Below are 72,089 nucleotides of genomic sequence, written 5' to 3'. Positions count from 1 at the left end.
GCATTGATATAAAAGAAACCAACTATTTCTATTCATCATAGTAAATTGTACAATGGTATTACATGTTAACAACAAAAGCAAATGCCTTATGGGCTTACAGCTTTCCAAGTCAACACTTGGTTACACAAAAGAAGAGTACTAACTCTATACAAAATAAGCCCTTGGTTTGATACACAGGTAATACATACAAAATAAACAAAGAAAAGAGTCTTCAACTCTCATCATCACCCAAGCTATGTCCTTGGAGGTGGCATGCTACCTGTACCTGAAAATAATGTCCCATATAGGGTGAGCCAACGCCCAGTAGAGATATACTAAACACAGTATGAGCAATAACTAAGACATTAGCAATTGATAATGTTAAATTTTCATAAATCAATTCATAACCCATTTCCATTTTATAACCACTGTGGCCATGTTTCATTCCACTTTCCATTTCTTAACAGTTTCACAATTTATATCAACGGCTCAGAACCTGGCCAACCATTTATGAGACAGTGACTCATATTAAACATTTCCCATTTTACAATAGATAAACATGCTAGTTGTATCAACATCTCAACAGATAAGCATACAAGCTGTATCCACATTTCAACATATAAGCATATTAGCTATATCAACACTTCCAAAGATAAGCATATGAGTTGTATCAACACATCTATAGATAAGCATATGAGCTGTATCAGTGGAGTCCATCCCCTATCTCCTCCCAAATAACATCCGGTTTAGAGGTCCATCCCCTATCTTTCCCTAAACCGTGGAGTACATCCTCTATCTCCTCCCCCACACACAACGTATATACACATAGGTCATATACACAATCAATCAATACATAACATTAATGTATTCTATCAACCGTCATACTCTATGACATATCCAAATGATTAGTTTCAATTTGCCTAATCATCATGCATTGTCTACAACAATCACGACTACCCTCCACCGGTAGCCCAAAGCAAATATATCTAAACAGATAATAAATGCATTAACAGATAAAATATCAATGTTTTCAAAAGTGAGAGATTAACCAATCCAACTCCACTATTCTACCATATAATGAGTCAATTTCATTATTTACAACTCAATTCCAAATACCAACACTTTTCCCAAATTAATTACACCAATTAATTTATACAACAAATTAGGGTTCTTACCCCCTTTTTTCAATATTGACCCCATGGTCCATATGTCAACAACCGACATAAATAACCTCATTTTGAAACCCAAAATATGCATTTTAGAATTAAAATAACAAAACCCTCTTTTAGCATTTTGAAACCCTAAGTCCCAAAATTTACCCAGCTTCAACACTTTATCAAAATCACCAAAAATCTATGTCAAAGACCATAAGGGTGAGTAGGAATCCATACCTCAAATTCGGAGCCCAAGAGAAGAAGATGAAGAAAACCAAAATGCTCCAAACTCCAAGATCCACGGATCAAAACGAAGCCCTCGACGATCAACACAACTTTTACAAAAGGCAAAGGGAAGGAAAGTACTCTAACTAGATCAAACCTTAGAGAGAAGGGAGTTTCTAGAGAGAGAGGCTCTCAAAATATCTTTTTAGAAAGTAAGAGAGAGAGAGGAAGTGTAGAAAGTGATTCAAAAGTGCCCAGCTACGCTCTGTTATACGACATTCCCGTTCGAGCGGAAAACACAAAGCTCGAGCGTCAAGCACAAAAATCTGGACACGCTCGAGCGCAAGAAGGCCCGCTCGAACGCCAAGACACAGGAATAAAATACACCCGCTTGAGCGAGAAAACCAGTCCGCTCGAGCGTAGATTCCCCCTTCCCAGAACTTACACCAAAACAGAGCTACCTGCTTGAGCGCCAACAATCCCGCTCGAGCGCTACTCGCTCGAGCGCAAGAAACCCGCTCGAGCGTAGAAAACACATCTACAGAAGTTTTGCAGGGATACGAAATACTGGGAGTATGCAATCTCCGCTCGAGGGTCAGAACACCCGCTCGAGCGGTAAACTAGAAACCAAACTCCGCTCGAGTGTAGAATGACCCGCTCGAGCGTAACACCAAAAAACCTGGGCAACAAGGATTTAGACCAAGGCTTAACCCACCTGTTCAACACAAGCCCAACACATCCTAAAACTCAAACAAATGGATTTAAAAGATAGCAACAAGATAGATACAACTATCAACTCCACGGAACCGAGTCCGGAATACAACAGAACAGTAAGGGCGTGTTTGATTTGGGGGATTGGGGGGGGGACTATCCACTATTTGGATTGCAATCCAAATAGTGTTCCTTATCCGCCGTTTGATTTTTTTTTAGTCTGCCGGACTCCATGTCCTCCATATGGGGGACTATTGTGTCCTGGGGGGGGTGGGATAGAATGTGGGGGACTATCTACTGTTGGGATTAGATGCGAAAATGACTATTTTGACCCTCTACTATTTAATTATGTATTATATTTAATAAAATTCAATAAAATTTAAATGTCTCAATTTAAAAATAAAATAATTTTATTTAACTTTTTATTGATGTTTTATTTATTTAATTTTTTAAAATAATTTTTTATAGATATTTTATTTTAAAATTTTGTTTATAATTTATTTAATTTCATTATTTAAATTTTAATAGGTGTTTTATTTAAAATTTATTTAAAATTTTAATTAAAAAAATAATATAAATTTTTTATACAGGTTATACAATATTTTATTAAATCAAATTTAGTGGTTATTTATTTATTTAATTGTGTAAAAAAATAAATTTATTTAATTGTGTAAATAAACAAACACAGTAAAGTTTTGCATGTAAAAAAAATAATGATTTGTTATACAGTAATGATTTAAAACAAATTTTATTGATATTTTATTTATTTATTTATTTAATTAAAAAAATGAATTTATTTAATTAAAAATAATTAAAATATTAAAGATATGTTTAATATTGCTATTACTTAGTAAACAATTGAAAAGGGTAAAATAGTCTTTAGTTCATTTATCCTATCCAGTCCGTCCAACCAAACGTTGGATTCACTGAAAATAGTCCTATCCAGACATCTAATCCCATGAAAAAACAAACACAGGATACATATCCAATCCGACCAAATAGTCCGGGGGATTCACAGTCCCAGGACTCAAGTCCGATGGATTCTAATCCCCCATTTTCCAGTCCGTCCAATCAAACACACCCTAAAAGGACAACCGGAATCGCTATATTAATACTTATATTTAATATTTTTAAATTTAGTCAGAAGTAAGTAATTTTATATAATTTAAAGTTTTCAAGTGATATTAATTGTGATTATTAAACGAGTTTAATTAATTATTACTTATAATACATTTAATTGGAAAATGTTTGAGGGCCACAATTTTTGTGGCTCAAATGGCTCAAAATTGTCAAAACGACGTCGTTTTGACAATTTTAAAATTGTTTTGTATTCAAAATGACATCGTTTTAACAATTTCAAATAATTTGAACCACAAAAATTGTGGCCCTCAATCATTGCTGCATTTGATTTTAAGTATTGAATCAAAATATCAAACATCCTCTCGATAAGAAATCACAGGTAAAAAGCGCTTTATGAAAAGCTCCAGCAATAAATCATCTCCAGTCGACCTTTTACGTTGGTGGATGTTGTTTGGATCACCGGTCCATTTTTTATAATCAAACTTTGCTGATCTAAAAATCTTATCAATTTTTTTTTCTTATTATTGATTATATATATATATATTTATATAAAAAATTTGACTATAAATTATTTCTTCAAATATCTCCTCTAATTTGTATTATCATTAAAGATATATTATATCAAATTAATCATATATTTTTCTTTAATAATTTTAAAATTATTTAGGGTGAAGTACCAATAAATCTCAAATAGTAATCTTATGAATTGTTTGATCTTTTTTATTTTATTTTATTTTATGGACCCAAAAGTCTTATTCTAATGTGAATTACATAAAGAGCCAAATATAAATATGCATGTATTATGTGTTGAGAGACAAATATGAATTTTCTCATAATATTGAAATTACTAAACGTAACATTTAAAAACAAAACTCGTTAGTATACTTTTATTCTAAACGTAACACTCCAATACAACACATTAAAAAACTCCTTAGTGTACTTTTCTCAAACATAATAACGCAACATTCTAAAAAAACTCCTTAATGTATTTTTTCCAAACATAACATTTCAATCAATGTAACACACAAAAACTCCTTAATGTACATTTTCCAAATATAGCATTATAATATAACACTCCAATGTAATACCAGAAAATCACACTAATAGAAATGTAGATTTCAACACTCGATAGTCAACACTTCAGCCAACACTTCAGCCACTAATCCATCCAAAAAGAATCTTTTACACGGAATCTTTCCATTCTCATCCAAAAAACGAATCAAAAAATTTGAAAATAAATCACAAAAGGCCATTTACTTAAACTCAAACGGTACTAAATCAAAAAACATATAACTTTCCAGAAAAGAAAGGATTAATTGGTTCATAAGAAAACTTTTAGTACTAAATGGATTAACATTCTCCCATATGAGATTTGTGGGTAAAATTTTCAATTATTTAAGGCTAAATTACAAATACACCCCTGAGGTTTACTTAAAGTACAGATTGTCCTATGTGGTTTGGAAAATTACAAATATCTCCATGTTAGAATTTTTTTTTTAACAAAATTAACTAAAAATAAATAAAATTCATAATTGCCCTCCTATGCAATAATACAATTACCTAAATTATTAATTAAAACATATTTCTAACATCATTAAAAACTGTTAGTTAAGTTGATGATTTATTAATAAAAGATGTGATTTGTTATGAAATTAGAAAACTCAGGAGGTGAAATGTAATTTCTAGAACTACCCAGAGTGATTTGTATTTTAATCAGATCTCATGAGATGTATTGGTAATTTATCCATTATTTAACATATATTATTATTATTGATAAATTTTTATTTTATTTTACACTGAAAATAAAATCTTACAACTCTCAACATAATTTTAGATCCAATCCAAGAGCCTCTCACAATAATTTGATTTTAACAACGATGGTCTACCGAGTTTAACCGACCAGTGATGTTATATACACCAATTAATATATTAATTAGTGTATCGACGTATGTTAAGACATTGTCATTTCAAAATTATGGACTCCATCTATTATATGAATTATAAAGACTTAAAACCTCTAAAATTATATCAAATCATCTATTAATATACTAATTAATATATCAATTGATACATATAATTTTATTATTAACCCAAAACGTGCTTCACTCATCAAGGACCACTTCACCAATAAGGCCGGCATTGAGCGAGATATGGCATGTAAAACACATTTTATGGAAAACTGGAGCAGGAAAGATCCTCTTTAGTCTTCTTTTTATATTGGAGAATGTTGTTTGAATATTTGATGCTTATTACGGATCTAATTTTAATTGTTTGAATTGTTTATCTATTAAGTTATATTTAGTTAAACTTTTAATAGTAATATTGTGGGGATATATTTTCTGAGTACCAACACGTGGCAAGGTGACGCCGACGTGACAGCCGAGGTGCCACGTGTCTTGGTCGTTGTGCCGAGGTCATCTCGGCTAGGCTGAGGTTACCTCCGAAGATATCGGAATTCGAGATAAGCGGATAAGGGACAAGAGTCCTAGAATGAAGAGGGAACTCAACTTGGATATGGACAAGAGTCCTAGATTGGGAGAAGATTTCAGTTTGGGTAAAGATAAGACTCTTAGTGAGTTTTGTCCTAACTCCACTGGGAGTCCCAGATAAGCAGTAATCCTGAGTCCATAGAAGTCAGGCTTCTATTGGGACTAGGATTGAGTTGGCTATAAATAAGAGGCACCCCCATGGGTCTAAGGTATGTTTTTTTGATACTCAAGTTTGTGAGTTTAGTATTTGATTTATCTTTGAGAGATATACTGACTTGATCGTCGGAGTGCCCCCGAGTGGTCGAAACCACCGCGGGATTCTTATATTTCTGTTGCAGGTCAGTCAGGTGCCATCTATTCTGTCAGTGCTCTCCAGCTGGTTACTAAGCGGGCAGTGTGGTCAGAAAATCACTCACACAATTTGCCGCCGTCTGTGGGAAAGAAAGAAGAATAGATGGCTAATGACGGACAAAAGGATCAGATTAGAGACAACGCTCCTGCTGGGAGTGGGAGACCTATCGATCTCGACGTTGAAGGGGACAATAGCAACACAGACACTCATGACTAGAGTCACGGAGTGAAAGAAGCCGACCAGGAAGGTGACGCACGAAAGACAACCAATCGAAGCAACGAAGACGACCTCCAAGTATGGAAGGATAGATACCTGCGGAGGAACGAAGACCCTTCCAGAAAAGATGCAAAGACAGGGGGCATGAGCGCTCCCAAGAAGATAACATTCAAGTATAGAAGAGCTCAACTTGAGTAAGCAAATCCCGGATCCCAGATCCCAGAAGACATGATCTCGGCCTAGATGAGTAGGTCCGAGAAAAGAAGAGCTCAACCTGAGTGAGTAGATCTAAGATTCCAGAAGATAAGATCTCAGGACCTGAGTCTGAGAAGAGAAGAGCACAATGAGCAAATCTCAGATCCTAGAAGATAAAAAGGAAACACACAAGATCAGACTAAAGTTGGCCAGAATTGAGAAGTATGCTAGGGCCGAGGAAGACATGCCAAGAACAAAGGCATCGGAACAAGAAAAGAGAAGCGGCTCGCCGATGCGAGGCCGAAAATCAAACTCAGGTTGGAACCAAGTAAGATCAATAGAGAAACCAAGGCCGACAACCTCGGCGACAAGGTCGAAGCTACATGTATGATGAGAACCCAAGTGGATTTTAAGTTCACACTGGGGGCGTAGAGAAGAAGAATGCGTTTACCACTTGTTGAAATTTGCAGCAATTTACAAGTTGGTTAAACCAATATGATGCTTAACCGAAGTTAAGCCGAAGATGATGCTTAACTGAAGTTAAGCCGAAGATGATGTTTAACCGAAGTTAAACCGAGATGATGCTTAACCGAAGTTAAGCCGAAGATGATGTTTAACCGAAGTTAAACCGAGATGGTTCCTTATCTTCACTTGTTGAAATTTGTAGCAATTTACAAGTCGAAGTTAAGCCGAGATTATTCCTTATCTTCACTTGTTGAAATTTGTAGCAATTTACAAGTTGGAGTTAAGCTGGTTCCTTATTTTCACTTGTTGAAATTTGTAGCAATTTACAAGTCGAAGTTAAGCCGAGATTATTCCTTAATTCACTTGTTGAAATTTGTAGCAATTTACAAGTTGGAGTTAAGCTGATTCCTTATCTTCACTTGTTGAAATTTGTAGCAATTTACAAGTTGGAGTTAAGCTGGTTCCTTATCTTCACTTGTTGAAATTTGTAGCAATTTACAAGTTGAAGTTAAGCTGAGATTATTCCTTATCTTCACTTGTTGAAATTTGTAGCAATTTACAAGTTGGAGTTAAGCTGGTTCCTTATCTTCACTTGTTGAAATTTGTAGCAATTTACAAGTCGAAGTTAAGCCGAGATTATTCCTTAATTCACTTGTTGAAATTTGTAGCAATTTACAAGTTGGAGTTAAGCTGGTTCCTTCTCTTCACTTGTTGAAATTTGTAGCAATTTACAAGTTGAAGTTAAGCCGAGATGACTGTTTCTCTTCACTTGTTGAAATTTGTAGCAATTTACAAGTTGAAGTTAAGCCGAGATGACTGTTTCTCTTCACTTGTTGAAATTTGTAGCAATTTACGAGTTGAAACAAAGCCGAGGTTATTGCTAAACACTTGTAGCAATCTACAGGTTGGTTAAACCAAAGAAGATGCTTAACACTTGTTGAAATTTGTAGCAATTTACAAGATAACCTTAAGCCGACATATGATCATCTGTTGAAATTTGCAGCAATTTACAGGTTGAGGAAAAAGCTAAGTATGTTGTTTAAATACTTGTTGAAATTCGTAGCAATTTACAAATAGATTATTGTTTAACACTTGTTATGTTAATCCTTGTTGATCCTTGTTACAGTATATGTTAATCCTTGTTGAAATTTGTAGCAATTTACAAGTAGGCTAGACCGAAATCACCGTTTAAACACTTGCAAAGTTAACATTGAGTAGTATATGTTTCACACTTGTTAGAATTTATGAAAAGTTTGCAGGTCAGTATCTTGCCGAAGTAAAAGTTTTTATACCCGAGGTATGTAACCTCGAGAAGGTTGCATAAAGGAGGCAAAGTATGAAAGACATGCAAAATATTCTAAGTATAGAATCATGCAAGAGCAGTTAGAAGAAGATCAAGACAGAATTCATCGTGATTGACACGCCTTCACCTTACAACATTATCTTGGGAAGGCCATGGTTGCATGCAATGGGGGCAGTTCCCTCAACGTTGCATCAACTATTGCGGTTCCCCACAGTACATGAGATTGAAGAAGTCAGAGGAGACCAACTGCAGGTAAAGAATTGCTCCATGGCAGCAATGAAAACTACCTGCAACATTCGGGAACCAGGGAAGGCAGAGATTGAAGACAAGGACATGGAGGTCCTAGATGATATCGGCAAGGAGTCAGCCAAAAAGAGTGAAGAGACACTGAAGAAAATCCTCGTCCAGGAGGGCGACGAAGAGCGCTTCATTCAGAGAAGGAACGTTGAATTAGACATTGAAGAACAATGAGGCAGATCGGCCATATACAGAGCTTACATTATCTAAAGAACAAAAAGGTACAAGAGTACAAGCGACAAAAAAAAGGAAAAAACTTCAAAAACTGAGATGATGCTTAACCGAAGTTAAGCCAAGATGATGTTTAACCGAAGTTAAACTGAGGTGAGGTTTAACTGAAGTTAAACTGAGATGATACTTAACCGAAGTTAAACCGAAATGATGCTTAACACTTGTTGAAATTCTGAGCGAATTTACAAGTTAAAGAGTGCACAAAGTTAAATGTCGGCAAAAGATTCGCCGGAGTCAAACGTCGTTTTGATTAGAACCACTAAAGTGCACGCCAGAAGTGGTGACCAAAATTGTGAAAGGAATAAATGCTTCAGGAAACAACGATGATAGTTTGCAAAGGCCAAGAAAAAGAGGGTCTAAAGGGGGTGAATTAAATACCAGAAGTTTTAATACATTGGCGAAAAAAGAACACATCAGGTCTGTGACTACAGCACGAAGCCCACTTCCCTAATGTGATCCTAACGTTCACATTAGGGGGCAGGGAGAAGGTGCAGGGGGAAGGAGTGATAATTAAGGAGCAAGGAATGTTAACACTTGTTGAAATTTTTGAGCAAAATTACAAAATGAGTTAACCAAAGATTATGAAGTCTACCACTTGTTGAAATTTGTAGCAATTTACAAGTTTGGTATAGCTGAGATAACACTGAAAGGCGTTTCCGAGATATGATCATCCGAGATGGCCCACTAGCTTGTTAAAAGCTGAGAAGGTTAGCAAGTACAGAAATAAAGACCTTAAAGAACTAGGGACTGAAAGCAAGAACGTCGGACTAATCTGCTTCGACGGACGACAATGGTTCAGCCTCGGCAGTCAGTTGGAGGAGCTTCTCTACCGCTACCTCGGCATCAATTTCAAGAAGGAAACAAAACTACTCGGCATCAATGGCAGGATATAGAAGACAGTTGGGAAGACTTCTCAGCAGCCTTCTCGGCCTCGAGCTCAGCCTCGATCTCCTGAAGAGTTTGATCAAGGCTCTTCTCGGCGATTGGCACCTCGGAGTTTGAAGGCAAAGATTGAAAAGCAAGAATCTGGGAAAAGACACAGAAAACAGAAACAAGAATGTAATTCGTAATCAAGAATGATGATGAAGCTATCAAGAAATCAAGACAAAAAGATTGCACAAGTGTGTCAAGCCAAGAACAGTGGTAGAAATCAACAGATGTGTGAATAGTGTGTATTCAAGAAGATGATTTGGAAATAACGGGTAAAACAAGCAATGGTGATTAACAATGAAGCAGAGCTTCTTGGAAAGCAACAAGAAATAAAATCAGGAGGAACAGTGGCTTACCAGAAAGAGGGAAGCCGGAATGAGAATCGCCGAAGTCTGACGACAATGACAGAATGACGTAAAGCTTCACCGGAGGAGAGAAACGAAGACAGTTGCAGAAGCTTGAAAGCTTGGAAAAATGACGGATTTAAGCAAAAGAGCTAGAAAGAGAAGAAGCTAGATGATTAAATGGAAAAAGAGAAAAATAGTCAAGAAGACGACAAAGTTCAAGAATAAAGTCAAGTGCACAAGCACTAAGTAAGTATGTGAAGAACAAGAAAGTAATGACCCAGACACGATGCTAGCAACATAAAGCGGATATGACAAGAACAGTGTCAGGCATTCAAACAATTCAAAACTTGAAGACAGACGAAAATAGAAGGCAACAGATGGCAAGTAAACAGATTCAGAAGAGTTATGAAAGATTGAGCTTAATAGTAAGTAAAGAGTTTATGAACCTACAAAGTGAAATGAACGCCGATATGAAAATCGCCGGAGTCAAATAGATGACTGGAAATCGGGAACTCACCAGAGAGTGTGAGTAGAGCAGTTGCAAAGCTCTTGGAGTTTACGAATTAATGGAACCAGAATCTCGGCTAGGAGGTGCGATTTCAAGCAGCTTGGAAAGCATGAAACTTGATTCTTAACACCAGTGGGTAGTAAAGTCCAAAGAACTTTGAGGTCGGCGAGTTTGATCTCGGACAGAGGGGCACAGATGAACAAACAGTGTAGGTTCCATCACCTCAGAATGCCGAGGTAATAGAACCTAGGGGGCAGTTGTGGGGATATATTTTCTGAGTACCAACACGTGGCAAGGTGACGCCGACGTGACAGCCGAGGTGCCACGTGTCTTGGTCGTTGTGCCGAGGTCATCTCGGCTAGGCTGAGGTTGCCTCCGAAGATATCGGAATTCGAGATAAGCGGATAAGGGACAAGAGTCCTAGAATGAAGAGGGAACTCAACTTGGATATGGACAAGAGTCCTAGATTGGGAGAAGATTTCAGTTTGGGTAAAGATAAGACTCTTAGTGAGTTTTGTCCTAACTCCACTGGGAGTCCCAGATAAGCAGTAATCCTGAGTCCATAGAAGTCAGGCTTCTATTGGGACTAGGATTGAGTTGGCTATAAATAAGAGGCACCCCCATGGGTCTAAGGTATGTTTTTTTGATACTCAAGTTTGTGAGTTTAGTATTTGATTTATCTTTGAGAGATATACTGACTTGATCGTCGGAGTGCCCCCGAGTGGTCGAAACCACCGCGGGATTCTTATATTTCTGTTGCAGGTCAGTCAGGTACCATCTATTCTGTCAGTGCTCTCCAGCTGGTTACTAAGCGGGCAGTGTGGTCAGAAAATCACTCACACAAATATTATAAATTTAAATTTAATTACTCAAAAATTATTTTAAATTATCATTTTGTGATTCATATTCATCCTATACATAATCTCCACACTACACAAATTTAATTTTCACCACATAACCACCGACCCAGAAAAATTTGGGTGAATATGTCTGGCACCATCGCATTTTTCAAATTTTAAATTGATTTGATAATTATGATCATAAAATTTCTTTATATTTATCTTTAAAAAAAAACAGTTGTCATTCATTTAAAAAAATAAATAAATATGAAATTATTTAAATATAATTATTGGATTTTTTTTCATAGAGCATTTCACACTCCATAATGTGAATAATGGAGAAAGCAAGTATAGCAGTATTATATTGATTAGTGCCACCATGTTGATTATCAATAACATTTTATTATTAAAATGAGCGATTGACACATTCGATACGTGTTAAATTTGAATAAGTAAAAATAAAATAAAATATTTACTATATATTGTATGTCAATTAAGTGGTAAAACATTTTTTAAGCAAATCTAAGATCTAATATTTAAGTCTCATTTATTTTTTGTTTTAATATGTGACATAAGTACTATCGGTTAGCACATGCGAAGTGTGCACAATTTAAAGAAATAAAAGAAAATTAAATTATTTACTATATCATATGTTGTGTGTTAGTTGAGTGGTAACTTTTATCTAATTTTTTGTTTTATATATCGCAAATATAAATATAGATAGATAGAAGACAAAATGAGGAAAAGAAAAAAAAAATCAATTAATTGGAGAAAAAGATATCACTTGGGAAAGTTTTCATGACAACGTGTTTGAAGCATCAATTAGGAATTATTGACACCACAAAATGTGAACATATGGAAAAAAAACTACATGGAAAGTATGAGCAGTGACAAAAAAACAAAAACAAAAACAAAAAAATAAATTAACCACCTACAACAAACACTTCAACAAACACTATAATATACTTAATTTTTTTTCATCAAAATGATTCATAGTATTATTTGTCACAAATAATTTGCAACATTTATAGCACAAAACCCAAAGTGAAAATTTTAATTATGGCCCTTAATAATTTTTTACATTGTAATTTTTTTTTTTGATATTATAATTTTAAAATTCATAGCATTTTCGATCAAAATAAATTTATTTTTTTTATATTGGTACTAATGTAAAACCCTTATTATGCACGGTCTTAAACAAATAATTAAAATTTTATTTTTGAATTTAAATAGTAACAACTTTAAAAGTTAAAGTTAAATGGTTAAAATCATTTAAATTAAGGCATCGTTTGGGAATATGTTTTTTTAGTAATTTTTTGACTTTTTGGCTAAAATATGATATTAAAAAAACTGATATGTTTGGGATTATTTTTTGATTTTTTATGAAAAGATGTGCAAAAAGTAGAGAAAAAAAGAGGAATATTTGACTTTTTGGTATAGATTATTAGCTTTTTAATTTTTTTTAGTGACTTTTTAACTTTTTAGCTAAAATCACCATTTGCCAAACGAGGCCTAAGTTGTTTTTGAACTACACTCAAATGATATTTTAATTGTGTTACAATTAATGTTATATTTTAAGTATTATCTAACAACCCCAAGGGGTTGGCCTACCAGGCGTAACTTGGGGTCTGTGAGTGTATTCTCCTCAGTTGTTAGATTCAACTCTCATTAAGTGCTATTAAATCCTTGGAGATATGCTTATGGATTTGCCTGAGATCTGCCCAATTCACGTGATAGAGGCACTTTACATATGTTCTGAAATTAATTAAGGTACACATAAATATTAAAGCAAGAAAAAAATTTCATTTAAAATTAAAAGTAAATATATTGTTTTAAGTCAATTTCTTGTCCATAGCAACGTACAACTTTTAATTTACAATGACATATTGAAACTCAAATTAGAGAATCAAATGAAAGAAAGTTAAGTAGTACTGACCCATTTTCCTCCGCTACCTATAAATTATTTCACTAATTTCTCACCGCTTTCAATTGCCTTTTTTAGTCTCTTTAGTCAGCCACCTTTTTTTCTAATGCCCTTCTCCAGCAACCTTTACGACTTTCAACCCAACTCAACAATTTGCTACCGTTCCTGCCTATATTCTCCGATCTATGCCCTATTAACTAACTAACTCTTTGTGAATAACATCATCAAATGTAGTTTTAAATTTAAAAAAAATAAAAATAAAAAAATAATAAATCATCAAATGGTTATTTTTAAAGTTAAAGGAAATTTTTGTAATTTACAAAAGGAAAATGAGTGAGAGCACTAATTAGTGCTACCACTAATAATGTGACAGTGGACCCCATCATGAATGATTTGATGTTTTGACCTTGGTGTTGTATTTTTTTTCCTTTTTTTATGGAGTGTCATGTCATTAGTGATCTTTTTAGAACTCTAAAATTAATGGTCTCTATCATTATTGTTTACAAAATATCATGGAATGGTTGGGCTACGGAGAGCATGTGGAGTAAGATTAAAATTAAAATTAAGTCAATAAAACTAATTATATATATCTATATAATAAAACAAAATAATTTTTAAAAACATATAAAATATATCATAGATACATTTTTTTTTGAATGGTCTAGATCAATCCTAATTATCTCCTTTAACTAACTCTTTGTGAATTACAAAATCTCCTTTAACTAAGTCTTTGTGAATAACATTAGTTTTAAATTTAAAAAAAAAAAATAATAAATCATCAAATGGTTATTTTTAATAAATCATCAAATGGTTATTTTTAAAGTTAAAGGAGATTTTGTAATTTACAAAATATCATGAAATGGTTGAGCTACGGAGAGCGTGTAGAGTAAGATTAAAATTAAAATTAAGTCAATAAAAATAATTATATATATCTATATGATAAAGTGAAATGATTTTTAAAAATATATAAAATATATTAGAGATACATTTAATTTGAATGATCTAAATCAATCTTAATTAATATCTAACCATTGAGATCAATTTTTTTTCCGCTCAAACACTTTTTGCTCCCTCTCGCTGATGTCTCTTCAACTCTCTCTCTCTCTCTCTCTCTGCACGTTCTCTCTCACGTCTCTTCAAAATGTATCAGAGATCAGGTTCTATTTCTCACGTCTCTCACATTCTCTCTGCGATCATTGGTGGAAGCAAAAGAAATAGAAGCGGCAACGGAAGCCACTGTTCTTACATTTCCCTTTCTCATCCTTTACCAACCGGTGCCCACGACTATGGCCGATCGCCTACGATCATCCGATACTCCTCCGATTGCAAAAAAAACTGTATAATCCTCTCTCTCTCGACGCCGCTCACCACTGAAAAGGAAGATCAGCAAACAACAAAAACCCACCTCTCCTTGCGACGACCACTACTATTGCCGGAGACCCAAACCCGAACCCCCTATTTCCTATCCTCCTCCCTCTTTCCTCACCCCCCTTCATCACTTCAGTCCTCTCCTCCTCCTTCCCTTCGAACTGGCAAGGTAAGATTGTTTGTTTTGATTTTGGTTGTTTTGGAATCAGAAATTACGAAATCATTGTTGTTTTATTGTTCAGCATCGACACCCACCCTTGAAAGGTAAGATTGAAGCCTCTCCTCTTCTCTCTCTGTTTTTGTTTTTGTGGCTGTGTCTGTTTTAATATTTACAATTAATTAAACCCATTGAATAAGAAATTAGTTTATCTGTACATTAATTGTTTAATTTTTGAATAAAAAGAAACGTAATGAGGTTATAGAGTTTTTGATTGAAGGATTGAAGAGATATGTAGTCTAAAGTGGAAACAGAGGAATGGACTTGATAGCCGCGGACATGGAAAAGAAAGGTAATAGGAGACTTTGATTGTCATATTCTTTGTGATTGTAAAGATATAACGATTTGGGTTTGGCCATTTTCATGGTTTTTAAGTTTCCTGTTATTTCTGACCATGAAGACAGGGAATTGTTCATAGTGATTTGAAGATTTATATAGTATCATATATGTAATGTTCATACTTAAAGATGGCAAGGATGTTATTTGCTGAATTGTATGTACGTTTTTGTTGTGCTTTGACATAACCATGAAATGAAGGTCCGTTTGTGTGGAACTGAATTCGATTTTTGTTTAATTTCTTTACATTCTCAGTGATTATACCTTACTAAGTCAGATTTGATCAATGTACTGTAAGCAGAACTAGAGTGCAAACAGGTCTTATTTTCTTGCTTGGTGTAAATTACATTTTTTTCGAGAAATTGTGTAAATTACATTGATGTGTCTTCTTCTTCTGTTAACTTTATTTGAATACACTCACTGCCAGTCTGTTGATTATGTTGTTTTAGTACCGACGCTACTCCCTTCGAACTCGCACTCGGTTAGTAATTTCAGCATTTTTTTTTTCAGTCGTTGTTGATTATATTGATTATGTTGTTTCTCTCCTCCTTCTTCCCTTACAACCCTTCGAACTCGGCTGTTGATTATGGCTATTTTTGTTTTTGGCTGTGTTGGGTATGGCTGGGTTTGTTTTCTGTGAGGGAAAACAAAATTGTTTTTTACTTCCCCGTATCATCCCAAGGTTTAGTCATGGAATTCTTGGGTGCTTCAGTTTATTACTTCCCTATGTGCTTCAGTTTATCAGTTTATAGAAAATCTGTTATTGTTTGTTGTGAGGGAAAGGTAGGAAAAATTATTTACTTCCCAAAATTGTTTTCTGTTATTTAGTGCAGACATATTAATCTGTCATTCACAATAACCTATTTTGCTACATATTAATTTGTCCTTCACAAGAACCTATTGTGTTTGAGTTTATTAAATAAATTATTAGATGTTTTTGTTGTTTTATTTTATTTAAATTTTGTCCTTCACAAACTTCACAAATTATAGTACTGACATTGCTCCTTTCGCTGCTCCCTTCGAACTCGCACTCAGTTAGTAATTTTAGTTTTTTTTTTCCCGATCGTTGTTGATTACGTTTAGTCATGGAATTCTTGGGGCATAACCCAAATACAAGGGGCATACTCCAAGACCTAAAAATATACAAAGCTCAGTTGAAGCAAAACAAAATAAGGAAACTAACAAAAAAACTAACCAGACAAACAAAAAAGAAAGCACCACAGATTTGTTCAATCACTACATATAATACAGGGAAAACAAAATTGTTTTTCACTTCCCTGTATAATCCAAAGGTTTAGTCATGGAATTCTTGGGTGCTTCAATTTATTACTTCCCTATGTGCTTCAGTTTATCAGTTTATTACTTCCCTGTATCAGTTTATTGCTTCAGTTTATCAGTTTATAGAAAATCTATTATTTTTTTCTGCAAGGGAAAGGTAGGAAAAATTGTTTACTTCCCAAAATTGTTTTCTGTTATTTAGTGCAAACATATTAATTTGTCCTTCACAAGAACATATCGTGCTTGAGTTTATTATAGAAAATAAATTATTATATGTTTTTGTAGTTTTATTTTATTTAAATTTTGTCCCTCCCACTCGCTGCTCTCGAACTCGGCTCGCACGGTAAGTTTTTTTTTTCCCACTTCAAACAGGCTATTTTAGGGTTTTGTTGGCTAGTTCTGTTTTTCAGCATTGTTTGGTGGCTATGTTTATTCCTCTCTCTGTTTTTCAAACAGGTTGTTTTTCAGCATTATTTGGTGGCAGAAATTGTAAATAAATTGTGAAATTGGGCATCACATTTTTTTCCTCTCAGTTTTTTTTTGTGTGTGGTTGTGTCTGTTTTTTGTTCCTTCAGTTCTTTAGTTTTTTGCTTCTACATTTGGTTCTATCTGTTAGATTTTTCTAGGTTTTGTTTTTACGCCTTGAATTTTTGGTCAACTGGTGATTATTAGGTTGAATTAGGGTGGGTTAATAGGGCCGGCTTAGATCTGGTGCGATTTGTAATGGACAATTGTGATTTTGATTTGAAGTGGTTATGATGAATCGTTTATTTTGATTTTAGTTTGTATGGTGAATATATTTTTTGGTCAACTGGTGATTATTGGGTTGAATTAGGGTGGGTTGAAATTAAAAATCTAGATATTTGATAGATTGGGGTAAATAGTAGGCTGGTTCTGTTTTTGATTAAATAGAGTGATCATTTTTTTTGTTTTCTAATTTGTGGATGGGTCTGTTCAAACCCCAAAACACAGGTACTTCAGTTCTTCAGTTTTTTGCTTCCAAAGTGATTTTTTGGCACTAGGTTAGTTAATTTTGTGTAATGATTATGAAGTAAGCTCTGGTTATTTGTGAATATTGATGTTGCTTGTGGAATTGAATGTTTAATTTTCTGTTCTATGGACATCATAGCTGAGGTTATGTCATAGATCAGATTATTTATTCTCATCAAAGTTCAGATTACCTAATTTCCCTCATACTTTTGTTTCCCATTGTCAAAGGTTTTTGTTCTCTTGGTTTAATGACAGTAGTGCTGGTATATCTGCTGTGTCAATTTTTGTGTTTGGTAATTTGATTTCTCTTTCTCTCCTTTTCTCTCTATCTCTATTTGTTTTTGGCTCTCATTTCTGGAATAGTTATGTTCACATTTTCTGCAAAAAAAAAAAAAAAAAAAATGAAGAGTAATTGAGTAAAAAAAAGAAGAATAATTGAGTAATTGAAGTTCGCATGTTTACATTTTCTGCAATAGCTATGTTTTGATGATATGGTTGCTTATGCTCTTAAGAGTGAAGGATTATGTGTGGGCATGTAAGAATAATGATGGAGATGTTCAGAGTGATCTTTTAGCACAAGGTTAGTTAATTTTGTGTTAATGATTATAAAGTAAGCTCTCGTTATTTGTGAAATATTAATGCTGCTTGTGGAACTGAATGTTTAATTTTTTGTTTTGGGAACATCATAGCTGAGGCAATGCCATAGATCAGATTGTTTATTGTCATCAAAGTTCAAATTACCTAATTTCCCTCAGACTTTTATTTCCCATTGTCACAGGTTTTGGTTCTCTTGGTTTGATAGCATCAGTGCTGGTATATCTGTTGTGTCAATTTTTGTGTTTCTCTTCAAATGCATTCTTTTATGTGCTTCCTCACTAAGTGTTTAAGGATATGGATGGGCTGCAGGTGTGGCCAGATGGAAAGACCATTGAAGCTGAGGCAGCCCATGGCATAGTCACCCGCCATTATAGGGTTCATCAGAAAGGAGGTGAATCTAGCACAAATAGCATAGCATTTATTTTTGCTTGGTCAAGAGGACTTGCGCATAGGTGTGAGATTGTTATGGCTTGGTTTTAAGTGCTACTGCTGGTTTATGCTATTCTAGATCTTCCTAGACTTAAATTTAGTTTGCCTTGCAACCTCGGATTGAAAATAGCCATGTTGATCTTAAACTGTTGGATTTTACTCAAAAATTGGAAGCAATTACTACAACAAAAAGTATTTTTAATAACATTTTTTATAGCATTTTTTTATATTTGCTATCAAATATGACACATCTACAGCATTTTCTAATAAAATAGTATTAGGTGATAACACTATATTTTTTATATCATTTATTCTAATTTTAATAGCTTACAATTGTTGTTAAAAATTAAGCATGTTTATGATTTTAATGGCATTTTGTAAATGTTATAAATGAAAATATACTGCTATCTTAAATATTAAAATATAAATTCCAAAATTTTAGCACTAAATGACATTAAAAAATGACAATACTATATTTGTTAGTTTATTTTTTTTAATATCTTTATCAAAAAATGACATAAACTTCACAAATTTCATACGTATAAATTATAATTACATTTTGATCTTAACATTAATTGCACCGTGTCTTCAGGCACAGGCATACACTAGTATATATATAAATCAAATGTCAAAGTTAACTTTAAGATTGGTTTGGAAATATACTATATGCATGTAAAACATCACATCGATCGGATATCAATAGCTATCTCATCGGATCAGTTTTTTGTCAACCGTTTATTTTTTTTTATACAAAATTGATATGATCACGTAACTATCGATGTCCGATCAACGTAATATTTTACAAGCATATAGTACTCAACAAGTTCTACATATTAAATGGTTCGGATTATTGAAATAAGATCTGTGGTGGGCCCCTATGGGCCCAACAGCACCCTCCAGTCCCAGGTGGGACTGCCCTTAAAACAATATGGATGTATATGTACTCATTTAAGTAATTCACATATGAAAGTACAAATCTTTCTTTACACACCATCATCTATACACTATATTTGGACCAAATCTCTCTTCCAACACTCATTCAACATTGTTTATCTTCACTATTATAATCTAACACAGTACACTCATCATCTTCACCATTATAATCTAACATTACACTCATCATCTTTGCCACTATAATTTTCATCATTATTTTCCCAATTTAAAATATTATTGCCTTTAAAGATTTAGGATTTTAAGAATATTGAAATCAATCGATTTTGATTTCAAGATTTGCACACCATGGATGATATTGTTGATTTGGAACAATATAATAATGAAAAGGTCAGTTTACTTTTTTATTTATCTCATACATATAGAAGATGACTTTTTGTTCGTCATGTATTCAGAGAACCATAAATGAACATTTATAAAATGTTCAATTATATTTATTTGAACAAAATTATTTTGTTCATCCAATTTTATACATTCTTAGATACAACATCTAAGTCGAATGGATACTCTGTAACTAAAACATACAAAGATGTTATAATCAAATAAAGATGCCCAAAGGCATACATCATATACAAAATGTGTAACCCTTGCAAGAATAGCACACGGCAAACAAATAAATAAATGGCCCTTGGCCGATAAATAAAGGAACCACCCTACACGGTTCTAAACACAATTTTAACGTCTCAGTCCACATCCGCATAAGCATACCTGAAAAATATTTTCAGCTATGTAGGGTAAGTATAAAGTTCAGTAGGAAATATTTCAAAAATTAAATATGCTCCACCAATGTAAATGATCATGAATGCAATACATACAAATATAATATGCTCAATGCATTCTCAAATCCACTTGCTTTCTCAATAAAAACCCTTTCTTCCTAGTTTTCAAAACCTTTCGTTTATTCAAAATGTTTTCCGAATTCAATACATTAGTTTGATATAAAATTCATTTTCACAAGTCAATTCAGGTATCTCAATACCAACTAGCAATTTCATTGCCAATTCCAATATGAATACATTGTTAACCAATAGCAAATACATTGCAAAAAACTATTTTAAAATCATTTCTTTCCAAAACCAAAATAATAATAAATAAAATGGGTAAATCTTCAAAACTAATACAACTTTTCACAGAAATTTCGTCTGCGGGAAACCCTCAAACGAGACCCATGTAAACGTAGGCTATACAAGCACTATCTTACCATTTTATGGAATTTTCGTCCACGGGAATCGACACCCATGTATACGCGTGTTTTTTGGGATTTTCACCCTGGACACACAGGCCAACTTAATTCAATGGAGTCCATCCCATTTATTCTCCCAAACATGGAGTACATCCCCTTTTTTTTCTCCCAAACATCATACATTTACAATGTATTAAAACATAACCATATTCAATGACAACGGGTAAGAGATTGGTTTCCTTCTCCCAGATTTACCATTTTATTTACACTTTCCAAATAGCACAATACATGTGATCAAAAATATGATTTTCAAAATGAATAAATGCTCTTAAAACATAGCACAAGAATTTTCAAAATCTCTTTCCAAAACATACAGTTTAAATTCTCAAAATCCATTACATGCTCCATGATCTGCATGATTTATAAATAGTCCAGTTTGCCTAGTCCACATGCAATTTCTACAATAATCATAGCTATTCTTCACTGATAGCCCAAAACAAATATTTCTAAACAGATGAATAAATTCCATTAAAGATACTCTTTTCCAAAATCTCAAATGAGAGTAATAATACATATCAAACTCCACCATCATCATTAATCATCATTTCAATTTTACATTTCTCAACATTTATTTCATTTCCTCTTTACAATCTCAACACTTACATTTTAGGGCATAATCCCTTTCCTTTTTGAAAATCCATTTAAATGCAAGAAATATCTCATTTCAACATATATCAACTCCAATTTCATAATCACAACCTTTTTCAAGAAAACATTTGAAAATCCCTCATTTATATTTTGATTTAATAATCAAACAATTTCCCCGAAAGATCAACATTTTAGGGTTTCTTCAAATTAAGGCTTTTCACTTTTAAAAACTCATGTGCATTTTTGTAAGTGGAAAATAAACTTTTGTAGCTAAACCATAGCTCAACAATCCCATTTGAAACTAACCCTCACTTACAAAACAAATTTTCAAAAATCAATTCAAGAACAATGGAATCTATATATTTAAAATACACCACAAATACACTACCGAACTCATATTGAGTTTAAGAAATAGATCCTACCTTTTGAAGCAAGAAGGAAACAAGTCGAAAAAATCACTGGTGACGAAATGACGATCTATTGAAATTAAATGGAAGCCCTCGTCGCGCTCTACGTTTTGGTATATGGAACTAGGGGTCAAAGATGTATAGAAATATATGAAATCAAGCCTAAAAAGCTTGAGAAATCAAAAATGAGTGCAAAGTGAAGGGGTTTGATCCAAAAAGTGACTTTTAAAAATCTTATTCTGCGTTGTACACTCGAGCGCACTACGCTCACAGTACAGATTTGCAAATTTCAAATAGGTATATCTCTCTTGTCTGGACTCCGTTTAGGGTAGTTCTTATGTGATTTGTGAAATCTTATGCATTGTGTTGTTTTAAAATTTTGAGAGCAAAGTTACGCGTTTTTGTGAAAACTTACTAATTTTTGTAAAATCACTTACGTGATTTGTGAAAACTTACGCATTTTGTATTGTTCTACATTTTTTGGAACAAACTTACACATTTTTGTGAAAACTTCAGCATTTTTGTGAAATAACTTACGTGATTTGTGAAAACTTACTCATATTTGTATTGTTCTAAATTTTTTGGAACAAACTTATGCATTTTTGTGGTCAGTTACACATTTTTGTGAAATCACTTGCGTGATTTGGGAAATCTTACGAATTTTATGTTGTTCTAAATTTTTGAGAAAAAACTTATGCGTTTTTGTGTTCAGCTGTGCATTTTTTGAAATCACTTATGTGATTTGTGAAAACTTATGCATTTTGTATTGTTCTAAATTTTTGGGAACAAATTTATACATTTTTGTGAAAACTTATGCAATTTTGTATTGTTCTAAGTTTTTGGGAACAAACTTACACGTTTTTGTGTTCAGTTACGCATTTTTGTGAAATCACGTAGTTTGTGAAGACTTATGCAATTTGGGTTGTTCTAAATTTTTTAGAATAACTTACGCATTTTTGTGTAAAACTACGCATTTTTCTAAAATCACTTACGTGATTTGTAAAAAACTTACGCATTTTGTGTTATTTTAAATTTTTGAGAACAAACTTACACGTTTTGTGAGAAAAACTTACGCATTATTGTGAAACTACTTACTTGATTTGTGAAAACCTATGCATTTTGTGTTGTTCTAAATTTTGTGAAACTACTTACTCATTTTTGTGTTCAATTACTTATTTTTGTAAAATCACTTACATAATTTGTGAAAACTTATTCAATTTGTGTTTATAGTGTTTCTGGTTTAAACCCGACCCATTTGACTTTTAGATTCAGGTTTCTTTTCCTTATATAGTTGTTCTTGCCTTGTTTCCCACTATTTCTCCTTGAGTTGGGCTATTGAGTTGTGTTGATTATGTTTGGAACAAGTTGGTAGCTTGTTTTTCAAACTTTTGTTGCCCAAAATTTTGTTCCTTCACTTGAGCGAAGCTTCTTACGCTCGAGTGGTCTTTGCGAACATCCAATATTTTTGCAGGTTTGCAAAACTACTAGGAGTTTGTATTCTTCGCTCGAGCGAAACTTCTTGCGCTCGAGTGACGATCTTTGTCTGCAAAACTACTGGGAGTGTGTATTCTGTGCTCGAGCAAAGCTTCTTGCACTCGAGTGGAATAACTTATTGTGTCTAGTCGCTCGAGCGACACATCTTGTGCTCGAGTGAACTGTGCGTATATCAGTTCGTAAAAACACTTTTCTGAATCACTTTTTCACATCTCTCTCTCTCTAAACATTTCAAAACCCTAATATCTCTCACTCTCTCTAAAACTCGTCTCTTTCCCTCAAATACATCTAGATTCGTCGATCTTTTCACCCATGTGCCTTCGTTAAAAAGGTAGAGCTTGATGAGGGTTTCGTTCTAACCAGAGCAAAGTTGAATTTCAACATCTTTGAGTTTTCATCCCTCTTTCAATCATCCTCTAAGCTTGAGGTAGGGATATTTCCGCTCTTTCTATGAGTTTTAACTTAGTTATTTGTTATTTCTAAACCATATTGAGATCTTTGGGAGATTTGGAACAATCTAGGGTTTTGAATAAAAAAAAAAAGAAAAAAAGGGGGGGTTTTCAAATGGATCCTTGAAAATGATTTTGTTATGGAAGATGATGTTGAGTTGGGGATGAATCGTTGATTTTGAATTTTGAAATTGATTTTGGAAAGAAAAAGGATTTTTCCCTAAATGCCTCAAATGTTGATTTTATATAAATTATGAGATTGATATTGGAATTGTGAAATTAGACTGATGTTGATGAGAATGGTGGAGTTAGATATATATTATCACTCACATCTTGAAAATTTAGAGAGTTTATCTTTATTGGTAATTGTTTATCTGTTTAGAAACAACTGCTTTGGCTATCGGTGGAGGATAGCTATGAGTGTTGTAGAAATTGCATGTGAATTAGGAAAATTAAAACTATTTTTCTCATTCATTTGCATTGAGCATTATCTCACATTTATACATTGGAAATGCTACTGTTTTAAGAAAATGGGTGAATCTGAGAAAGGAATTGTTGTTATATTAAATAAGTTAGCCTGTGTGTCGAGGGTAAAAGCTTCGAAAACCACGCGTATACATGGGTGCCGATCCCGCAGATGAAATTTCTGTGAAATGGCAATAGTAGTGTTTGTATAGCTCACATTTACATGGGTCCCGACTTACTATTTCCTCTGGACGAAATTTTTGAAAGGTTGTATTGTTTTGAAATTCCAAGAGTGTGATTCATTATCTTATTTTCTATTGTAAATGGAATGATTTATGAACTGTGATATTGACTTGGTATTGCATAGTTTTGGAAAGAGATATAAAATGTTTTGACACGTGCATTGCATATGCATTCACCTTAAAGCTTTGTCAAGATTCATGTATTGTGCTGGATTATTTCTACTGGACTTTGGCTCACCCTATGTGGGAAAAACATTTTAGGTGCTGATGATATGCCTCCGCCAAGGTAATAGCTTGGGAGGACTTGGAGCGAGAGCTTCTTTTGTGTATTTATTGTGTTTACTTTTGTACTAGCCAAGGGCTTTATTTGTATTGAGCTTAAGACTCACTTTTGTTGTAATCAAGCATTGATTTGGAAAGATGCAAGCCATTAGGTCATAAATGGTTATCTGTTTAGCCTTTATTTCTTTTCACTATCTTGCAACACATATTGTAGATTCAGGATGTATTGTGTATGAATGTATATCGCATCTGTCATCTTTTTTATATCAAACTCTAATTAATGAAAGCTCATCATTTCATTTATGTTGCTATTTATTAGTTGTTATGAGTTGGGTATATTGCATTTATGTTGGGGTGTTACAATTTGATATCTGAACGTACCGGGTTTGAATACTTTGGGTATGTAGGAAGTGGTTATTACAACAATGGGTTTATCTCACTTGACAGAGATATTTGTAGGTATGGTATGCCTATGTGATAACATGCTTATGTGGTTATATAGGTATGAGATTTATTTCCTGGAATGTTGATTGGGTCTATGGGTTTCTAAAAGTCCAATTAGAAGAGCACTTGATCACTACTATTTTTAATTGGAACTCTGGCAATACCGCGAGACAGTCATTATTTGGGAAGGAAATTCATATGTGTTTATGTGACGAGGTGCTTATGTAGAGTGAATAACTGTTGTCCACCGCATTAGGACGCAAGTGAGTTAGCTTCGGCACATTTGTAAATGTGCTAATCTCTTTTGTTACCTTCATTAGGATGTTAAGACGTGGACGTGGACGTGGTGGTGGTAGACGTGGTAGGTCTAGAAGGCATGAGGTGCCTTTACCGGATGAGATTTCGGCGCAAGAGGAAAAGGTTGGTTAGGCCAATGTGGCTGAACCAGATGGTCAGCAGGCTATGGGTGCTTTGCCTCGTGAGATGGCCGGAGTCTTGTGGGAATCCATGGACATTCTCAGGGTTGAGAATCAAGTCTAGGCCCAAGTAGCTGAAGTAGGGCCATCTTTCTTGAAGAGGGAGTTCTTTCGATCTAATTCGGACGAGTTTTTAGGTGATCCTAAAGAGCCTTTGAAAGCGGATGAATGGCTCGAGCAGATGGTGAAGACGTTTAAGATGCTTGCCATCGAAGACGATGGATTGAGGGTGACCTTGGCATCGTTCCAGCTGAAGGGCGATACGGGTCAATGGTGGAAGTATGCGCGTGGGCACATTAGAGTGACTTGGGAAGCTTTTATCAACGCCTTCCAGGACAAGTTCTTGCCTTCCACTGCTAGGGAGCAGTTGAAAGACCAGTTTCTGAAGCTCAAGCAACTTAGTTTGCCAATAGCCAAGTTTGAGACAGCTTTCACAAGCCTCTCTAAATTTGCACCAGAACTCGTAGCGACAGAGGAACGCTGTTGTATCAAGTTCGAGAAGAGACTGAGGACCGGGCATCTTTTCAAAGTAGTTGGGTCGATGATTAGGGACTACAAACGACTTGTGGAGGCAATGGCTTATCTTGATATCGTAGTTCAGGTAGATGAGGAGTGAATGAGGGGCTCCAAGAAGAGTCAGGAGGTTTAGGAGGAGAGTCGGGACAGTAAAAGGTAGCGAGGTCCTGCTCTGTAGCAATCCCAAGCTGTACAGTGTAGATCCACGTCCCCTGTGCCGAGTTCAGGTCCAGGGAGAGGTAATTCGAGAGGTTTCTCTTGTTACAAGTGTGGCCAGTTGGGTCACAAGTCTCTAACTTGCCCGTGGAAAGGAGGGCAACACTCTACACCGACAGCGGCTCGTTCTTAGAGCCAAAGTCAAGGGAGAGGGCAGCTGCCTACCTGTTACCAGTGTGGGCAGTTAGGGCATGTGAGGAGGTTTTTCCATCAGTCAGGTGGCACACTTGGTGCGTTTGGTTTGAGACAGACATAGAGCCATCAGCCTGTATAGTCAGCACAGACCTTGAGGGCTAATCAGGGAGCCTCTGTAGCTCAGTCAGTGCATCAGACTTATGCTCCAAGGGGTGAGCAGGTGGAGCAGAGACTTACAAGGCGTGTGTATGATGTTACCACACCAGACTTAGTGCCAGCACCTTCTGTAATGCGAGGTAACTTCTTGTTGAGTAATTATATTGCCAATGTGTTAATTGATACGGGTGCATTCCATTCATTCATCTTGTCTGCATTTGCATCGGCATTGGGGTTAGAATTGGCCCGGTTAGCATCTCCACTTAGTATAGAGTCATTGGTGGTAAGATTGCTTTGGAACAGGGGTGTCGGGGTTGTGAGATAGAGATTGCTGGTCGCCGACTTCCTTTTGCATTTGTATTGATTGATATGTTGAGTTTTGATGCTATATTGAATATGGATTGGTTATCTTCAAACCAGGCTATTATTGATTGTTATCGTCAGAGAGTTACTGTATATACCTCAAGTGGTGATTGTTTTTACTTCTTGGGAGATCGGGCTGATAGAGTTTTGTCGTCGGTTTATGATCCGCGTGGTCGGAGTGAGCTTAGTTGCCTTCTTGCAACCTTCTTAGGTAGTGAGTGTGATGTGGTTTGAGTTGAGTTGCCGAGGGTAGTCTGCGAATATCCCGATTTTTTTTTCCAAGGATCTCACTAATTTGCCACCTCACCGTGAGATTGAATTCTCTATTGACTCAATGCCTGGCACGACACCGATTTTTATGGCACCGTATAGATTTGCACCCGCTTAGTTGAGTAAGTTGAAGATTCAACTCCAAGAATTGCTAGATAAGGGTTTTATTTTCCTTAGTATTTCACCTTGGAAAGCACCAGCTCTCTTTGCCAAAAAGAAAGATGGTGCGTTGTGACTTTGTATAGATTACCATAAGTTGAACCGGGTAACTATTTAGAACAAGTACACAATGTCTCGCATAGATGATTTCTTTGACCAGTTGAAGGGGTCTTATTGTTTCTCGAAGACAGACTTGAGATCGGGTTATCACCAGTTGAGGGTAAGGGAGGAAGATATCCAGAAGGCGACATTTTGTACGTGGTATGGCCATTATGAGTTCCTACTGATGCCTTTTGGGCTAACCAATGCACCAGCCGTGTTTATGGATCTAATGAATCGAATATTCCGTGAGTTTTTAGATCGTTTCATAATCGTCTTCGTTAACGACATTCTGATTTACTCACCCTTCAAGGAGGAACACGAGGTGTACTTGCGAGTTGTGCTTGAGTTGCTTAGAGCCCACAAATTGAATGCTAAGTTCGGGAAGTATGAATTCTAGTTGAAAGAAGTTAAGCTCTTAGGCCACATAGTATCCAGGGAAGGAGTGACTGTAGACTCTTCAAAGATAGAAGTAGTGCAAGATTGGAAACAACCCAATAATGCTTTTGAGATCCGTAGTTTCTTGGGGTTGGCTGGATATTATCGTTGGTTTGTGAAGGACTTCTTTCAGTTAGCCTCACTCTTGACTAGACTAGCGAGAAAGGGAATCAAGTTTACGTGGAATGAGACTCGTGAAAAGTCTTTTCAAGAGCTTAAGGCTAGACTTTCCACTGCTCCAATGTTGATTATTTCGGAGAAGGGTTTGGGCTATTCCGTGTATTGTGATGCTTTACGGGATGGTTTGGGTTGTGTTTTGCTGCAAGAAGGAAATGTAGTAGCTTATGGCTTACATCAGTTGAAAACACATAAGAAAAACTACCCTACCCATAATTTAGAATTAGCAGATGTGATCTTCGTTTTGAAAATTTGGAGACATTACCTTTATGTTGAGAAGTTTGAAATATTTTCTGATTACAAGAGTCTAAAGTACTTATTTTCACAGAAAGATCTAAATTTGAAGCAAAGGATGTGGATGGGGTTTATAGAATACTATAACTTTGAGTTGCACTATCATCCGGGGAAAGCCAATGTAGTGGTTGATGCCTTGAGTAGAAAGTCCTTTAGTAGTGTAGCGAGTATTGCCATTCGAGAATGGGAGATGTTGGGTGCTATTGGCGAGTTTGACTTACATCTTGGGGAGTTTGTTGAGTCAGCAGCCATGTTTTTGGTAGTTACACAACCTACACTTGTAAGCTAACTTATAGAAGCACATGGGGGTGACCTTGAGGAGAAACCCTTCGAGAGAAGATCTCAAGTGGAAAGGTAGAAAAAGGCTTGAACTGTACTCTGACTCGAGTGTTAGGTACCTTGCCCGTCTTTTTGTACCAAAGTCTTCTCAAGAGGAGGTACTTCGAGAGTTTCACCATTCACGTTTTGCGGTGCATCCAGGAGGCACAAAGATGTATCATGATATTAGTCGTCAGGTTTGGTAGAAGGGGATGAAAAAGGACGTAGCCATGTTCATATCGAAGTGCCTTACTTGTCAACAAGTGAAGACCAAGCATCAGAGACTAGTGGGTATGTTGCAATCCTTGCCTATAGGCAACTGGAAATGGGAACATATCACGATGGATTTTGTTGTGGGTCTTCTGAGGACTCAACGAGGTAATGATGCTATTTGGGTGGTAGTTGACCAATTGACCAAGTCAGCGCAACGCACTTTATACCTATGCGCACGAATGACTTGGTAGATTATCTAGCTAACCTTTACATTAGGGACATAGTTCGACTTCATGGGGTCCCTGTGACTATTGTTTCGGATAGAGATCTACGTTTTATGGCTCGATTGTGGCCGAGCCTACAAAATGCCTTGGGCACTAGGTTATCATCCTTAGACTGACGGGCAGTCTGAGCGTACTATTCAGATCCTTGAGAATATGCTTCGTGGTTGTGTCCTTGACTTTAAGGGGTCATGGGAGATGCACTTGCTCTTAGTGGAGTTTGCCTACAACAGCTTCCAGTCGAGTATTGGCATGGCACTGTTTGAGGCCTTGTATGGCCGACTGTGTAGGTCCTCTGTGTGTTGGGCTGAGGTGGGTGATGCACCTATGTTGGGTCCAGAGTTAGTCCGAGAAACGATGAAAAAAATTTCACTTATCCGTAAGAGGTTGGTCACAGCTTAGAGTTGTTAGAAAAGCTATGCCGATCGTAGGAGGAGGCATTGTCTTTTGAGGTGGGAGATCACGTCTTTCTGAAGATATCACCTAGATGTGGTTTGATGAGGTTTGAAAAGAGCAGGAAGTTGTCTTCTAGGTTTATTGGGCCTATTGAGATCCTAGAGCGGATTGGGGAGATAGTTTATCGTTTGGCCTTGCCGCCATAGCTTTCTGGGTGTATGACATGTTCCATATCTGTATACTTCATAAGTATGAGCCTGAATTAGAGGTTGATGAGGATGCCTCGTATGAAGAGAGACTGGTTAGAGTTTTAGATACTTAAGACCAAATCTTTCGAGACAAGACGATTCCTTTGCTAAAAGTGTTGTGGCAACACCACGAGGTTGAGGAGGCCACTTGGGAACGTGAGGCAGATGTCTGTGAGAAATATCCGGACTTGTTTATTGATGTTTGAACATGCATTAAGACATTATTATGTTAATGTAATATAAACATTGTATATGTTTTAAAAATATGAATCGTATATCCAGTTATGAACAGATATTTATCTTGTTGATAAGGATAGATGACCGGTGGATGGGTCATGGTGATGATTTGAAATTATTATCAATGTTGTAATTGGTCAAAACATGGTTTTAAATGTTTGGTTTAAATTTCAGTGAAAAAATTCCTTAAGGGGGGAGGTCATAGCATTTCTGGTTTAAGCCCGGCCCATTTGACTTTTGGATTCAGTTTTCTTTTCCTTATATAGTTGTTTTTGCCTTGTTTCCTACTATTTCTCCTTGAGTTGAGCTATTGGGTTGTGTTGATTGCGTTTGAAACAGGTTGATAGCTTGTTTTTCAAACTTTTGTTGCCCAGATTTTCATTCCTTCGCTCGAGCGGTCTTTGTGAACATCTAGTATTTTTGCAAGTTTGCAAAACTACTGGGAGTTTGTATTCTTCGCTCGAGCAAAGCTTCTTGCACTCAAGTGAAACAACTTATTGTGTCTAGTCCCTCGAGCGACACATGTTGTGCTTGAGCGAACTATACGTATATCAGTTCGTAAAAACACTTTTCTTAGTCACTTTTTCATCTCTCTCTCTCTCTCTTTAGACATTTCAAAACCATAATATCTCTCACTCTCTCTAAAACTTGTCTCTTTCCCTCAAATACACCTAAATCCGTCGATCTTTTCACTTGTGTGCCTTCGTGAAAAAGGTAGAGTTTGATGAGGGCTTCGTTCTAACCAGAGCAAAGTTGAATTTCGACATCTTTGAATTTCCATCCCTCCTTCAATTATCTTTTAAGCTTGAGGTAGGGATATTTTCGCTCTTTCTATGAGTTAAGTTAGTTATTTATTATTTCTAAGCCATATTGAGATCTTTGGGAGATTTGGAACAATCTAGGGTTTTGAATAAAAATCAAAAGAGAGGTTTTTCAAATGGATCCTTGAAAATGATTTTGTTATGGAAGATGATGTTGAGTTGGGAATGAATCGTTGATTTTGAATGTTATTATTGGTTTTGGGAAGAAAATGGATTTTGCCCTACATGCCTCAAATGTTGATTTTATATAAATTATGGGATTGATATTGGAATTGTGAAATTGGACTGATGTTGATGAGAATGATGGAGTTAGATATGTATTATTACCTACCTTTTGAAAATTTGGAGAGTTCATCTTTATTCGTGATTGTTTGTCTGTTTAGAAATAACTATTTTGGACTATCAGAGTGTTATAGAAATTGCATGTGAATTAAAATAATTGAAACTATTTTTCTCATTTATTTGCATTGAGCATTATCACACACTTATACATTCGAAATGTTACTGTTTGGAGAAAATGGGTAAATCTAGGAAAAGTATTGTTGTTATATCAAATAAGTTGGCTTGTGTGTCCAAGGTGAAAGTTTCGAAAACCACGCGTATACATGGGTGTCGATCCCTCGGATGAAATTTTCATGAAATGGCAATAGTAGTGCTTGTATAGTCTACATTTACATGGGTCCTGGCTTACGATTTCCTCCAGACAAAATTTCTAGGAAAGGTTTTATTGTTTTGAAATTTCAAAGGTGTGATTCACTACCCTGTTTTCTATTGTAAAGGAAATGATGTATGAACCATGATATTGATTTTGTAATACATGGTTTTGGAAAGAGATATAAAATGTTTTAACACATGCATTACATATGCATTCACCTTATAGCTTTGTTAAGATTCATATATTGTGATGGATTATTTTTACTGAACTTTGGCTTACCCTATGTGGGAAAAACATTTCAGATACTGATGATATGTCTCCGCCAAGGCAATAGCTTTGGAGGACTTGGAGTGAGAGCTTATGGTTATCTGTTTAGCCTTCATTTCTTTTCACTATCTTGTAACACATGCTGTAGATTCAGGATATACTGTTTATGAATGTATATCGCATGTGTCATCTTTTGTATATCAAACTCTGATTAATGAAAGCTTATCATTTCATTTATGTTGCTATTTATTAGTTATTATGAGACGGGTATATTGTGTTTATTTCGGGGTGTTACAGTGTTATAAATTTTTGGGAAAAAACTTACGCATTTTTTTGGTGAACTTACACATTTTTTTGAAATCAGTTACATGATTTATGAGAACTTACACATTTTGTGTTATTTTAAATTTTTGTGAACAAACTTATGCATTTTGTGTTGTTTTAAATTTTTGTGAACAACTTACGCATTTTTGTGTTCAGTTACGCATTTTTGTGAAATAATTTACTTGATTTGTGAAATCTTATGCATATTTGTGTTTTAAATTTTTTAGAACAAATTTACACATTTTTGTGAAATCACTTACGTAATTCGTGAAAACTTACGCATTTTGTGTTGTTTTAAATTGTTTAAAACAAACTTACGCATTTTTGTGTTCACTTGCGTATTTTTGTGAAATCACTTACATGATTTGTGAAAACTTATATATTTTGTGTTAATGTAAATTTTTGGCAACAAACTTACACATTTTTGTGTTCAGTTATGTATTTTTGTGAAATCAGTTACGTGATTTGTGAAAATTTACGCAATTTGTGTTATTCTAAATTTTTTAGAACAAACCTATGCGTTTTTGTGTTTAGTTATGCATTTTTGTGAAATCAATTACGTGATTTGTGAAAACTTATGCCATTTGTGTTGTTCTAAATTTTTGAGAATAAACTTGCCTGTTTTATGTAAACTTACGCATTTTTTTAGATATCATTTATGTGATTTGTAAAAATTTACGCATTTTGTGTTGTTTTAAATTTTTAGAAATAAAATTATGCATTTTTTTTTGTTCAGTTAAGCATATTTGTCTTCTTCTACATTATTTAGAACATACTTACGCATTTTTGTGTTCACTTACGCATTTTTGTCACCTACGTGATTTGTAAAATCTTACGTATTTTGTATTGTTCTAAATTTTTGAGAATAAATTTACGCATTTTTGTGAAAATACTTACACGTATATAGTGTAATATATTATTTTTATATGTTTACCTGTAAGTTGACCTACTTAGCAGGCCAACAATATATAAATTTTAGGGGTACTTACGTGTAGGTCCTAATAAGTGGACTTATTATTTAATAGGTCATATGAGAAAAAGTTGTCATAAAAAAAAGTCACTAATTGTAAATTTTAGTGTCAATTTATAAAAATCATGACAAAAAAAATCAATAATTGTCAATTTTTAGCGACATATATAAAAAATTGTCACCAAAAAAAAAAATTTTTAGTGACAATTTTACCAAGACCTATTTTCAATACGACTTGATAGAAATTAAGTCCAACTATTAGGACATATTGATAGTTTACCCTAAATTTTCTAACACAAAAATGTAGGAGTTTTAACAAAAATGTATGTATCCCAAACAATAAAAATATATGAGGATTCATATATGCCTTGCATATCTAAGAATTATCCAACCGTAAAGCTCAAGTTTATCACAAAATTAGGAGTAGGTATGAAGTATTCAAATTTGACAAAAGAAAGTTATCTTGTTCTGAATCAATGCATTACACCTCATAAAAATAAAAAATAAAAATTACCTGTAAAATTTCAAACATGAAATGCAAGAAAAAAATTAATTTGAATTATACATATCAAACAGTAGAATTAATTACATTACAATGACTAAAATTTAACAGTGAGAAAATAAGCTGTATTATATTAAATTCAACAATCTAGCTCAATATATATATATAGAATATTCAACAATGACTTAAATTCATGTTTGTTATATATTTTATATTTATTAATAACAGAATTTGGGCTGTTCAAATTAGTGTTCATACATAACCAAAATAAAAATTTATATTGCTTATACTTCTAAAAAATTTCAAGTTGGACACGTGATATTCGGTATGGATCTACCAATCTTTTCTTCTTTCTTCTTTCAATTTTTTTTGTGGTAATAGATCTAGGAATTTCAAAATCATTACTCCCCCCAGCACAATCACTCTAATTCACTGCAAATTACTCCAAATTTATGGAGTTAACTAACTTTAGAGACACTAACAATAATAGTCAGCCTCACCTTAAGTGTTGATATAAAACCCATAATGATTATAAGTAATAAATTTTAAAAGATAGAGTAATTTAGCTAATGTGGTATATTGGAATGGCAAACACACAGGGTCACCTCATTAATGTTTTTCAGTTAGAAATGAAGAAGTGCCAAAGCAATAATCTAAACTAGTTCACATACAATTTTTGCAGAAATGGCCGAGCAAGTAAGAGTTGGAGGCAAAACCATAAATATATTTAAAACTTACCAAATGAAGTAGCATACATATAAACTGAATTGATTGTTCATCAACAAGTTAATTTTAAGTTAAATTACAACCATGGTGGTTGAAAAAGAGAAGCTCAAGTTGTTGTTGTCCATGTGTAAACCTGGCCTCCACTTGTGGCTCCTGCAAGCATCCCAATCTGGTAAGGGTGTGTATCAAAGCGGCATGGAATTGCAGACAAATTTGGGCTCTGTATAGGCGCAACACGTACTCTCCTAGCCGTGGAGATAACATGAACTTCTCTTTTCATATTACCAATGAAGAGATATGAATCATCCCAACCCCATATTGCTCTGCTTTTTCAACAAAAAGAAGAAGCTCTATTAGCGATCAATCCCATCTTATATAGATAGATACAAAGTTTTATATACAAATTTCTTGCGTTAAAATGAAGATCCAAAAGGTCGAGATTAATTTATCCTATTAAATCTTTTAATCACCAAAAGAACAACAAATCGTGCACGAGTATTGGTTATTTTCACACTAAATACTCTTAGAATTTGTATTGTGAAGTTTTCACAAAAAGAAGGAAAAAGGGGTACAAAATCTATCCAACTCGACAGTTCAAAAATCATATGAATTGTAGTGTTAATCGAATTGTCACTACTATAAAAACAATTAAAGATCATACTTTGACAAAATATCTCACTTTTATTAAAAGTGTGATAAAAAAAAATTAAATTAATATTTTAATCACACTTGATTTGATTAAGTGTGATAATATTTATTTTTTATCTCATTTTTCAATTAAGTGTGATTATATATATATTTTTTAATCACACATTCTAATTAACATGTGATTAAAGATCACATGAAAAAAATTTAAAATATCTTACTTTTATTAAAAGTGATTGAAAAAATTAAAATAATTTTTTAAGCACACATAATTTAATGAGTGAGATAATATTTTTTTTTTAATCACACATGTCTAAACTCTAACCTAACCACCATATCCTTATATATATATACGAGCATATCACCCGTGCTATGCACAGATTGTGTTTACAATTATCTATATATGTGAATTGCGATTTTTAATTTTTTTTTAAATGTCTTCCTTTTTTTCCTTTTTTATATTATATTAAAGTTTAATATTTTAATAATAATCATATGTGTTAGACTTTTTAAGGAATTAAATGTCTTTTTTTATTATTATATTATATTAAAGTTTAATATTTTGATAATAATCAGATATGATAGACTTTTCAAGAAATTATTTTTATGCTTGTTCTCAATACATTAAAGTGTTATTATGAGAGATAATAATCATATGTGCTGGGACTTTTCAAAGAATTCATATGTGTTGGATTTAAAAAAAAAAAATTTATGCTTGTTCTTAATGCATTAAGTGTTATTATGAGGGTAAGACTTGGGGGTTAGGAGAAGTTAATAAATGTTAAGGTTTTTTTTTTAAAATAAAAAAATCAGGAAATTTAGATTAAGAGATTGGAGCTCCCACAAGGCTTGGGGTTAAAAACCCCCCATTTGCTTAATATATAGTACTAGCATATCACCCGTGCTATGCACGGATTGTGTTTACAATTATCTATATATGTGAATTGTGATTTTTAAATGTTTTTATTTTTATTTTTTAAATGTCTTTTTTTCCCTTTTTTATATTATATTAAAGTTTATTATTTTGATAATAATTATATGTGTTGGATTTTTTAAGGAATTAAATGTCTTTTTATTATTATTATATTATATTAAAGTTTAATATTTTGATAATAATCATTTGTGTTAGACTTTTCAAGAATTTTTTTATATTTGTTCTTAATACATTAAAGTGTTATTATGAGAGATAATAATCATATGTGTTGGGACTTTTCAAAAAATTCATATATGTTGGATTTCAAAGAATTTTTTGTATGCTTGTTCTTAATGCATTAAAGTGTTATTATGAGGGTAAGACTTGGGAGTTGGGAGAAGTTAATAAATGTTAAGATTTTATTTTTTTTAAATAAAAAAATCAGGAAATTTAGATTGGGAGATTAGAGCTCTCACAAGGTTTGAAATTAGAATCTCCCGTTTGCTTAATATATAGTATAGATAGATAGATAGATTTTCAAAGAATTCATATGTGTTGGATTTCAAAGAATTTTTTTTATGCTTGTTCTTAATGCATTAAAGTGTTATTATGAGGGTAAGACTTGGGGGTTAGAAGAAGTTAATATATGATAAGTTTTTTGTTTTTTTTAAATAAAAAAATCAAGAAATTTAATTTGAGAGATTAGAACTCCCACAAGATTTGAGTTAAAAATCCCTTTTCCTTAATATATAGTATAGATAGATAGATATATTATACAGAGGATAAATCCTAACCTAACATTCCCTCTCACTCTCCTCTCTCTTTTGCCCTGCTTGGTAGGGTTTATTTCTAACTTATTTCAGTTTTTAACTTAATTTAAGTTATTTTGATGTGTTTAATTTAACTTAACAATACAGTTTATAACTTTTTATAAGTTAAAAATCAACTTATTCTTTAATTAAGGGAAAAAAAACTTAATTTATAAGTCAAAAATTAACTTATATTTACAACTACAAAATATAAACTGTTAAATCTATATAATAAGCTAAGAGGTTTTTTGAAAATGTCTTAAAATGTATGTGAGATACATTTTAATCCAATGGCTGAGATAATCCCCAATCAATATCCAACGGTTGTCATCAATTTTTTTACCGCCCAAACAATTTCTACTCTCTCTCTCACGTCTGCCTAAATCCCTTACCCTTTCCTCTCTCATCCAACGGTTCTTCTTCTTTCCTACCCTCCATCTTCGCTAGCTCCCGACGCTGCTCCCAGTCCTTGATATCTACCTCTCTCCTTCTCTCTCTGTCGGGTTGTGAGGTTTTTGTCTGATAGATTTCTTGCTGGTTCTGTTTGTGCAAATGATAGTGTTGCTTATTCTTCCGATTAAATCGCCGACAACGGGGAGCTCACGATTGTCGGACTGGAAATCGACCTCGAAGATCTCGAGATTCACCGACGAAGGCCATCGTCCTCGCCGCCATGTATGGGGGGGTCCGGTGCGAACGCCATCGACGCCGATCTGTTAACCCTCTTCACACACGCCATAACCACCACGACCAAAACTGATAGGTACAAACACACACACACACACACACACACACATATATCTATATATATATATATAGAGAGAGAGAGAGAGCGAGAGAGAGAGAGAAATTGGGGATCTGGGAAATGGATAAATAAGGAATTAGGGTTAGGGTTGAGAGATGTTATTGAAAATTGAGGAAGATTTAGATGCGAGAGATAGACAGATCATGAATGTGAATGTATTTTTCCATTATTTGTTCATTTGTATTTTTTCATTGTTTATTCTAGGTTGATCATTGAAGGATTTTCTGGTAATTGTGGAAAGGGGCTTCATTTCTTCAACATTTGAGCCTTTGGGGGCCTACATTGTGCTCTCTCTCCCCTCTCTCTATTCAAGTGTAAATAATTTCCTTATTGTTTCTTAGTTTTTAGTTTCATATCTCAGGTGATTTCTGCTGGGTTAAAACTCATACATTTGTGACTTTGTGCCTTAAAACTCTGCTGCCTTGAATTCTGACTTTGTGCCTTAAAATTCTGCTGGGTTAGTTTATCACTCCAGAGATGAATTTCAGAATAATAAAATTGACTCAGGTTGACTGATTTCCTGTTTTTTACACCATGCCTTGAGTAAAAATTAAAGAGTAGTCATGTTAATAACTCATGCTAAAATAACCGCAACTGGAGTTAAATGTGTGTTAAATTCTATAGCGATCCCGGATTTACCCTTGTTGTATAGTGATCCGGGCATGTGTCCGTGGATGTTGGTAGTTGTTTATTATCTTGTTTACATCCTTCCTTACGTTGTATTTGAGTTATAGGATGTGTTGAGCGGGTTTGTTACAGGTTGGTTGAGTTTAGAAACCAAAACTAGTTGCCCAGATTTTTGGCCTGTACGCTCGAGCGGAGGTGTTGGCGCTCGAGCGTAGATTACGTCCATCCAGTATCTTGTTGTGCAGTGTTGTACGCTCGAGCGTAGGGTTGGGAGCTCGAGCGGAGTCCTGGTTCTGCAAAAGTGCTGGGCGAGAGCATTCTGCGCTCGAGCGGGGGATTGGCCGCTCGAGCGGAAGTCTGTGAGTGGCCGCTCGAGCGGGGTGTTTTACGCTCGAGCGTAAGACTGGGTTTAAATCCCGAAATTGTGACTTTTCAAATCACTTTTTCACTTTCTCTTCTCTCTCTTACTTTTCCAAAATCACCATTGTTGAGCCTCTCACTCTAGACTCTACCTTCTCTCTAGGTTTTGATCTAGTAGGAGTGATTTACTCACCTTTGGCCTTTACAAAAAAGTTGTTGATCGTCGAGGGCTTCATTTTAATCTGAAAATCTCGGGTTTTGGAACACGTTGGGTTTTGTCGTCTTCTCCTTTGGGACTCCGAAATTGAGGTAGGGATATCCTACTCCTCTCTATGGGTTTTGTCTTTAAATTTTGGTATTTTGAGATGTTGGGCTTGGTTTGGTAATTTTGTGAAAGGTTGGGACTTTTGTGTAATTTTACAAAAGTTGGGGTTTTATTCATAATAATCCTAGATGCATGTTTGGCATAGAAAAATGGAATGATTGTTGAATCATTGATGAAAATGGGACCTAAGGGTTGAAATGGTAATTATGGAAAATGGCCTAATTACATTGTTTAATTAATTGGGATAATTAATTGGTAAAAAATGAGGAAATGAAATGTTGATTGAATATCCATTTGTGCATTTATTTTCTGTTTTAGAAATAACTGCTTTGGGCTATCGGTGGAGGATAGTCGTGATTGTTGTAGACAATGCATGATGATTAGGTAAACGGAAACTAATCAATGGAATGTGTCATGGAACTTGACGGTTGATAGAATACATTAATTGTGTGTATTGTGTGATTGTATATAGAACCAATGTGTTTATATACGTTATGTGTAGAGGAGGAGATAGGGGATGTACTCCGCGGTTTAGGGGAAGATAGGGGATGTACCTCTAAACCGGATAGGTATTGGGAGGAGATAGGGGATGAACTCCGTAGACAGAGCTCATATGCTTGTCTAGAGAAGTGAAGATAGAGCTCATATGCTTATCTTTGTGAAGTGTGGATATAGCTTGTATGCTTATCTGTGGATATTGTTGATATACATATCAGTTGTAGAATGTGGATATAGCTTGTATGCTTATCTGTGGATATTGTAGTTATACATATCTGTTGAGAATGTGGATATAGCTTTCATGCTTATCTGAATGTGAGATATAGTTTTTATACATATCTGTGGAAATGATGATAGAGCTAGCATGCTTATCTGTTGAAAAAGGGAAAATGAAAAGTAAATGGGACTTGTAAGTCGTTGACATAAATATGTAATTTATGTGATTGTATCAGTGTTGACCAACTATCAATTGCTAATGTTTTAGTCATTGTCCATGGTTGGTTTAGTGTATTTCTACTGGGCTGTGGCTCACCCTATATGGGAATATCATTTTCAGGTACAGGAAGCATGCCACCTCCAAGGACATAGCTGGGAGGCTTGTGGCGGGCATAGTTTTGTCGTTTTACTTTGATGTATTACATGTAATTTCAAGCCAAGGGCTTAATGTGTAAACGAGTTAGAACTCTTTGTTGTAACCAAGTGTTAACTTGGAAAGCTGTAAGCCCGTAGGGCATTTTGTTATGAGGTTAAACATGTAATACTTATGTCTTAGAATTCTAATGAATGAAAGGAATGCGGTTAGTTTAAATGTAAATTCATGTCTTATCTGTTGGGTTTATTGTTATTATTTTGAGGGCGTTACAACTTGGTATCAGAGCATACCGGGTTCGAATACTTTGGGTACGTGGGAAGTGATTAGTATCACAATGGGTTTGTCTCGCTTGATAGAGACTTAGATGTAGTATCATATGCTATGTGCATAATTGATAACATGTTTATGCGACTATGTGGGTATGGGATTTAATTTCTAGGATGTTGATTGGACCCTTGAGTTTCTGGGAGTCTTGTTGGAAAGGCACTTGATCAATGCTATTTCTAACCGGAACTCTAGTAACGTCTCGGGACTATCATTATCCGGAAATGAAATTCGTAAGTGCTTGTGTTTATGTGCTTATGTGGAGTGAATTACACTTGTCCATGCATTAGGACGTGAATGTTTAGTTTCGGCACATTTATGAATGTGCTAACGTTCTGTGTTGCCTTTATTAGGATGTCAGGACGAGGAAGAGGTGCTAGGCGTGGTAGACCTGCGAGGCAGGAAGCGCCGTTACCGGGTGAGATTCCGGCAGTGCAGGAGGGAGTTGGGCAGGCCAATGTGGCCGAGCCAGTAGGTCAGCAGGCTATGGGTGCCTTGGCCAGAGAGATAGCAGGAGCTTTAGGTATTCTTAGAGCTGGGAATCAGGCAGCTGAGACAGGGCCTTCCTTCTTGAAGAGGGAGTTCTTTCGGTGTAATCCGGACGAGTTTATCGGGGATCCTAAAGAGCCGCTTAAGGCAGATGAATGGCTCGAACAGACAACGAAGACGTTTGAGATGCTTGGCATCGAGGACGGAGCACTGAAAGTGACCTTGGCATCTTTCCAACTGAAGGGAGATGCGGGTCAATGGTGGAAATACGAGAAAGCTCGTGTTGGTGGTACTTGGGAGGCGTTTGTGAATGCTTTTCAGGAGAGGTTTTTATCAGCAGCAGCTAGGGAGAAGCTGAGGGATCAGTTTAGCCGGCTTAATCAGCAGGGCTTGTCAGTGGCCGAGTTTGAGGCTACTTTTACCAGTCTGTCTAGGTTTGCACCTGAACTGGTGGCGTCTGAGGAACGCCGTTGCTATGAGTTTGAGCGGAAGTTGAGGCGGGGCCTCAAGTTGAGAATTGGTGGGTCTTATATTCGAGAGTATAGACACCTAGTGGACGCTGCAGCTTATATGGAGCTTATGATGCAGGAGGAGGATGAGGGTCAGAGAGGCTCCAAGAGGAGCCAGGATAGTCAGAGTGATGGCAGGAGACAGAAGGGTAATAACCCTCAGCAGTCTCAGGGTGCAGTCTCTAGATCGACCTTTCCAGTGCCTAGTGTAGGCTCGGGGAGAGGCAGTCAGGGAGAATTCACTTGTTACAAGTGTGGCCAGCTGGGTCACAAGGTATCTGTTTGCCCGCAGAAGGGTGGGGGTCAGAAAGCTGCTTCTTCTTCAGCTAGACCGCAGAGTCAGAGTTTGGGCAGGGGGCAGCTCTTGACTTGTTATCAGTGTGGACAACCTGGGCACATGAAGAGGTTTTGCCCACAGTTGAGTGCCACTTCGGGAGCGTCTGGTTCTAGGCAGACGCAGGGTTTTCAGCCAGCTCAGTCTGTGCAGGCCTCGAGGGCCAATCCGGGAGTTTCGTCATCCCAGTCTGTGCAGCAGTCTTTTGCTCCGAGAGGTGAGCAGGTAGACCAGGGGCCTACGGGGCGCGTGTATGCTGTTACCGCGCAGGATTTAGTACCGGCTCCATCAGTAGTGAGAGGTACTTTTCTGTTTTGCAACTCAGTTGCTAATGTGTTGATAGACACGGGTGCATCTCATTCTTTTGTATCTGCTGCATTTGCATCTGTTTTGGAATTGGAGTTAGCACAGTTAGCATCTCCTATTTATGTGGTATCGCCTTTGGGTGGTGAATTGATTCTGAAACAGGGTGTTAGAGGATGTGATATAGAGGTCGCCGATTATAGGCTTCCTTTTCCGTTTGTTGTCATGCCCATGAAGGGTTTTGATGTTATTTTGGGTATGGACTGGTTATCGTCATACCGGGCTGTTATTGATTGCTACCGCCAGAGGGTTACATTATGTACCTTGAGCGGGGAGTGGTTCCATTTCTTGGGAGACCGGGTTGGTAGTGTTTTGCCACCGGGGTATGATTCGCGAGGGCGAAGTGAGCTTAGTGGTCTACTTGCTAGCTTTGAGAGTAGTAAGTGTGATGAGACACTGATTGTGTTGCCGAGGGTGGTTTGTGAGTATTCGGATGTTTTTCCCGAAGATCTTGTTAGTTTGCCACCTCACCGAGAGATAGAGTTCTCTATTGATTTAGTGCCTGGTACGGCGCCGATTTCTATGGCACCTTACCGTTTTGCTCCAGCAGAGTTGGTTGAGTTGAAAGTTCAGCTCCAGGAATTGCTAGATAAGGGCTTTGTTCGCCCTAGTGTTTCACCGTGGGGAGCACCGACCCTCTTTGTTAAAAAGAAAGATGGTGCCTTGAGATTGTGTATAGACTACCGGAAGTTGAATCGGGCTACGGTTAAGAATAAGTATCCTATGCCCCGTATAGATGATTTGTTTGACCAGTTGAAGGGTTCCCGTTGTTTCTCTAAAATAGACTTGAGATCGGGTTACCACCAGTTGAGGGTCAGGGATGAGGATATTCCGAAAACGGCATTCCGTACGCGGTATGGCCATTATGAGTTTCTGGTGATGCCATTCGGGCTTACCAATGCACCGGCAGTCTTTATGGACTTGATGAACCGGATTTTTCGGGAGTTCTTAGACCGATTTGTGGTCGTCTTCGTGGACGACATCCTTATCTATTCATCTTCTGAGGAGGAGCACGAGGCACACTTGAGAGTGGTGCTTGAGTTACTTAGAGTTCATAGGCTGTATGCCAAGTTTGGGAAGTGTGAGTTCTGGCTGAGGGAAGTCAAATTCTTAGGCCACGTGGTATCCGGGGAAGGGGTGTCTGTTGATACATCCAAGGTTGAGGCAGTGCAAGATTGGGCACAGCCTAAGAGTGTGTTTGAGATCCGCAGTTTTCTGGGATTAGCTGGGTATTACCGTCGGTTTGTGAAAGATTTCTCCAGGTTAGCGTCACCGTTGACTAGGCTGACTCGGAAGGGAGTCAAGTTTGTGTGGAGTGAGACTTGTAAAAAGTCGTTCCAAGAGCTGAAAGTTAGATTGACCACCGCTCCGGTGTTGATTATTCCGGAGAGAGGGTTAGGTTATGCGGTTTATTGTGATGCCTCACGAGAGGGTTTGGGTTGTGTGTTGATGCAAGAGGGGAAAGTGGTAGCTTATGGCTCACGTCAGTTGAAAATACACGAGACGAATTACCCCACACACGACCTAGAGTTAGCAGCTGTGATCTTTGCCTTGAAAATCTGGAGGCACTACCTTTATGGTGAGAGGTTCGAGGTATTCTCGGATCACAAGAGTTTGAAGTATCTGTTTACACAGAGAGACTTGAATCTGAGGCAGAGGAGATGGATGGAGTTCATCGAGGATTATGATTTTGAGTTGCATTATCATCCGGGAAAGGCCAATGTTGTGGCCGATGCCCTTAGTAGGAAAACCATTAGTGATGTAGCTTGTATAGCCATCCGGGAATGGGTGATGTTGGGAGCACTTGGCGAGTTTGATTTGCTACTGGGCGAATCTGTTGAGGCTGCGGCCTTGTTTTCTGTCGTGGTGCAGCCTACACTTGTGACTAGAGTGTTAGAGGCACAGAGAGGTGACCTTGAGGTAGAATCCCTCCGAGAGAAGATCTCCAGTGGGAAAGTTGAGAAGGGTTTGACGGTGTATCCCGACCTGAGTGTGAGATACCGAGACCGTTTGTTTGTACCGGAGGCTTGCCGTGAGGAAGTACTCCGAGAGTTTCACCATTCGCGCCTTGCGGTGCATCCAGGAGGTACTAAGATGTATCAGGATTTGGGTCGCCAGTTTTGGTGGCGGGGTATGAAAAGAGATGTGGCTGTTTTCGTATCGAAGTGCCTTACTTGCCAGCAAGTGAAGGCCGAGCATCAGAGGCCAGCGGGTTTGTTGCAACCCTTGCCTATTGCCGAGTGGAAGTGGGAGCATGTCACTATGGACTTCGTTGTAGGCCTTCCGGGGACTCAGCGGGGTAGTGATGCTATTTGGGTGGTTGTAGACCGGTTGACTAAGTCGGCGCACTTTATTCCTATGCGCGTGAGAGATTCGGTAGATCATCTTGCCGACCTGTATATTCGGGACGTAGTGAGATTGCACGGGGTCCCAGTGACGATCGTCTCAGATAGAGATCCTCGTTTTACTGCTAGGTTGTGGCAGAGTTTGCAGAGTGCCTTGGGCACTAAGTTGACCTTTAGTACGGCTTATCATCCTCAGACTGACGGACAGTCCGAACGTACTATTCAGATCCTCGAGGATATGCTTCGGGGTTGTGTCCTGGACTTCAGTGGGACGTGGGAGAGGCACTTGCCATTGGTAGAGTTTGCCTACAACAACAGTTTTCAGTCTAGCATCGGTATGGCACCGTTTGAGGCCTTGTATGGCCGACCGTGTAGGTCTCCAGTGTGTTGGGCCGAGGTGGGTGATGCACCTTTGTTGGGTCCAGAGTTAGTTAGGGAGACGACGGAGAAAGTTGAGCTTATCCGTAAGAGGCTTGTTACAGCCCAGAGTCGACAAAGGAGTTATGCCGACTGTAGGAGGAGGCCTTTGGCGTTTGAGGTAGGTGATCATTTCTTTCTGAAGATATCACCTAGACGAGGCCTGATGAGGTTTGGGAAGAGTGGGAAGTTATCCCCTCGGTTTATTGGTCCTTTTGAGATCCTTGAGAGGATTGGTGAGGTTGCTTATCGATTGGCCTTACCACCGCAGTTGTCCGGAGTGCATGACGTGTTTCATGTGAGTATGCTTCGGAAGTATGAGCCAGATCCATCACATGTGCTGGATTGGAGCGATTTAGAGGTAGATGAGGATGCCTCGTATGAGGAGAGACCGGTTCGGGTCTTGGATAGGCGGGATCAGGTCCTGCGTGGCAAGACCATTCCTTTGGTGAAAGTCTTGTGGAAACATCACGGAGTGGAGGAAGCCACTTGGGAACGTGAGTCGGAAGTCCGAGAGAAATATCCGGACTTGTTTGTTGTTATGTAATCTTATATTTAAATTTTACATTTTGTTGAACTTAAGAGCTTTGATATATGTCTTAAGTTGTGAAACATTGAAAATGTTTTGGTTATTGGAAGTATGTTTGGAACTTGCCTCTTATGGAAGTTGAAAGTGACATTATATGCGTTAAATATATTGTTGAAATTGGAAGGATAGTGCATAATGTTGATGCATGTTGAAAGTACATATGTTGTTTACATATTGTGATATGTCTCTTGTTAAAGGGATGGAATGACCGGTAATGGGTCGAATTGTTGAATGTTAAAATGTAACATTGTTTAAAATGGAGGAAAACTTGTTTTTGAAAACTTGTGTTTAATTTCGGGGACGAAATTCTTTAAGGGGGGAAGGTTATAGCGATCCCGGATTTACCCTTGTTGTATAGTGATCCGGGCATGTGTCCGTGGATGTTGGTAGTTGTTTATTATCTTGTTTACATCCTTCCTTACGTTGTATTTGAGTTATAGGATGTGTTGAGCGGGTTTGTTACAGGTTGGTTGAGTTTAGAAACCAAAACTAGTTGCCCAGATTTTTGGCCTGTACGCTCGAGCGGAGGTGTTGGCGCTCGAGCGTAGATTACGTCCATCCAGTATCTTGTTGTGCAGTGTTGTACGCTCGAGCGTAGGGTTGGGAGCTCGAGCGGAGTCCTGGTTCTGCAAAAGTGCTGGGCGAGAGCATTCTGCGCTCGAGCGGGGGATTGGCCGCTCGAGCGGAAGTCTGTGAGTGGCCGCTCGAGCGGGGTGTTTTACGCTCGAGCGTAAGACTGGGTTTAAATCCCGAAATTGTGACTTTTCAAATCACTTTTTCACTTTCTCTTCTCTCTCTTACTTTTCCAAAATCACCATTGTTGAGCCTCTCACTCTAGACTCTACCTTCTCTCTAGGTTTTGATCTAGTAGGAGTGATTTACTCACCTTTGGCCTTTACAAAAAAGTTGTTGATCGTCGAGGGCTTCATTTTAATCTGAAAATCTCGGGTTTTGGAACACGTTGGGTTTTGTCGTCTTCTCCTTTGGGACTCCGAAATTGAGGTAGGGATATCCTACTCCTCTCTATGGGTTTTGTCTTTAAATTTTGGTATTTTGAGATGTTGGGCTTGGTTTGGTAATTTTGTGAAAGGTTGGGACTTTTGTGTAATTTTACAAAAGTTGGGGTTTTATTCATAATAATCCTAGATGCATGTTTGGCATAGAAAAATGGAATGATTGTTGAATCATTGATGAAAATGGGACCTAAGGGTTGAAATGGTAATTATGGAAAATGGCCTAATTACATTGTTTAATTAATTGGGATAATTAATTGGTAAAAAATGAGGAAATGAAATGTTGATTGAATATCCATTTGTGCATTTATTTTCTGTTTTAGAAATAACTGCTTTGGGCTATCGGTGGAGGATAGTCGTGATTGTTGTAGACAATGCATGATGATTAGGTAAACGGAAACTAATCAATGGAATGTGTCATGGAACTTGACGGTTGATAGAATACATTAATTGTGTGTATTGTGTGATTGTATATAGAACCAATGTGTTTATATACGTTATGTGTAGAGGAGGAGATAGGGGATGTACTCCGCGGTTTAGGGGAAGATAGGGGATGTACCTCTAAACCGGATAGGTATTGGGAGGAGATAGGGGATGAACTCCGTAGACAGAGCTCATATGCTTGTCTAGAGAAGTGAAGATAGAGCTCATATGCTTATCTTTGTGAAGTGTGGATATAGCTTGTATGCTTATCTGTGGATATTGTTGATATACATATCAGTTGTAGAATGTGGATATAGCTTGTATGCTTATCTGTGGATATTGTAGTTATACATATCTGTTGAGAATGTGGATATAGCTTTCATGCTTATCTGAATGTGAGATATAGTTTTTATACATATCTGTGGAAATGATGATAGAGCTAGCATGCTTATCTGTTGAAAAAGGGAAAATGAAAAGTAAATGGGACTTGTAAGTCGTTGACATAAATATGTAATTTATGTGATTGTATCAGTGTTGACCAACTATCAATTGCTAATGTTTTAGTCATTGTCCATGGTTGGTTTAGTGTATTTCTACTGGGCTGTGGCTCACCCTATATGGGAATATCATTTTCAGGTACAGGAAGCATGCCACCTCCAAGGACATAGCTGGGAGGCTTGTGGCGGGCATAGTTTTGTCGTTTTACTTTGATGTATTACATGTAATTTCAAGCCAAGGGCTTAATGTGTAAACGAGTTAGAACTCTTTGTTGTAACCAAGTGTTAACTTGGAAAGCTGTAAGCCCGTAGGGCATTTTGTTATGAGGTTAAACATGTAATACTTATGTCTTAGAATTCTAATGAATGAAAGGAATGCGGTTAGTTTAAATGTAAATTCATGTCTTATCTGTTGGGTTTATTGTTATTATTTTGAGGGCGTTACAAATTCTGAAATCACGTGTTAAATATGTGTTAAATTCTGAAATCATGCTATGCTAAGAGAAAGACAAAGAAAGTGTTGTTGAATGAATTATAACCGCAACTGGAGTTAAATGTGTGGGGAATTGGAACGCATAGTATTATATATAACAATTTGACTTCCTATAGTCATCAAATTCTGAAATCACAAAATCAAATTTGACTTCCTGTAGTCATGAAATTCTGAAATCAAATTTGACTTCCTGTAATCAAATTCTGAATCAAATTCTGAAATCAATTTGAACACAATGGAACACACGGTGTAACTCAGTCAATTTGAACACAATCGAACACAAAATCAATGGAACACACGGTGTAACTCAGTCAAATTTGTGTTAAAATCTGTGTTTCCATTACTAAAAGGCAAAGTTTATTTAAGTGGAAAATCATAACTTCATCACTGATTTGACACAATCATTGAAGTGTGAGCTTTGCTCAAATTCTCTTGGTCCCCTGAACAACCACAAAAGAAGAGAGAGAGAGAGAGAGAGCTCTTTTTCCATTCTCAATATATTGTTATGTTCTGTCATTTTTTTTGGCTACGGTAATGGCCAAAACATAGATTATGTTTAGTCTGCCTTATTGTATAATCTTTTTTTTCTTTTTTTTTAAGTGTCACTTATTGTATAGTCTGCCTTAAATTGTTCAATTTTCCACTTTGAAGTTGGATGAACATACGTTTATTATATTTGCTAATTATTTTTACAGGTGTTGGAGGCTATTCATATTTGTATGAGCCACTTTGGTGGCTGGCATGATAACAAGTGAGTTTATTTTGTGCTTTCCTTTCAATAGATAACAAACTAAACTGGTTAATGCTATATTGCTATTGCATTATGTGATCTCAGTTTCCTAAGTTTTTTTAATTCATAATCTTCCCATTCTTAGTTTCTGCAGTCAAGGATTTTATTTTGCACAGAAGTTAATGACTCTAGAATTCAAACGTCACATTTTCCTTTTTACCCCCTGTTTTACCATTTATTGTGTGGAAACTTCCTTATCAATTTTTTCATATTATACATCCTACAAATCACAATGCAAACGCAGAAAAGCACCAATAATAAAATTAGTAATTAAACAATGAATAAAACAAAACACATTGACTTGGTAAGTAATTGTTTTGTAACAAACTAACCATCATCTGTAGATTTTTCTCTTCAAGATAACATGGTCTCATGTTTAAATATTCACTGAAAGATAAATGGCAGTTATAATTAGCGTTACGGGTATAAATACAATTGTTGCTCGATACATGGTGTGCAAGGTGTTGATTTCCTGTTAAATAACTCATGTTAATGTAACGCCCTCAAAATAATAACATTAAACTAACCACATTCCTTTATTTCATTGAGTTCCATTACATAAGTATTACATGTTAACATCATAACAAAATGCCCTACAGGCTTACAGCTTTCCAAGTTAACACTTGGTTACAACAAAGAGTTCTAACTCGTTTACACATTAAGCCCTTGGCTTGAAATTACATGTAATACATCAAAAGTAAAACGACAAAACTATGCCCGCCACTAGCCTCCCAGCTATGTCCTTGGAGGTGGCATGCTTCCTGTACCTGAAAGTGATATTCCCATATAGGGTGAGCCACAGCCCAGTAGAAATACACTAAACCAACCATGGACAATGACTAAAATATTAGCAATTGATAGTTGGTCAACACTGATACAATCACATAAATTACATACTTATGTCAACGACTTACAAGTCCCAATTACTTTTCATTTCCCCTTTTTCAACAGATAAGCATGCTAGCTCTAGCATCATTTCCACAGATATGTATAAAAACTATATCTCACATTCAGATAAGCATAAAAGCTATATCCACATTCTCTCAGATATGTATATCAACAATATCCACAGATAAGCATACAAGCTGTATCCACACTCTACAACAGATATGTATAACCACAATATCCACACTTCACAACAGATATGTATATCAACAATATCCACAGATAAGCATACAAGCTGTATCCACACTTCACAAAGATAAGCATATGAGCTCTATCTTCACTTCTCTAGACAAGCATATGAGCTCTGTCTACGGAGTTCATCCCCTATCTCCTCCCAATACCTATCCGGTTTAGAGGTACATCCCCTATCTTCCCCTAAACCGCGGAGTACATCCCCTATCTCCTCCTCTACACATAACGTATATAAACACATTGGTTCTATATACAATCACACAATACATACAATTAATGTATTCTATCAATCGTCAAGTTCCATGACACATTCCATTGATTAGTTTCCGTTTACCTAATCATCATGCATTGTCTATAACAATCTCGACTATCCTCCACCGATAGCCCTAAGCAGTTATTTCTAAAACAGAAAATAAATGCACAAATGGATATTCAATCAACATTTCATTTCCTCATTTCTCACCAATTAATTATCTCAATTAATTAAATAATGTAATTAGGTCAATTCCCATAATTAACATTTCAACCCTTAGGTCCCATTTTCATCAATGATTCAACAATCATTCCATTTCTCTATGCCAAACATGCATCTAGGTTTATTATGAATAAAACCCCAAACTTTCACAAAATTACCAAACCAAGCCCAACATCTCAAAATACCAAAATTTAAAGACAAAACCCATAGAGAGGAGTAGGATATCCCTACCTCAAATTCGGAGTCCCAAAGGAGAAGACGACAAAACCCAACGTGCTCCAAAACCCGAGATTTTCAGATTAAAATGAAGCCCTCGACGATCAACAACTTTTTTATAAAGGCCAAAGGTGAGTAAATCACTCCTACTAGATCAAAACCTAGAGAGAAGGTAGAGTCTAGAGTGAGAGGCTCAACAATGGTGATTTTGGAAAAGTAAGAGAGAGAAGAGAAAGTGAAAAAGTGATTTGAAAAGTCACAATTTCGGGACTTTAACCCAGGTCTCCGCTCGAGCGTAAAACACCCCGCTCGAGCGGCCACTCACAGACTTCCGCTCGAGCGGCCAACCTCCCGCTCGAGCGCAGAATGCACTCGCCCAGCACATTTGCAGAACCAGACCTCCGCTCGAGCTCCCAACCCTACGCTCGAGCGTACAACGCTGCACAGGAAAATACTGAATGGGTGTAATCTCCGCTCGAGCGCCAACACCTCCGCTCGAGCGTACAGGCCAAAAATCTGGGCAACTAGTTTTGGTTTCTAAACTCAACCAACCTGTAACAAACCCGCTCAACACATCCTATAACTCAAATACAAAGTAAGAAAGGATGTAAACAAGATAATAAACAACTACCAACATCCACGGACACATGTCCGGATCACTTATACAACAAGGATAAACCCGGGATCGCTATAACCTCCCCCCCTTAAAGAATTTCGTCCCCGAAATTAAACACAAGTTTTCAAAAACAAGTTTTCTCCATTTTAAACAATGTTACACTTGAACATTCAACAATTCGACCCATTACCGGTCATCCCATCCCTTAAACAAGAGACATATCACAATGTGTAAACAACATATGTATTTTCAACATGCATCAACATTATGCACTATCTTTCCAACTTCAACAATATACTTAACACATATAATGTTACATTCAACTTCCATATGAGGCAAGTTCCAAAACATACTTCCAATAATCAAAACATTTTCAATGTTTCACAACTTAAGACATATATAAAAGCTCTTAAGTTCAACAAAAATGTAAAATTTAAATATAAGATTACATATCAACAAACAAGTCCGGATATTTCTCTCGGACTTCCAACTCACGTTCCCAAGTGGCTTCCTCCACTCCGTGATGTTTCCACAAGACTTTCACCAAAGGAATGGTCTTGCCACGCAGGACCTGATCCCGCCTATCCAAGACCCGAACCGGTCTCTCCTCATACGAGGCATCCTCATCTACCTCTAAATCAGTCCAATCCAACACATGTGATGGATCTGGCTCATACTTCCGAAGCATACTCACATGAAATACGTCATGTACTCCGGACAACTGCGGTGGTAAGGCTAACCGATAAGCAACCTCACCAATCCTCTCAAGGATCTCAAAAGGACCAATAAACCGAGGGGATAACTTCCCACTCTTCCCAAACCTCATCAAACCTCGCCTAGGTGATATCTTCAGAAAGACATGATCACCTACCTCAAACGCCAAAGGCCTCCTCCTACGGTCGGCATAACTCTTTTGTCGACTCTGGGCTGTAACAAGCCTCCTACGGATAAGCTCAACTTTCTCCGTCGTCTCCCTAACCAACTCCAGACCCAACAAAGGTGCATCACCCACCTCGGCCCAACAAACTGGAGACCTACACGGTCGGCCATACAAGGCCTCAAACGGTGCCATACCGATGCTAGACTGAAAACTATTGTTGTAGGCAAACTCTACCAATGGCAAGTGCCTCTCCCACGTCCCACTGAAATCCAGGACACAACCCCGAAGCATATCCTCGAGGATCTGAATAGTACGCTCGGACTGCCCGTCAGTCTGAGGATGATAAGCCGTACTAAAGGTCAACTTAGTGCCCAACGCACTCTGCAAACTCTGCCACAACCTAGCAGTAAAACGAGGATCTCTATCTGAGACAATCGTCACTGGGACCCCATGCAATCGCACTACGTCCCGAACATACACAACGGCAAGATGATCTACTGAATCTCTCACGCGCATAGGAATAAAGTGCGCCGACTTAGTCAACCGGTCTACAACCACCCAAATAGCATCACTACCCCGCTGAGTCCTCGGAAGGCCTACAACGAAGTCCATAGTGACATGCTCCCACTTCCACTCGGCAATAGGCAAGGGTTGCAACAAACCCGCTGGCCTCTGATGCTCGGCCTTCACTTGCTGGCAAGTAAGGCACTTCGATACGAAAACAGCCACATCTCTCTTCATACCCCGCCACCAAAACTGGCGACCCAAATCCTGATACATCTTAGTACCTCCCGGATGCACCGCAAGGCGCGAATGATGAAACTCTCGGAGTACTTCCTCTCGGCAAGACTCCGGTACAAACAAACGGTTTCGGTATCTCACACTCAGGTCGGGATACACCGTCAAACCCTTCTCAACTTTCCCACTGGAGATCTTCTCTCGGAGGGATTCTACCTCAAGGTCACCTCTCTGTGCTTCTAACACTCTAATCACAAGTGTAGGCTGCACAACGACAGAAAACAAGGCCGCAGCCTCAACAGATTCGCCCAGTAGCAAATCAAACTCGCCAAGTGCTCCCAACATCACCCATTCCCGGATGGCTATACTAGCAACATCACTAATGGTCTTCCTACTAAGGGCATCGGCCACAACATTGGCCTTTCCCGGATGATAATGCAACTCAAAATCATAATCCTCGATGAACTCCATCCATCTCCTCAGCCTCAGATTCAAGTCTCTCTGTGTAAACAGATACTTCAAACTCTTATGATCCGAGAATACCTCGAACCTCTCACCATAAAGGTAGTGCCTCCAGATTTTCAAGGCAAAGATCACAGCTGCTAACTCTAGGTCGTGTGTGGGGTAATTCTTCTCGTGTATTTTCAACTGACGTGAGCCATAAGCTACCACTTTCCCCTCTTGCATCAACACACAACCCAAACCCTCTCGTGAGGCATCACAATAAACCGCATAACCCAACCCTCTCTCCGGAATAATCAATACCGGAGCGGTGGTCAATCTAACTTTCAGCTCTTGGAACGACTTTTCACAAGCCTCACTCCACACAAACTTGACTCCTTTCCGAGTCAGTCTAGTCAATGGTGACGCTAACCTGGAGAAATCTTTCACAAACCGACGGTAATACCCAGCCAATCCCAGAAAACTGCGGATCTCAAACACACTCTTAGGCTGTGCCCAATCTTGCACTGCCTCAACCTTGGACGTATCAACAGACACCCCTTCCCCGGATACCACGTGGCCTAAGAATTTGACTTCCCTCAGCCAGAACTCACACTTCCCAAACTTGGCATACAGCCTATGGGCTCTAAGTAACTCAAGCACCACTCTCAAGTGTGCCTCGTGCTCCTCCTCAGAATACGAATAGATAAGGATGTCGTCCACAAAGACAACCACAAATCGATCTAAGAACTCCCGGAAAATCCGGTTCATCAAGTCCATAAAGACTGCCGGTGCATTGGTAAGTCCGAATGGCATCACCAGAAACTCGTAATGGCCATACCGCGTACGGAATGCCGTCTTAGGAATATCTTCCTCCCTGACCCTCAACTGATGGTAACCCGATCTCAAGTCTATCTTAGAGAAACAACGGGAACCCTTCAACTGGTCAAACAAATCATCTATACGGGGCATAGGATACTTATTCTTAACCGTAGCCCGATTCAACTTCCGGTAATCTATACACAATCTCAAGGCACCATCTTTCTTTTTAACAAAGAGTGCTGGTGCTCCCCACGGTGAAACACTAGGGCGAACAAAGCCCTTATCAAGCAATTCCTGGAGCTGAACTTTCAACTCAACCAACTCTGCTGGAGCAAAACGGTAAGGTGCCATAGAAATCGGCGCCGTACCAGGCACTAAATCAATAGAGAACTCTATCTCTCGGTGAGGTGGCAAACTAACAAGATCTTCGGGAAAGACATCCGAATACTCACAAACCACCCTCGGTAACACAACCTGGGTCTCACCACTCTCACCACTCTCAGAGCTAGCAAGTAGACTACTAAGCTCACTTCGCCCTCGCGAATCATACCCCGGTGGCAAAACACTACCAACCCGGTCTCCCAAGAAATGGAACCACTCCCCGCTCAAGGTACACAATGTAACCCTCTGGCGGTAGCAATCAATAACAGCCCGGTATGACGATAACCAGTCCATACCCAAAATAACATCAAAACCCTTCATGGGCATGACAACAAACGGAAAAGGAAGCCTATAGTCGGCGACCTCTATATCACATCCCCTAACACCCTGTTTCAGAATCAACTCACCACCCAAAGGCGATACCACACAAATAGGAGATGCTAACTGTGCTAACTCCAATTCCAAAACAGATGCAAATGCAGCAGATACAAAAGAATGAGATGCACCCGTGTCTATCAACACATTAGCAACTGAGTTGCAAAACAGAAAAGTACCTCTCACTACTGATGGAGCCGGTACTAAATCCTGCGCGGTAACAGCATACACGCGCCCCGTAGGCCCCTGGTCTACCTGCTCACCTCTCGGAGCAAAAGACTGCTGCACAGACTGGGATGACGAAGCTCCCGGATTGGCCCTCGAGGCCTGCACAGACTGAGCTGGCTGAAAACCCTGCGTCTGTCTAGAACCAGACGCTCCCGAAGTGGCACTCAACTGTGGGCAAAACCTCTTCATGTGCCCAGGTTGTCCACACTGATAACAAGTCAAGAGCTGGCCCCTGCCCAAACTCTGACTCGGCGATCTAGCTGAAGAAGAAGCAGCTTTCTGACTCCCACCCTTCTGCGGGCAAACAGACACCTTGTGACCCAGCTGGCCACACTTGTAACAAGTGAATTCTCCCTGACTGCCTCTCCCCGAGCCTACACTAGGCACTGGAAAGGTCGATCTAGAGACTGCACCCTGAGACTGCTGAGGGTTATTACCCTTCTGTCTCCTGCCATCACTCTGACTATCCTGGCTCCTCTTGGAGCCTCTCTGGCCCTCATCCTCCTCCTGCATCATAAGCTCCATATGAGCTGCAGCATCCACTAGGTGTCTATACTCTCGGATATAAGACCCACCAATTCTCAACTTGAGGCCCCGCCTCAACTTCCGCTCAAACTCATAGCAACGGCGTTCCTCAGACGCCACCAGTTCAGGTGCAAACCTAGACAGACTGGTAAAAGTAGCCTCAAACTCGGCCACTAACAAGCCCTGCTGATTAAGCCGGCTAAACTGATCCCTCAGCTTCTCCCTAGCTGCTGCTGATAAAAACCTCTCCTGAAAAGCATTCACAAACGCCTCCCAAGTACCACCAACACGAGCTTTCTCGTACTTCCACCATTGACCCGCATCTCCCTTCAGTTGGAAGGATGCCAAGGTCACTTTCAGTGCTCCGTCCTCGATGCCAAGCATCTCAAACGTCTTCGTTGTCTGTTCGAGCCATTCATCTGCCTTAAGCGGCTCTTTAGGATCCCCGATAAACTCGTCCGGATTACACCGGAAGAACTCCCTCTTCAAGAAGGAAGGCCCTGCCTCAGCTGCCTGATTCCCAGCTCTAAGAATACCCAAAGCTCCTGCTATCTCTCTGGCCAAGGCACCCATAGCCTGCTGACCTACTGGCTCGGCCACATTGGCCTGCCCAACTCCCTCCTGCACTGCCGGAATCTCACCCTGTAACGGTACTTCCTGCCTCGCAGGTCTACCACGCCTAGCACCTCTTCCTCGTCCTGACATCCTAATAAAGGCAACACAGAACGTTAGCACATTCATAGGTGTGCCGAAACTAAACACTCACGTCCTAATGCATGGACAAGTGTAATTCACTCCACATAAGCACATAAACACATAAGCACTTACGAATTTCATTTCCGGATAATAATAGTCCCGAGGCGTTACTAGAGTTCCGGTTAGAAACAGCATTGATCAAGTGCTTTTCCAACAAGACTCCCAGAAACTCAAGGATCCAATCAATATCCCAGAAATTAAATCCCATACCCACATAGTCACATAAGCATGTTATCAAATAAACACATAGCATATGGTACTACATCTACGTCTCTATCAAGCGAGACAAACCCATTGTGATCCTAATCACTTCCCACGTACCCAAAGTATTCAAACCCGGTACGCTCTGATACCAAGTTGTAACGCCCTCAAAATAATAACATTAAACTAACCACATTCCTTTATTTCATTGAGCTCCATTACATAAGTATTACATGTTAACATCATAACAAAATGCCCTACAGGCTTACAGCTTTCCAAGTTAACACTTGGTTACAACAAAGAGTTCTAACTCGTTTACACATTAAGCCCTTGGCTTGAAATTACATGTAATACATCAAAAGTAAAACGACAAAACTATGCCCGCCACTAGCCTCCCAGCTATGTCCTTGGAGGTGGCATGCTTCCTGTACCTGAAAGTGATATTCCCATATAGGGTGAGCCACAGCCCAGTAGAAATACACTAAACCAACCATGGACAATGACTAAAATATTAGCAATTGATAGTTGGTCAACACTGATACAATCACATAAATTACATACTTATGTCAACGACTTACAAGTCCCAATTACTTTTCATTTCCCCTTTTTCAACAGATAAGCATGCTAGCTCTATCATCATTTCCACAGATATGTATAAAAACTATATCTCACATTCAGATAAGCATAAAAGCTATATCCACATTCTCTCAGATATGTATATCAACAATATCCACAGATAAGCATACAAGCTGTATCCACACTCTACAACAGATATGTATAACCACAATATCCACACTTCACAACAGATATGTATATCAACAATATCCACAGATAAGCATACAAGCTGTATCCACACTTCACAAAGATAAGCATATGAGCTCTATCTTCACTTCTCTAGACAAGCATATGAGCTCTGTCTACGGAGTTCATCCCCTATCTCCTCCCAATACCTATCCGGTTTAGAGGTACATCCCCTATCTTCCCCTAAACCGCGGAGTACATCCCCTATCTCCTCCTCTACACATAACGTATATAAACACATTGGTTCTATATACAATCACACAATACATACAATTAATGTATTCTATCAATCGTCAAGTTCCATGACACATTCCATTGATTAGTTTCCGTTTACCTAATCATCATGCATTGTCTATAACAATCTCGACTATCCTCCACCGATAGCCCTAAGCAGTTATTTCTAAAATAGAAAATAAATGCACAAATGGATATTCAATCAACATTTCATTTCCTCATTTCTCACCAATTAATTATCTCAATTAATTAAACAATGTAATTAGGTCAATTCCCATAATTAACATTTCAACCCTTAGGTCCCATTTTCATCAATGATTCAACAATCATTCCATTTCTCTATGCCAAACATGCATCTAGGTTTATTATGAATAAAACCCCAAACTTTCACAAAATTACCAAACCAAGCCCAACATCTCAAAATACCAAAATTTAAAGACAAAACCCATAGAGAGGAGTAGGATATCCCTACCTCAAATTCGGAGTCCCAAAGGAGAAGACGACAAAACCCAACGTGCTCCAAAACCCGAGATTTTCAGATTAAAATGAAGCCCTCGACGATCAACAACTTTTTTATAAAGGCCAAAGGTGAGTAAATCACTCCTACTAGATCAAAACCTAGAGAGAAGGTAGAGTCTAGAGTGAGAGGCTCAACAATGGTGATTTTGGAAAAGTAAGAGAGAGAAGAGAAAGTGAAAAAGTGATTTGAAAAGTCACAATTTCGGGACTTTAACCCAGGTCTCCGCTCGAGCGTAAAACACCCCGCTCGAGCGGCCACTCACAGACTTCCGCTCGAGCGGCCAACCTCCCGCTCGAGCGCAGAATGCACTCGCCCAGCACATTTGCAGAACCAGACCTCCGCTCGAGCTCCCAACCCTACGCTCGAGCGTACAACGCTGCACAGGAAAATACTAAATGGGTGTAATCTCCGCTCGAGCGCCAACACCTCCGCTCGAGTGTACAGGCCAAAAATCTGGGCAACTAGTTTTGGTTTCTAAACTCAACCAACCTGTAACAAACCCGCTCAACACATCCTATAACTCAAATACAAAGTAAGAAAGGATGTAAACAAGATAATAAACAACTACCAACATCCACGGACACATGTCCGGATCACTTATACAACAAGGATAAACCCGGGATCGCTATAGTTAATAACTCATGCTAAAATAAAGGAAACAGAATTTCAATAACTCATGTGTTATCTCATGTTAATTTCAGAATTTCAATAACTCATGTGAGTCCTTGGAAGCTATCTCCCTATTCTGTCTATTTGACTCTTTGTTGATTTCAGAATTTTTTTCCGGATTATCTTGATTACTCTTTGTTGTATTTTTTTTAGTTAGATACAATGTGTTGTCTCCTCTGTTATTGAGTTTTCCTCTATTATTGTGTTCCTTTATTCCTATAGTCAAATTCATTGTGTTTATTATTATTTTTATTTTTAAAATCTTAATTTATTTTGCTTTTATTGTTTGTTGGACAAACTACTAAATTGAAATTCTTAAACAACATAATAATTATTTATTTTGTAACGCCCTCAAAATAACAACATTAAACCCATCAGATAAGACATGCATTTACATATAAACTAACCACATTCTTTTATTCAACAGAGTTCCATTACATGAGTATTACATGTTAACATCAAAACAAAATGCCCTACGGGCTTACAGCTTTCCAAGTTAACACTTGGTTACAACAAAAGAGTACTAACTCGTTTACACATTTAGCCCTTGGCTTGAAGTTACATGTAATACATCAAAAGTTAAGCGACTAAAGTATGTCCGCCTCTAGCCTCCCAGCTATGTCCTTGGAGGTGGCATGCTACCTGTACCTGAAAATGATATTCCCATATAGGGTGAGCCACAGCCCAGTAGAAATATACTAAACCAACCATGAACAATGACTAAAATATTAGCAATTGATAGATGGCCAACACTGATACAATCACATAAATCACATATTTATGTCATACGACTTATGAGTCCAAGTTTCCTTTCATTTTCCCTTTTTCAACGGGTAGGCATATAAGCACTACCCACATTCCCAACAGATATGTATAACAACAATATCCACAGATAAGCATAAAAGCTATATCCCCACATCACAAAGATAAGCATATGAGCTCTATCTTCACTTCTTTAGACAAGCATATGAGCTGTATCTACGGAGTTCATCCCCTATCTTCTCCCAACACTATCCGGTTTAGAGGTACATCCCCTATCTTCCCCTAAACCGCGGAGTACATCCCCCATCTCCTCCTCTACACATAACGTATACAAACACATGGGTTCTATATACAATCACTCAATACATATAGTTAATGTATTCTATCAACCGTCAAGTTCCATGACACACTTCATTGATTAGTTTCAGTTTGCCTAATCATCATGCATTGTCTACAACAATCACGACTATCCTCCACCGATAGCCCAAGCAGTTATTTCTAAACAGAAAATAAATGCACAAATGGATATTCAATCAACATTTCATTTCCTCATTTCTCACCATTAATTATCCCAATTAATCAAACAATGTAATTAGGCCATTTTCCATAATTACCATTTCAACCCTTAGGTCCCATTTTCATCAATGATTTAACATCAATTCCATTTCTCTATGCCAAACATGCATCTAGGTTTATTATGAATAAAACCCCAACTTTTGTAAAATTCACACAAAAGCCCCAAACTTTCACAAAATTACCAAGCCAAGCCCAACATCTCAAAATACCAAAATTTAAAGACAAAATCCATAGAGAGGAGTAGGGTATCCCTACCTCGAAGTTTAAGCCAAAAAGGAGATGAAGACTCGAAGATCAACTTGCTCCAAATCCAAACTTTTTCAGATTAAATCAAAGCTCTCAACGCCCTCTATCTTTTTAACAAAGGCTCTAGGCTAGATTCACACTCTAGGGAGATCGAATCTTAGAGAGGGTGTAAGTTTAGAGAGAGAAAGTCTCGGATTTAGGGTTTGATCAAAAAAAGAAGTGAAAAACTGAAGTTCAAAATCGCTACTGTCCGCTAATATAAAACACGCTCGCTCGAGCGAAGCCTTTGTCGCTCGAGCGACTAGACACAGAAAACTCTCGCTCGAGCCAAGAAGTTCTCGATCGAGCGAAGAAAAACCCAGACCGCTAGAGCGAAGGAAGCTCGCTCGAGCCAAGAAAGGCAACTCTCAGGTCCAGAACCAGACGCAACACTCGCACGAACCTCACTCTCGCTCGAGCGACCAACTCCTCGCTCGAGCGAAGGTCCAAAAATCTGGGCAGCAACACTAGGCTCCTAAACACAACCAACCTGTAACAAACCTGCCCAACACATCTTATAACTCAATATACAAAGTAAAGAGGATGCAAACATGATAATAAACAACTACCAACATCCACGGACACATGTCCGGATCACTGTACAACAAGGGTAAACCCGGGATCGCTATATATTTGGTAGTATTATATATACCAATGGATATAAATAATAGAATAATTATTTGTTTGCCGGCTGTGGGAGTATTTCGGTGCTTCTTTGTGACTTACATCACCGGAGTTTTGGATTATTTCGTTGTTATTTTATTTGAGTTTTATAAAACTTAAGATACAAGTAAAATTGTTACAATTTTTTAAAAAGAATAGTATTTCTTTATATTTTTTCAATATTTTTGTCAAAAAAATTACAGACTTCATAATAAATTTTAATATGATACGTATGAATTACAACTGTATGTTGATCACAAAATTATTTATATCGTGCCTTCAGGCACGGGCATACGCTAGAACATAAAATTTTATGAATTACAACTCTCTAATTTCTGTTATTTGTAATTTTTATTTTTGTTCAAATTTTATGTTGTAGATAGAACATAAAATAAGATAGAACTATTTTATCAAATCAGTTGAGTAGTGGTTTGTTGAATAATGGATTGTTAGTGTTTGTTGCTGGAGATAGAACTGCTTTGCTGAACAGTGGTTTGTTGCTGGAGATAGAACTGCTCTAAATAGTGGTTGAATAATGGTTTTTTGGTTTTTAGTACACATTTTTTTGAGATTTTAAAAATTATTTATGATGGCCTCTTATAGAGTTTCGTTTTAAAATAAAATGGATTTTATTAATCTTATTTGAAGGTATGAATTTATCATGGTGAGTTTGAGGTATAATGCCTTCAAAATCTGTCACCATTAAAGAATTTGTTACTTTCCCTTTTATCACATCTTCCCCATCTTTTTAGTTTACCCTACTATGGTGGCTTAATTTTCGTCTTCACAGCCTTACCCCACCATCAAATACTAATTCTCAAACACATTGTACAATCAAATATGATGTACCCTACTATGATGTTTACAAGCTTAATAGTCATTTTGGAGGGTTTGAACATTGTGTAGACAGCATAATCAGTTATTTGTTAAAAACTGACATTCTGCTGGAGTTAGTGCAACATGTTATGTGCACATCCTTTTTGATATCTTAATTTTTATGTGATTATCCTAGGTTTGCTTGCTTATGGTTGCATCCATTGGAATGGACAAGTAACTTATTGGAAAATAAAAAGAAAAGAAATAGATTCAAGGCATTTTGTCTTCTGCAGGTTGGTAATAATTTGTTATTTGTCTTCTGCAGGTTAAGATTGCAATGATTGGAATCATGGCTGGTGGTGAAGGACTTGATTTTTCATCAGCTGCCTCAGAACCCATCTCATATGTCTCAGGTGTAATTAATTTGCATATCCTTGAGCATTACTGAATCTTCTCTTTAATCATCAAGAAATTGGTGGATGGTTAAAATTGTCTGTTACTGGTTTAAATTCAGTTATGAACTAATGATTTTCTATTAAGTGGTTTAGGTTAAAGTCTTCTCATTTCTAAATCTTTACCTTACTCTTTATGTATGATGAAGTTATCTTAGCTGGACCATTCAGTGGTCCTGCTTACAAATTTAAGCTGCCAGCCACTTTGTTCTTGATATCGCTGCTATTTTTATTGTTATTCTTTTAATATTCTTTCAATTCGCAACCCTTTGCTTTGAATTGCGATTTCAAATTTTGCCTTCAAAGGCTTGCGAAGAAAGCAGAAAAATATTTTAGGTGAGATTCTCATTTCTATTTATCTCAATCCCTCTTTGTTCCTCTTCTTTATCTCTCCCTTCTCTCCGACTGGCTTCAATTCGCAACCCTTTGATTTGAAATTTTTGAATCATTTTTTTCATGGAAATCTTATAAGCCTCCTCGAGTTCTTGAGTGGTTAACATAGTTGTTTATTCTGAAATCTATGCTTTCCAGATTTATTCTGAAATCTATTCTGAATGAGTTTATGTCGTTCATTCTATTTATTTCTTTTGTGTAGTATAAGTTTGGTTGCTGAGAAATTTGGAAGAAAAAGGGGAAAAAGACTCTATCATTGAGAATTAGAAGTCACACCCATTACGTGTTTGTTTGAATGGGTCTGAGATGTTCTTCCATTTTTTAACTGAATCGACAGTTGGGTTTTCTTGAGCTATCCATTTCATGGGTTTGTGCTGCTGGGTTTTCTGGTTCGGGTTCAAGATGGTATTACCATTGAAAACACTGAATTTATACACAAAAAAAAAAAAAAAGCTTAACAAAGTGAGATGAGAAAAAATCCCAAACTGTTTAAGAACATTGAATTATTGAAGAACATTGAATTTTTTAAACACACACCAAAAATTTAAGAACACAGTTTTTAAACACACAAAATGAAGACACAGAAAATTTAAGAACATTGATTTTGTTTTTTTTAAACACACCAACAAATTTTATGAACACTGATTGTATTAACAAATAAATCAAACTAATAAACATTTCAATTTCCTATTTCAGTTCCAAGCTTTGCGAGCTATGGTGCAGGCCAATCCACAAATTTTGCAGGTTCTTATCCGCCACTCTGCAGCCAGTCTTTTTGTTTGTCCATCTAACATTTAAAAATGTGAACATTTTATTTTTCATTTTTCTTCTGAAAAAAAAAGAAGAAAAAAACCCACCCTAAACAGCCTCAGTTACTCTTCTTATTGACAGCCCATGCTTCAGGAGCTAGGGAAGCAAAACCCTCACCTGATGAGGCTTATTCAGGAGCACCAGGCTAATTTTGTTCGCCTGATCAATGAACCTGTTGAAGGTGGAGAGGGGTATGTTCTCTGGTTGGTTATATTCATTTAAATGATAGTTATGAATGTTCACGGTCCTAATTTGCTGTTAATATGTTATCAGTAACGTACTGGGACAGCTTGCTGCAGCAATGCCAGTCTGTAACAGTTACACCTGAGGAGCGTGAAGCCATAGAACGTGTAAGTATTGCCTTTTCCTAATTTTTATTTGAATTTAGATGTGTTTAGTGTGGTGGTCTTGAAGTGATCTTTTGATAGGGGTTTTTTTCCTAGTACCTATGAATTCTATTGGACCCATAACTATACATTGGAAGACTCCTTTGGATCTCCTAGAAATATATCCATACCTGACCCCTCACATCAATTCCATGATCCTCTTAATCCTTTCTCATTCGAGTCCAACATCTGTTGGAATTGATACTTTGGATCCAGTTAGATAATATTTTGTAAATTTTAATTTTTTGTCAATTGTCCTTTATGTAAGCCACTTTATTTATTTGCATTTTTTTTGTCCAACTCATGTTTTTTGTTGTTCAAAAGTTTGACTTTTGTATTAGATGCTTGCTCTATTATTAGAATCTTGCGGTTTGCGATTCAGGTCATGATTCGATTTGCAATTCATGCTTATATTGATACAAATCTATGGGTGAATCTATTATTAGAATCTTAATTGAATGTTTTGGTGGTCATAGGTTATGTTAAAGGAATAGTTTTGGTGGATATAGCAACCATGGTTTAAAGGAATATTATGAAAATATTCAAAGTTTGATTTTTTTATTTTGTATTCAAACAATCTGCCTTATTTTTACAATCTGCTTTATTTTTGTATTCAAACAATCTGCTCTATTTTTATTTTGTATATGGAAAGTATTTTTTCTGAGTTCTGAGGTACGGAGATAAATAAGGATTATAAGATTTACGTGGTGTGAATGCAACTGTTTTTTGTGTTTGGAAAAAACTCTGGGAATCTTGAATTCCCTCTAAATGGGCAGTATTCGTGTGGAAGTGTCTTCATAATATAGTATCTGTGAGATGATAGTTAAAGATAAGAGATATTCCCAATCCAGTGTGATTGATTTGCGAATGCGGCCGAAACCATTGAACATCTCTTTTTTCAATGTCATGTATCACAAAGAATTTGGAGAGGTACTTCTAGGGGCTTGGACTTTACCTGTGGCCACCCAGTTTGCTTTAAACATGGTGGATCAATTGGGTTACAATGATTAAAGAAGAGGACATGATTGTTCAATCTATTGCCTTGCTATGGGCAATTTGGAGGCAGCGAAATAGTGTGGTCTTCCATAATGAAAAGATGACAATAGAGCAGAACTATTTCAATTGCTAATGAGATTCATCAACATTGGACTAACTGTGCATTCATGTTTTCCAATGATAATATCTTAGAATGTCTTACTGATATCTTTGGAAAAAGATGGAAATACAGAGAATTGTGGTCTTCTTGCTAATAACCTATCTTTAAATTCTGTTTTCCAGTTATATACATGTGTGGTAGATGGAGCATGGAAGTGCAAAAATGGAGAGGTAGGAATAGCATGGGTCTGTTTCAATGAAAATCAAGACATTGTCTATCAACAAGCTGATTGTCTATCAATGAAAATCAAGACATTGCAGAATCCATTTTTAAGAAGTAAAACATGCTTTGGGAATTTTGAATTTTTATAATGAGCAGATGTTTTGAAGATGTTTTTATAAAAATGGAGTGCAGTAATTTTGAATTCAAAATTTTTTATAAAAACATCTGTAATTTTGATTTTACAGATGTAATTTTGAGCAGATGTTTTGAACAAAAATGGAGTAATTTTGAAAATGGAGTAATTTTGAACAAAAATGGAGCAGATGTAATTACTACACGTGATGATGTTTTTGTAAAATTACTGCACTCCATCTCATTAATTTTTGATTTCAAAATTTTAATTTTTGAATTCAAAACATCTGTTTTATAAAAATTCAGAATCCATTAATTCAAAATTTTGAAGTAATATTACTTTGGGAATTTTGAATTTTTACAAAACATTTGCTCATTTTTAAAACATCTGATCAAAAATTACTGCACTCCATGTAATATCCATTTTTATAAAACATGTTTTTATAAGAAGTAAAAATTACTTATGTTCAAAATTACAGCTGTTTATAAAAGTATGTTTAAAGCATCTTTATAATGAGCATCTGTTTATAACATATGTTTTTGAGATGATAAGTAATATCTCAAAGCATCTTTATAAAACATATTTTTGTGATCTGTCAATAAATAAAAATTTATTAGTGACAACATTTTTAAAGTAGAAAAATTGTCAGTAAATCTAATTTGAGGGGTGCATTAAGTATTAGATCCAAGCTTTGGTCTTTGTTGTTTATAAAGACTCGTATGTTTGTTTCTCTTATGTAGTTAGAATTTGATTGGCAGCAGTAATACTAACTGGTGTGTATTTTAATTTTAATTTCTTTTAAATTACAGAGTACTGGTTTGTGTGCATTATTAGATATTTATTATTATTATTTTTTTTATATTTGATTTGTTTTGAATTGTAGAGTGTAGTCTATTAAATATATTTTTATAATTACATTTTTATCTTAAATTTAAATAGTGTTGCGATTACAATTATATTATAATCCTAACATTATTTACACCGTGCCTTCCGGCACGGGCATACGCTAGTATATATATATTATACAGAGGGTAAACCCTAACCTAAGACTCCCTTTCATTCTCCTGTCTTTATCTCTTCCGCCTCCTACGTCGTCACCTCTGGTGGCGCAACCGGCGACCACCACTGCCGCCGCCACCACCTCCTCTCTCACCGCCCTCTCTCTCTCCTCCTATTATCTTCACCGATCTTCACTGGTCGTCTACTTCGTCTTCTCCACTCTCGTCATCGGTTCCAAAACCCTAACCCTACATTCGATGTTCTCCAATTCCTCTACAAGCCATATGTTCAAATCCAGACCCTACACTCCTCTCAACTGTTTCAGAACCTTTATCTACAAAGGACTACCACCGGACTCGTCAAAATGGCGATCTCGAACGGGCTGATTACGATGAGAAGGATCAGGCGGCGGGCACATTAATGCCTCAGAAACGAAATTGGAGGATGGACGGTTCATTTTTGCCCTAATTTTCCTCTCCATTTTATGTGGTGCATTTAGGTGAGGAAAAAATTACCTCCGTGAACATTAATTTATTCATGTGCATTTTCAATTTTTAGAGAATCACTTTTGTTCGTGTTCATATTTAAGAAACATTAAAAAAAGAAGAAGAGATAGATAAATAAATAAAATAAAATTTTCATACATTTTCATCTATCATGTATATTTCTATCTTTGGAGAACCATTTGTGGCAGTATTTTTTACATTTAAATCATAAACATGTTAAATTAATTAATATACCCTCATTTGTTTGAAGTTTTAAGTTTAAGAAACATAAGTTTATATTAAATTTAAGAAACATAAGTTTATGTTCATTTAAGAAACATGTTTAAGAAACATAAGTTTTTACATTAAGTTTATATTAAACATATGTTCATATTAAAAAACATATGTTCATGTTTCTTAAACATAAGTTTATATTCAAAAACATAAGTTTATATTAAATTAATTAATATACCCTCATCTGGAACCATTTGTGGCAGTATTTTTTACATTTATATTGAATCATAAACATGTTTATTTATTTATCTATAAACTTATATGAACTTATGTTTATGAACATAAGTTAAATAAACATAAGTTTATAAACTTAAGTTTAATATAAACTTAAGTTTATGTTCATAAACATAACTTAACTTATTAAACATAAGTTAAACATAAGTTATTAAATATAAATAAACATAAGTTTAATAAACATAAGTTTATGTTAATAAACTTAAGTTTATGTTTATGTTTATATTAAACTTAAGTTTAAACATAAGTTTAATAAACTTATGTTTATGTTTATGTTTATCCTTCTCATCGTAACATAAGTTTATATTAAATATGTTTAATAAGTTTTTACATAAGTTAAATATTAAACTTATGTTTATTTATAAACTTATGTTTATGTTTATGTTTATCCTTCTCATCGTAACATAAGTTATAAACATAAGTTTACATAAGTTTATGTTAAATATTAAACTTATGTTTATTTATAAACTTATGTTTATGTTTATAAACTTAATAAACATAAGTTATGAACATAAGCATAAGTTATTAAATATTAAACTTAAATATTTAATATTTATTAAATATTAAACTTATGTTTATATTTAAATAACTTATTTAATAACTTAAGTTTATGTTTCTTAAACTTATGTTTAATATTTAACTTTTGAATATAAACTTAAGTTTATGTTTATTTATTTATTTATCTATAAACTTATGTTTTTTAATATTAAATATGTTTAATAAGTTTTTACATAAGTTTATATTAAACTTATGTTTCTTAAACTTATGTTCATAAATTTAAGAAACATGTTTTGAATATAAACTTATGTTTTTGAATATAAATGTTTATGTTCATTTGTGGCAGTATTTTTTACATTTAAATCATAAACATGTTAAATTAATTAATATACCCTCATTTCAATATAAATGTAACCATTTGTGACGAGATAAGGATGGCTGGGGAGTTGAGGTTTCCTTCTATTATTGTAGAAGTTGATTTGCAGGGTGTGGTGAATATGTTTAATGTGAATAGGGAAATGGACCAGAGTGTGGCTATTATTCTTGATGATATGATTCAGCCTTGGATTTTGTTGATGGATTGCAGGATCTACTTTGTTAGGAGTGCTTCCTCAGATCATCAGTGATACCCAATCAGCCTGTACAGGTGGAAGAAACATCCTGGATGGTGTGCTAATTGCAAATGAGGTGGTTGATGGCTGGAGGAAAACCAAAAAGAGAGGTCTGATTATTAAGATTGATTTCGAAAAGGCTTTTGACTCAGTTAATTGGTGCTTCTTATCATCCATGCTCTTCAATTTTGGGTTTGGTGCAAAATGGATTAGTTGGGTAAAAGAATGTGTTACTACAGCAAAACTCTCAGTGTTGGTTAATGGTTCACCAACTGAGGAATTTTGCCCTCAAAAAGGCCTAAGGCAAGGTGACCCCCTCTCCCCCTTTCTGTTTAATGTAGCAGTTGAGGGTCTTAATATTCTTATGTCAAGAGCACAGCAGTTGGGCTTGATTAAAGGAGTGACAATTGGTTCTAATGGGGTGCAGTTAACTCATTTACAATTTGCAGATGATTCCATATTATTCTATGAAGCTAAGGAGATGGAGGTGTGCAACATTAAGAGGGTCTTAAGGTGTTTTGAACTGATCTCAGGGCTGAAAATAAATTATCATAAGAGTCAGGTGTGCGGTATTAATGTTCCTGAAGAATCCCTGTCTAGTTTTGCCTCCAAGCTGCATTGTAAATCTAAGGCACTTCCTCTTAAGTATTTGGGTTTGCCTTTGGGGGCAAATCCAAATAAGAAGGCAACTTGGAAACCAGTTCTTGATAAAATCAAAATCAGATTAGCATGTTGGAAAAGGAAGCTGCTATCATTTTCAGGAAGGCTCACTCTTATAAAGTCTGTAACCTCTGCCTTGCCTACGTATTATCTATCTCTCTTTAAAATGCCAGTGGGAGTTGCAAGAGAATTTGAGAAGCTTCAAGCTGCTTTTCTCTGGGGTGGGACGGGGTCTAAGAAACCAATCTACCTGGTTAAATGGGATGATTTAGCAAAGAACATGAATCAAGGGGGCTTGGGCATCAGAAGAATAAGGCTCGTTAATGATTGCTTGTTACTAAAATGGTGGTGGAGATTTTCCAAAGAGAAAGATGCTTTGTGGAGACAAATCATTTGTAGCAAATATAAACTAGATGTCAAAAGCTGGTGCCCCTCTCCTATTTCAAACAATAGTTACTCTGGTGTGTGGAAAGGTATCATTTCCTTAGCAGAGAGGAGCGGTAATCTGATGTTGTTTTATCACAACAATTTTCTTGTTCAGGTAGGGGATGGGAAAAGAATTCTCTTCTGGAAGGATAGATGGTGCTCCAATAGTTGCTTGAAAGATGAATTCCCTACTCTTTACAGATTAGTGATGGAGAAGGATGTAACTTTACGTATAATGCACGATAGGAAGGTTGCAGTAGGGGATTGGAGCCTTCTTTTTAGAAGAAGGCTGTATGACTGGGAAGAGAAGGAAGTCAGTAGGCTCAAGGAGCTTTTGATATCTGGCTCAAACTGTTCTGATAATCTGGTGGACAAACCAGTCTGGTTGGCTGAAGGTTCTGGTATGTTTTCTGTCTCATCTGTCTATCGGAGTGAGGTTGTCTCCCTTGGCCCCATCCTTATTACTAGCAAGTTAGTTTGGAACCATCTCGCTCCTCCAAAAGTCCAATTTTTTTGCTGGTTAGCATGGAAAAACAGAGTAAAGACAGCAGACTTCCTCCAGAAAATTGGAGTCCTTCAAGCCTCTTCACCAGCTCTTTGTGCTTTCTGCAAAACTGAGGCTGAGTCTATCTGCCATGTGCTGCTGCACTGCCATTTTTCCTGGAGGGTTTGGTCTGCAATATTGAATTGGTGGGAGGTGCAAGGAGCCCTTCCCGGATCTGTGGAAGCTGTTCTTCACTGGTGGGAAGGTGTGAAGCTTAGCAAAAAAGAAAAATTGCTTTGGAAAGTCATTCCCTCAGCTGTGCTTTGGTCTCTATGGAAGCTGCGAAATGAGTGTATTTTTCAGGCTGCTAAACCTCACCTGGAGGACCTATGTGAGTTGGTTAAAATCAGAGTTGCACTGTGGTTGAACCAGAGTTTCAAGGCCTTCAACTTCACTGTCCAGGACTTCCTGTCCAATTTAAGACAAATCAGGTACTGTTTGGGGAGTAAATCTGTCCTTTGTGGCTAATTTAGATATCAGTTTCCTGGAGGGCTGCTGTTTTGGCCTGTTGTACATCAGCTTGAGCTTTTTCTCACCTCTGGGCTAGGTTTGGTCTTGTTTTGCATTTTTTTTTTCTCTGCTTTGTTCTTTTTTTTCTGTTTCGGTTTGGTTCCTCTCCAAACCCCTTTCCTCTCCTTTTTGATGTACTCTCATCTTGTATGGTTTGGTCATCAATAAAGGAAGGTTTCTTTGGCTACTTCAAAAAAAGGCCTATTTGGTGGCTAGATTTGGGGTTAATGGGGGTGGGGAAGTATTGTATTTGAGTTAATGGTTATTTATCAAAAAAAAAAAAAAAAATCTTACATTTGTTTTTCCAAAACAAAACCACCTTCAATCAAGTCCTCATCCCAAAACAAACCTTGGGAGGGATGAGGATCTCATAGAAATTCATATCATTTTTACATTTGTTTGATATGGTTAATGGGGACCTTTTGCTGTAAGTCGAGATGCATTTTTGGGAATCTTTTATCATCTAGCATTTGTTTTTCCAAAACAAAACCACCTTCAATCAAGTGGAAAGGTGCATTTTTTAAAACAATCCAAGAATAAATGTAAGATAAAAAGAATGTGTTGAAGTTGAACAATCTAAAAAGTGACATTGAAAAGCAACTTATTGTTTTGCATTTTCAATTTAATCATGCCATTTCTTTCTAATTGTTTTACATATTATGAAAGCCAAATCTGAACTTTTGCATTCATCTTAGGACATGGAATTTAACAGAGATTCTTTATCCCTTCCCTAAAGTAAGAATGTATCTTTCTGGATAATTTAAGCCTTTAACTTGTAAAAAATAGAAATAAATAAATAAAATAATCTTAAAATCAATAAATAAAATAATCTTAAATCACGAAGTATCTAACAATTATACTCAACCATTACATTGGATCACTCAGGTTTTTGGTTGGGGAAGCATCAAATCCCTAGTTACATCGAATCACAATAGGGAGTAGCTAGAAAGCACACACTAACCTAATCAGAATGCTTCTGGTTGTTAAAGATGCTAATTTTACATCTAACCTATTCTAAATCGATGCAAATTCTGTTAGGCAACACAGACTACTCTTGCAACAAAAGGTATATAATTCTTCCAAAAAACAAAAAAAAAACAAAAAAAGAAGATAAGATACGACCAATTTTTTCGTATATAATTCTTCAAACTAGGAAAGTGTTTCAAACACGATAAAACCTATCTCTGCAGTAGCCTGGCCTTCCATCAACAGCTTCAGCAGCAGCTGCTGCTAGATCATCATCAGACTTCACCTTCACCGGCAATCTTAGCAACTCATCTTTTCTATATATTTTTACATAGACATATCTGTCCTACAGTTGTTACCTGTTCAACTTTGATTTTTTCTTTTTTTAAACAGAAGTTACCATAGATGCTCTTAGCAAGTTGCGCTTGACTTTAAGACTTGTATATAGAGATTCCAATAATTGACTTGAAGCTTTAACTCCCTCTTAATCAACTACCAATTGTCTCTGCTTTATTGTGAGAATCATGGTAGCAATGATAACACACATACATGGATCTCTTTAATCTGCCCCTGTTTGGCCATTGAAAAAGCATTTGCCAAACGCCACTTAACATAGTACTTTATTATTTATTTTTTCCGTATTATTAATCTATTTTTAGCAAATTACAGCGGCATTTTGCAAAGTGGGTTTGCTATGTTCACACATAATGCTCTATCGGATTATACCCCAATTATCCATTATCCTGATGCCTCAAATTATTTTAACTACATCATGAGTTTCTCTAAACATGATAAGATGAGAGAATTGGTG

The 72,089-nt window shown here is 36.7% G+C and overlaps 2 long non-coding RNA genes and 1 pseudogene across 4 annotated transcripts in view; all 3 read left to right on the top strand.

Annotated features, from left to right (window-relative positions):
• Positions 1-15,856: 15,856 nt before the first annotated feature.
• On the top strand, positions 15,857-18,667 carry LOC114322270 (isocitrate dehydrogenase [NADP]-like; annotated as a pseudogene). Its single transcript, XR_014365899.1, has 4 exons — positions 15,857-15,949; positions 17,911-18,014; positions 18,213-18,247; positions 18,341-18,667. The product of XR_014365899.1 is annotated as an isocitrate dehydrogenase [NADP]-like (transcript).
• Positions 18,668-37,042: 18,375 nt separating this feature from the next.
• On the top strand, positions 37,043-63,639 carry LOC145823356 (uncharacterized). The gene is made up of 6 exons (XR_014365639.1): positions 37,043-37,412; positions 48,348-48,403; positions 61,885-62,347; positions 63,101-63,148; positions 63,296-63,405; positions 63,488-63,639. It is a non-coding gene; the product is annotated as an uncharacterized LOC145823356 (long non-coding RNA).
• A 2,452-nt stretch (positions 63,640-66,091) lies between these two features.
• Positions 66,092-72,089, top strand: part of LOC145824686 (uncharacterized) — an 8,391-nt gene continuing 2,393 nt past the window's right edge. For both annotated transcript variants that reach the window (XR_014366639.1, XR_014366638.1), the window contains exon 1: positions 66,092-66,549. This is a non-coding gene — a long non-coding RNA (uncharacterized LOC145824686). The remainder of the gene's footprint in view (positions 66,550-72,089) is intronic.

Source organism: Camellia sinensis, chromosome 4, assembly GCF_055761805.1.
Source record: "Camellia sinensis isolate YWXY chromosome 4, ASM5576180v1, whole genome shotgun sequence".
NCBI lineage: Eukaryota > Viridiplantae > Streptophyta > Magnoliopsida > Ericales > Theaceae > Camellia > Camellia sinensis.
The sequence above is the reverse complement of the archived record's forward strand: the minus strand, read 5'-3'. Positions and strand labels throughout refer to the sequence as shown.